This window comes from Muntiacus reevesi, chromosome X (genome assembly GCF_963930625.1).
Source record: "Muntiacus reevesi chromosome X, mMunRee1.1, whole genome shotgun sequence".
Taxonomy (NCBI): Eukaryota; Metazoa; Chordata; class Mammalia; order Artiodactyla; family Cervidae; genus Muntiacus; species Muntiacus reevesi.
The window spans coordinates 17,067,559-17,139,647 of NC_089271.1; the positions used below are offsets into that span (position 1 = coordinate 17,067,559).

The window sequence follows — 72,089 nt, forward strand, 5'->3', positions numbered from 1 at the left end:
ATTCTTCCTCCTCCCTGGAAACGCTTTCTTAAAGTCCTCCCTTTTCCTCCTCCCCCACCCTTTCTCCCACAACGTCCCCTGCAGCAATTCAGGCTACAATTGTCGGAGTACAATAAGGCTGAAACCAGAGAAGGGTCATGCAAAGGCTGTGCTAGATGCATAGAATTAGACTATTTACATGGGAGGTAGAGTCGGGGAATGTGAATTTACAAAAAAAAACCTCTAGGTGATTCTTATTTGCAAGCTATAGTGGAAGACATTGTACCACACCATAAAAAGGTTGGCAGCAAAGAAGAAAGTCAATTAAATATTTAGTCTATGAAAATAATTGTTGGAAATATGATTACCAAATTGAATGCAACATCCAAAGTCAAAACTTTAAAAAGAACATTTATATAATAAATTGACTTCCCTGGTGGCTCAGAGGGTAAGGAGTCTGCCTGCAATGCAGGAGACCTGGGTTTGATCCCTGGTTTGGGAAGATCCCCTGGAGAAGGAAATGGCAACTCACTCCGGTATTCTTGCCTGGAAAATCCCATGGATGGAGGAGTTTTCTGACCCTAGATTACATTAGCAAATATAAGAATTTGTGGATATAAAAGCAAAACAATACAAACAAAAATAAATCCTATTAATTGTTAAATGGATGATATAAAAAAATTACTCATTTGCTCTTCATTTTGACAACCAAAGATGCGTAGTCTAATGGTTACATCTAATGAACTTAAAGGTAATCACTACTAGAATTAAGAACCACCTTCTAAATTATCACCAAAGAAAAGAAAACAATGCAAGTGAGAAGAAAATGTAGAAAATAGCAAATGAGCCAAAAAGAGAGTATGAAAAAGATTCCAGAAATAGGAGCAAATGCATCAATTCTTATGCTAATTGTAAATGTTTTAGACTCTGTAACGAAATCTTGCTCAGACTAGGCTAAAAACAGAATATGATTATGTGCTGGTTATAAAAGACAAACTGAAATGTAATTACACAGGTTAAAATTAAAAGGGTTAATAAAGACATCAATCAAAAGTGGGCAAAAGAAAGGAAAGAAGTGTGACCTGATTAAACTTAAAAGCTTTTGCACAGCAAAGGAAACTATAAGCAAGGCGAAAAGACAACCCTCAGAATGGGAGAAAACAGCAAATGAAACAACTGACAAAGGATTAATTTCCAAGATATACAAGCAGCTCATACAACTCAATGCCAGAAAAACACACAACCCAATCAAAAAGTGGGAAAAAGACCTAAACAGATATTTCTCCAAAGAAGACATGCAGATGGCTAACAAACACATGAAAAGATGCTCAACATTGCTCATTATTAGAGAAATGCAATTCAAAACTACAATGAGATATCACCTCACACTGGTCAGAATGGCCCTCATCAAAAAGTCTACCAACAATAAATGCTGGAAAGGGTGTGGAGAAAGGGGAACACTCTTGCACTGTTGGTGGGAGTGTAACTTGATACAGCCACTATGAAAGACAGTATGGGGATTCCTTAAAAAACTAAGAATAAAATCACCATATGACCCAGCAATCCCACTCCTAGGCGTATACCCTGAGGAAACCAATATTAAAAAAGACAAATGTATCCCATTGTTCATTGCAGCACTATTTACAATAGCTAGAAGGTGGAAGCAACCTAGATGTCCATCAGCAGATGAATGGATAAGAAGTTGTGGTATGTATACACAGTGGAATATTACTCAGCCATAGAAAGGAATGCATTTGAGTCAGTTCTAATGTGGTGGATGAACCTAGCACCGATTATACAGAGTGAAGCGAGTCAGATAGAGAAAGATAAAATATCATATTCTAATACATATATACAGAATCTAGAAAAATGGTACTGAAGAATTTACTTATAGGGCAACAATGGAGAAACAGACATAGGGAATAGACTTATGGACACGGGGAGAGGGGAGGAGAGGGTGAGATGTATGGAAAGAGTAATATGGAAACTTACATTACCATATGTAAAATGATAGCCAACGAGAATTTACTGTATGGCTCAGGAAACTCAAACAGGGGCTGTGTATCAACCTAGAGGGGTGGGACGGGGAGGGAGATGGGAGGGAGGTCCAACAGGGAGGGGACATATGTATACTTATGGCTGATTCATGTTCAGGTTTGACAGAAAACAACAAAATCCTGTAAAGCAATTATCCTTCAATAAAAAATAATTTTTTTAAAAGGTGGCTAAAAGACAGCATCAGTGGAAAATATTACTAAGCAGAAAATTCAAGACACACTATCCAAAATGAATGTTTATTAAAAACTGGGATGAGGGAAGACCTTACAAGCTTAAAACCGTGAAAAACTCAAAGACATTTTCATAAGGAAAAATGTTCCTTGACTTAACTGTATAAAATGTAAATGGTTGAATAGCAAAAAGCATCATAATCAGTTGAAAAGGTAAACAATGAAACAGGAACATATTTTCAAAATGAAACAGGTTAATAATTTTAATAAAGAGTTCATATAAATCCTTGAGAAAAATATTAGTACAAAGATAAATAATTCAGAAAAAAGGAAACTGAATCAATCTACATCAAAGAAAAAAGAAATAGCTGGCTTCTGTCACATTAACCATTTTAAAAAAAATACCATGAAGAGCACTGGTTGAAATAGAAATTGTTATCTTATTATCTGGACATGATTCTGGCACTCGCTATCTGAAGCTTTTAAAATGTTCATTCCTTTTGAGACAAAAACTCCACTTCTGGGAATCAAGCCTGAAGACAGAATCAGAACTGCCGGGCCAAGAATTATGAAAGAAGTTGCTCCGGAAATTATTTTTTATGATAAGAGTTTTGAGAGAGCCAGAATGTTAAATGATGGTGGAGAAATTTTAGAAAAGTATGGTATATCCATAAGACAACATTCTGACTCATTAAAATTGTATTTGAGAAGCTGCTATTTAAAAAGAAATGATGTATGTTAACTTTTAAAAAGAAGTATGCCATATTCTACAAACTGTATACTAAATTGCATACATGGTACCATCTCAACTAAATCAATAGTATTTGCCTTTGAGCAATGGGATTATAAGGTCTTTTTTTTCCCCTTCTTCAGAATACTTTCCTGTACTTTCTCAACTTTCCACATTGAACGCAGGTTATCAGAAAAAAAATCCGTACAGTTCTTCAATAAATGTTGGGAAACCTGGACATTTACATGCCCAAGAATGAAACTGTACCCATATCTTATACCACCTACAAAAATTAACTTGAAATGGATGAAAGACTTAAATATAAGACTTGAAACTGTTGCAGTACTCGAGAAACCAAGCACCACACTCGGAGAGTTGGAGAACTCAGGTTTATTATGCTGGCAGGCCCAGAGGAGTTAACACTCCAAGCTCTGAGCGCCAAACAAAGGGATTATAGAGTTTTCATAGGTAGACTGTAGTGGGCACCACTAGCTGTTAATAGGCTGGTTTAAACTAAGGGGTTTCGCTCACGGGAACAGCTGTCAAGATGGGGAGGGGAATGCCTGGCCTGGACAGGCATGATTAAGCAGGTTTGCAGGGGCTGGGCGATTGCAAAGAGCAGGACAAGGGTGAGTAGGATTACACTCTAGTTCCTAGTATTTCAAGTCCCCACTTTCTGAGACTACGTGACCTACGTGATCTAGACTTTGCAAGGGGCAAGCTGAGTTCCAGAAGCAGAAGGAGAAGGAAGTTATGTAAAATTTTAACTTTTCCTCTTCAAAACCATAAAACTCCTAGAAGAAAACAGAGGGAAATCTCCTTGACATGGGTCTTGGTGATATCTTTTTGGATATAATACTAAAAGCATAAACAACAAAAGCAAAAATAAACAAGTGGGAATACATTGAACTACAAAGCTTCTGTACAGCACAGGAAACAGTCAACAAAAGGAAAAGGCAACCTATGGAATGGAGAGAACATTTGCAAACCATATATCTGATAAGGGGTTAATATCCAAAATATGTAAGGACCTCATAAAATGCAATAGCATAAAACCAAAATAATCTAATTTAAAAATGGGCAGAGGTCCTGAATAGACATTTTTCCAAAGAGTGTATACAAATGGCCCTCAGGTACATGAAAAGTATGTACTAAACATCATGGAAATGCAAATCAAAACCACAATGCGGTATCATCTCACACAGGATGGTTATTATCAAAAAGACATGAGAAAACAGTGTTGGGAAGGATGTAGAGAAAAATGCAACCTTTGTGCACTGTTGGTAGAGCTTTAAATTGGTTCGGTCGCTATGGAAAACAATATTCAGGTTCCTCAAAAAAATTAAAAATAGAACTACCCTGTGAGATCAAACCAGTCACTCCTGAAGGAAATCAGTCCTGAATATTCATTGCAAGGACTGATGCTGAAGCTGAAACTCCAACACTTTGGCCACCTGATGGGAAGAGCCGATTCACTGGAAAAGACCTTGACGCTGAAAAAGATTGAAGGCAGAAGGAGAAAGGGATGACAGAGGGTGAGATGGTTGGATGGCATCACCGACTGGATGGATATGAGTTTGAGCAAGCTTCAGGAATTGGTGATGGACAGGGGAGCCTGACGTGCTGCAGTCCATGGGGTCTCAAAGAGTCGGACATAACTGACAGAACTGAATGACCCAGCAATCCCACTTCTGGGTTTATACATCCAAAGGAAATTAAATTACTATCTTGAAGATATATGTTAACCCCCATGTTAACTGCAGCATTGTAGTTCACAACAAACAGAGATGGAAACAACCTAAGTGTCCATCAACAGATAAGTGGAGACAGAAGATGTGGTATACACAACACTTAGCCATAAAAGAGTAGGAAATCCTGCCATTTGTGACAACCTTGACAGCACTACGCTAAGTGAAATAAGTCAGATACAGACAAATACTGTGGCGTCTTACATGTAGAATCTAACAAAAAAGCTGACTGCAAAGAAACAGTAGAATGGTAGTTGCCAGGAGCTTTTAGGAGAGGGGTGGCAGGAGGCGAAATAGGGAGACATACAGCATGCTGACTATAGCGAACAATAATATATTATATAGTAGAAAGTTGCTAAAAGAGTAAATCCTAAATGTTTCTCACCACAAACAAACATACACACACAAGAGTTAACTATGTGAGGTGATAGGTGTGTTAACTAACCTTATTGTGGTAATCATTTTACAATATCTACATGTAAAAAATCATGCTGTACACCTTAAACCAGGGTCCCCAATCTCCAGGATCTAATGTCTGAAGGTATGAGGTGGAACTGATGTAATAATAACAGACATAAAGTGCACAATACATGTATGTGCTTGAATCATCCTGAAACCATCCCCCCCCACCCCCACTTTGGTCCATGGAAAGCTTGTCTTCCATGAAACCAGTCCCTGGTGCCAAAAATGTTGGGGACTGCTGCCGTAAACACATACAAGGCTACGGGTCAATTATAGCTCGATGAAACTGGTGGGGGGGTGGTGGGGAAAGATGCAAAAAGTACAATAAAACAAGCTTTAGATTATTAGAGATTTTTAAGAAAAGCAAAACTTCTGAGTAGAAACAAATCTCTCTCACTCTGTGAAATCCTTTGTTATAGCCCTGTTTTATTAATCAGGATTCTTGGCCAGAAACTTCCACTGGCAACCTGGAGCAAAAGTTAATTTGTTGCAAGGTTTTTTGAGACAAAAATGTTTGGAAAAGCCTGTTTAGCACCAGAGTGCTGTGATAAATGACCTTTCACTAGTCTTCATATTCTTATATCACTCAGGATTCAGACACTTGGAAGAAGGTGTCCCATGGTCTAGCCTAGGTCACTTGCCCACATCAGGGTGAGGGAGCAGACCCATTAACTTCCACCAGAGGCAATACCACATTTCTCCAAGACAGGGAATTGTGGGAGAACGGTGAGAACTCAACAGTAGATAGGGTGCTATTAGCAGGTGGGATTAAATCCTATTGACCTGAAATGTGAGGTCACCATTCTGTCTCTTCAGTTGGAAACTTTGTTTTTGTTTTTGTTTTTTTTAAGTTTTGGCCACACTCTGCAGTATTTATGACCTTAGTTACCCAAACAGGAATTGAACCAAAGCCTCTCTGCATTGGAAGGTGGAGTCTTAACCACTGGACCACCGGGTAAGTCCTGATAACTTTGCTTCTGAAGTATCTTCTCCATCAGGCCTCTCTTATTCATTTATCTCCCTGAAATGAAGCCTCTCTCCCTCCATTCCCAACTTTCTCACTCAAGTCACCAATCGAGCTGGCTATCAGAAGCCCATTCCCGTGAATGTTTCTCAGGCCTTATCTTTCTAGGCCTTATCTAGAAAGTAGAACCTGAGGTAAGAATTCGAGTGTAAATGATTTATTTGCAAGGAGATGTCAGGAAATACAGGTAAAGGAGTGAAGAAGTAAGAAGGTAAGGGAAGAAAGTCAACACAGAGTGTGTTATTAAACAAGTCACTGCGGTGTGTAACCAGAACTTAATCCTATTCCCGGGAACTCTGGGAAATGGTGTAGAATCTGAATCTCTGAGCTACATTGCTAAAGGGCAAGGTAGCTGAAATTGTTGTACACCAGCTTCCGCCAACCATCAGTTGCCAGCTGTTAGAGGGGAAGTGGTATGCCTTAATTCCCTGGCACTTCCAGCACTCCATGTCGATGGACAGAGCAGGTTCTGGAAACCAGAGAAATTCCAGAATCAAAGAGATGCAGGTTCTGGCAGTTGGAAATCTGGCTGCATACACTGGAAAGAGCTGCGGAAATGCAGGCTTGGCACCGACAGCATTTATTAGACATTTCTGTGTGTTGTTTCACATTGCTCATGACCCCTCTTGAAACTCCTCCTTCCCTTGGATACTGGAATATACCACCCCTCTCCTTTTCTGCCCTCTTCTCTTGCCACTTCCTCCCATTCTTCTTCATAGGTTACTTGGCCTTTTTCCCTATACTTAGATGCTGGTAACAAGACAACTGTTCTCTTCTCATCCCACACAATTTCCTCATCGATCTCAACATATCCTTGCCATGAAGCCCATCTATAGACTGACTGGTCTAGATGAATATTGCTAGCCCTACTCTCCTTTGTGGAGTCCACATCCAACAGCTTAAAAACATCACTCGGATCTTCCATGAGCACCTTAACCCCAATAGGTCCAAAACTCACCTCTCCAAATCTGATCGTCTCTTGAAATCTCTCTCTCCCCTGAGTGACCTCTCTCAAATTGACAGCACCATCTATCCAGTTTCCCAAGCCACAGACCTAGGACCATCCTTCCTTCACTCTTCCCTCTCCTCACTCCTGATGCCTAATTGATGACAAAGTCTTAGCCATCCTAACTTCTAATCTTCTCTTCTCTATGCTCTCTCCCTTTAAGCACTACAGTCTAAGTATAGAAGGGACTTCTAGTTTTCTCCCCAACGTTCTGTTGGCTCCATTTGGGCTCATTGCAGCCCCTAAATCTTTGTTGACTTCATTCCTGCCTGTTTGGTTTGGAAAGACCTCAGCTTCCCTGGTTCACCTCAAAGTGTTTGCTGTAACCTTTGAGTTGAACTTATCCCCAGGATCTTCCCACTCTTGGTAGAATTCTGAATTGGTTGGGATTAAGTTTGGTTTGGGTGGACTCTGGGAGTTGGTGATGGACAGGAAGGCCTGGTGTGCTGTGGTTCATGGGGTTGCAAACATTCGGACATGGCTGAGCGACTGAACTGAACTGAAGTTTGGTTGTGAATTATCAAAATCCAGAATAACTGGGCCTTAAATAAGCCAGAAGTGTATTCATTTCTTATATTAAAAAAAATCTCCAAAGGAAATCAGTCCAGGGCTGGTGTGATTCCCATCCCTACTCCCCCAACAGTAGTGTTTCAGTTTCTGCTTCTGAGGGAACCCAAATGAAAACAAGAGGATAAAAACTCCCTTGGAGCATTTGATTGAGATATGAAGATGACACCAACCTTATGGCAGAAAGCGAAGAAGATAAAGAGCCTCTTGATGAAAGTGAAAGAGGAGAGTGAAAAAGTTGGCTTAAAACTCAGCATTCAGAAAACTAAGATCATGGCATCTTGTCCCAACACTTCATGGCAAATAGATGGGGAAACAACGTAAACAGTTGAGAGACTCTATTTTTGGGGGCTCCAAAATCACTGCAGATGGTGACTGCAGCCATGAAATTAAAAGATGTTTGATCCTTGAAAGAAAAGCTATTACCAACCTAGATAGCATATTAAAAAGGAGAGACATTACTTTGCCAACAAAGGTCTGTCTAGTCAAAGTTATGGTTTTTCCAGTAGTCATGTATGGATATGAGAATTGGACCATAAAGAAAGCTGAGCGCCAAAGAATTGATGCTTTTGAACTGTGGTGTTGGAGAAGACTCTGGAGAATCCCCTTGGACTGCAAGGAGATCCAACCAGTCCATCTTAAAGGAAATCAGTCCTGTATATTTATTAGAAGGACTGGTGTTGAAGCTGAAGTTCCAATAATTTGGCCACCTGAGCAAAGAACTGACTCATTGGAAAAGACCCTGAGGTTGGAAAAGATTGAAGGTGGGCGGAGAAGGGGACAACAGAGGGTGAGATGGTTGGATAGCATCACCAACTCAATAGACATGAGTTTGAGTAAGCTCTGGGAGTTGGTGATGGACTGGAAAGCCTGGAGTGCTGCAGTCCATGGGGTCACAAAGAGTCGGACACGACTGAGTGACCAGACTGAACTGAACTGAAGAATTCCCCTGAGCACAGTTCTTTAACGACTTGGTAAAATTTCAGGTGTACATAAATCTGTGGGGGGTGGAAGACCTGGGAAGTTTCTTGGTGAGTTACTTCTCCATGTGGAACTATTTCATGACTCCGCTATGAAGCAGCTTAGAAGGAGCCCTGTTCTGAGAAGAATCAGAGAATGTGACTTCTTCCTTCTGGGCTTCCCTGGGACACCCCTGCCCACAATTCATCCCAATACCACCACCGCCCGGCTCTAACTTCTCAGCATCTTTCCTCCCCACTTCCCCTCAGGCCAACTTCATTCCGGAGCACAGCTCACTGGTTTCCCCAGGGTCTAATCCCACCCAATCTTAGCGATAGTCCAAAACTCACCCATTATCCAGGGGAAGTGTCACTGAGCTGTCAGGATCAGGAGGGTTGATAGCTGAAGCACTTGATAGTTAAGAGTTGATAATAGCTTGCTGAGTCAACTCCTCCCAAGGAATATTTAGTTTAATTTTTTTTTTTTGAATATTTAGTTTTTAACAGGAACAATCTTGAGTCAGTGTTTTTTCACCTCTTGGCTCAAAGATAGTGATTATCAGAACAGCAACTTAGGGTAGAAGGTTGAGGCTACTTATGGCCCCAGGCTACCAGGGCAGAAATTCTGACTGCTCCAAGAGTCCCACCCTCTGCCTTGGGTCCCATGAGTGCTCCAAGGGCCTGCAATCCACACCCGCACACTGGTAGAGAAACCACTTTACAGGATTGAGGAAGGGATAATGCCAGCCTGTTGCCCAGGTGGGGGTGCCAAGGCAAGATGGAGATACAGTGCCTAAAAATAGAAAAATGTGTTGCTTTTCTTTTTGGATTCACTGCATGGCCTGCGGGATCTGAGTTTCCCAACCAATGATCAGACCTGAAACCCCTGCAATAGAAGCGCAAAGTCTTAACCACTGGACTGCCGGGGAAGTTCCCAAAACGTGTTTTGTTACTGGGAAAATTTCCAAATTACAGTCTCCCTCTAAAACATGGTGCAGAGAGTACAAGTAACCACTTCGGACTTACCCAGATCCAACAACCAATGCCTTGCCATTTTTCTTTTATCAGGTACCCCCCAACACTTTTTTTGAGGGGTTTCAAGATTTCTCTAAAGAAAATCTCAGTTAGTATGTCCTTTTTCCTTTTAATATGCTTCTCCAAAGGAAGGACCGAAGGAAGGAAAATGTTTTCCTTATATGATCCACAATGCCATTATTACGGTTAAGAAAATAATGAAGAATTCATAAATACCATCTATCACTTAGTCCATGTTTAAAATTTTGAGACAATTTGTAAAACTGAGGAGTACTTTTAAATAGTGGGACTTTTTTTTTTTACAACATCAGAGCTGACAGAGTTACAGGAATAAATTAGGGGAGCAGAGATGGTACCCTCTTAAACCCTCTCCAAATACCCAATTGATTCATATTAAGGTGGTGCGATCTTGTTGAGCTGAAAAAGCAAATTTTCTACTCCTTCAGTTCAGTAAAAGTGCTCTTCCCAGTTCAGCCCTGTGCTCCTATTCACAGGATTTTGTAAGGTACTGGAAGGTTACTTCTAACCACTTCCAAGGGTTCATATCAGTCTCCCTCTAAAACATGGTGAATAAGAGACTCCATGTACATTCTAAGGGGGAACGTTATGGTGTCCACTTGTTTATATCAAAGGTTCCGAGAAAAAATGATGAGGTTTTGTACATTTGTACATGAGCCAGGAATTGTTCATTAACTTTCTAAATGACCAGTCACAGTCTACTGAATTTAGAAGAACTGCCAAAGATGAAACGGCTTTTCCTGTTCAACTGGAACTAAGGGAAAGTGGTTTGGGACACACAGTGACAAGTCAGGGAAGGATAAAAATCACCGCAACTCTAACCAGCTTGCCTAGAAAAGAGCTGGCTTTAATTTTACCTTATAGAGCTTCTCCTTGCTCAAGAAGAGTGTTTTCTAGTTAAGAGTAACATTTAACATTTTTCCTAAGTTCCGGCTTTATTCTCAGGACTCACTATATGAGCTCAAGTCACCCTCACAACCCCCTTAAGTCGATGTAATTATTCTTCTCACTTTTACTAATGAGGAAAGAAACAGAAGTGCAGGGGAGTTAAATGGATATACTGCACAAGATTACACAGCCAGTTAGAATTGGAAGAGGTAGGACTTGACTCCAAGGCCTCCATCTCCAGCCTGCATTCATCACCACTCTGTGACACATACCACCTCAGGATGAAATGCTGTGTTTTTTAGTCCACATGGGCTCATCTCATATCACTCCTTCCATTGCTCAACTCTGTCCCATTGTCCTACTTACTCTCTGCTGACTCTCCTGTTTTTGCTAATAAAATTGTGAGCTCCTTGAAAGCAAGGGCTTCTATGTCCCAACAGTGCTCAGTAAGTGGCAGGCATTCATTAAATGTATGTAACAGGACCAGGACTCAATCCCAGTGCAAAATTTAAGAGGGCAATAAGATGAATGATGGTTTAATGAAATGTTTATTAAAAAAAACAGTGACTCCCCTGGTGATCCAGTGGTTAGGATTCGACCCTTCCACTAAAGGGGGCACAAGTTTGGCCCGTGGTCAGGGAACTAAGATCCCAGGAGCTGTGCACCATGGCAAAAGAAAAAAAAAGAAGGAAAGAAAAATAAAAATCCAGATCAGTCACAGTGTCATACTAAACCACACTGGAGCCAGAGGCCAAAGGAGAAATTACCAACAGTGACTCCATCTTTAAAATATTGATATTTTGGTCATAATACATCTTTTGTATTAACTTTGATTTCTTTAAAATACTGCATTGAAATATTACTTTTCTTGATTATTCAGGGTTTTTGGTGACCTCCCCCCCCCAATCCCCTTTAAATTTTACTCCCAAGGTGAGCGGTTCACTTGCCTCATCCTAGTTTAGGTCCTGGGTATAACTGAGTAAACGCTTGACTTCACACTCCAGTATCTACATTTTACAGAAGGGAAAACTGAAACCAAGGCGCAGAGAAGTAGAACACTTTGTTCAAGGCCACACAACTAAGTGGTGTCAGAGTTTGGAACTTCTGGGATCTCAAACTTAGTATCTTAAAATAGGAATTGATGCTTTAGCTAAGAATGACGAATAACACAAATAAATTAAATTCACAGGTAGTACAAAAATGTGGGCCAATGGTTTTAGAGGTTGCACTAAACTGTGCATTATCAGCTACTTAACGGATGATAATACTGAAACAAAATGACTCTATTGCCATCATTTTAAATGATTTTATCATAATTCATTCATTCAAGGAACATTTATTCAGTACCTACCATGGAGCTTTTCCTCTGCTATTTACTTAAATTTTATATTTAATTTTTTGTTGAAGTGCAGTTGATTTACAATGTTGTGCCAATCTCTGCTTTACAACAAAGTGACTCCATTATATACATATAGACATTCTTTTCTATATTCTTTTCCATTATGGCTTATCACAGGGTAAATATTGAATATAGTTCCCTGTGCTATACAGTAGGGCTTTGTTGTTTCTTTTTTATTTAATAGAACTCATAGTAGGCCATAAGATGACCTCAACACATAGGTAATCAATTAATTTGTTAGCTTAGCCTCTGGATAAACCAGCATTAAATGAAATGAAGATGTCTTCAAGGCAGAGTCTACTGTCTGAGCCGCCAGGGAAGCCCCATACACACACATACATACATACATGCATACACACACACACACACACACACACACACACATATGAACACATGTTCATGAGTCTTAACCACTGGACCACCAGGGAATTCTATAGTTGCTACTTTCTTTTTTTTTAGTTCTATTTTTTCCATTTTTTTCAAAAATTAAACCTTATTTTGTATTGGAGTATAGCCAGTTCACAATGTGATAGTTTCAGGTGGAAAGCAAAGGGTAGTTGCTATTTTCAATGAATAATGGAAAAGACAGAAACAGGAACATATGTTAAAAGAAAAAAGCTTAGTTGTAAGAGACATTGTTTCTAGGAAATTCTTTGTGTTTGCTCAAGTCATCTAAGCTTGCTTATCTCAGTCATTTCAAGCAGGTTTCTAATGAGCCATTGACCAGCACTCCTAAAAAACCCCTCAAAGAGCACGTCCTGCTATCAATAACTCATTAAACAAACATTCACTGAGCACCTACCATGTACCAGGTTGTGTGTTAGATGCTGGGGCTACAGAGATGTGGAGTCAAAGCCTGTTTTGAAGTATGGTTTAAGTGGGAGAAGATCAACAGGCAAGAGTTCAAAGGTCTGTCAAGGGGATTCTTGGAAGACCTCTCAGAAGGGCCAGGAGCATGCCAGTTTGCAGCTGGGGTGTTTGAAAGTACCCAATAGATAACTCTCGCCAACCTGAAATGTGAATAACTTACAAAGATAAAACAAAGAAGTTGGCAGGTAGAGAGAAGAATGTTAACTTCACCCTTGATAGAGCTGATACTGGAGAATGTAGTGGCTCAGTTGGTAAAGAATCTGCCTGCAATGCAAGAGACCTGGGTTCGATCCCTGGGTTGGGAAGATCCCTGGCAGAAGGAAATGGCAACCCACTCCAATACTCTTGCCTGGAGCATTTCATGGATAGACGAGGACAGGCTGCAGTCCATGGAACTGCAGAGTCAGGACACAACTGTGTGACTTTCATTTTTTTTCACTTTCGTATTCCAACAAGGGAGCTTCCCAGTCAGAATTAGACTGATCCACCCACCCAGCAACCAGGGACAGAGCCTGCCCCTGGAGCACTGGAAGGCAACGGTTGCTCACTGGGGCAGCTTGTACTCAGAAAGTTAGGGTTTAGACAATACATGCCCACATATTGTCTGCATGGTGTAAACGGTGTGGTGTAAATGTGTAAACGTGTATAAATGAACTTTAATCCTTAAAGTTAATCCTTAGATTAATTAATCCTTAGATTAATCCTTAGAGGTGGTTAGTTAGCATTTGAACCCACATTCCAGAGAAGTTTAAGCACTACAAATGTCATTGTCTAAATCCATACCCAGAGGATGTTAATAAGTATGTTAGAGATAGTTCATCATTGCCAAAATGACTGGTATTTGATATGTTTGTGTGTATATATATATATATATATTGCAAGCTACAAAGATTATACTGGCCTAACGGTTCTCACAGAAGTAAGGGAGCTCTCTGGGGTCTCTTCTATGAGAGAGTCATTCATGAAGGCTTCACCCTAATGACCTAATCACCTCCCAAAGGTCCCACTTCTTACTACCGTCACCTTGGGAATAGGTTTCAATACACAAATTTTGAGGGGGACATAGTAGGGACAGAGGATTGTAGGGTCATCTCTAATTTCAACAGGTGAGTACAATTCACAGAGAAGCATTCAATCTATAAATATTTGTTGGGCCATTAATATATAAATAGCAAATATATAGTAGTAACACTAGGTGGTAGATGGTATTTCCAAAGATAACCACCACCATTTTCCAAGGGTAAAATTCTTTTCTGTATGCTATGTTTATAGTGCCCAGAAACCAGGGGCCCTGAAATATGTTTCTTATGTGCAGTAGATGATTAACTTCTGTATACACATTGCCTTTGAGAAGGGAATGGCAACCCACTCCAAGATTCTTGTCTGGAGAATCCCATAAGCACAATGCCTGGCATGTGGTCGTTTCTCAGTAAATACCTACTGAATAAATGGATAAATCTAGAAGAAGCATAATACCCCTCTGTGTTAGCTAGCCATTGCTGCATAGCAAATTGCCCCAAACATTAGCATCTTAAAACAATGATCATTTCTTATCCCAGTTTCTGTGAGGGAAAAGTCAGGAAGCAGCGTGACTGGGTGGTTCTGGCTCAAGCTCTCTCACAAGGTTGCAGTCGAGGTGTCAGCTAAGACTAGTCATTCAAAGCTTGTGAGGCAAGAAGACCCCCTTCCAAAAATACTCACGAGGTTGTTGGCCAGAGTTGCCAGTTCTTTGTCATGTTGGCTTCCTCATAGGACTGCTCACCCGGGGCAGCCGGCGTGCTCCGGAGCAGATGATGATGATGATGCAAAAGAAAGGCCACATTGCCCTTTATGACCAAGTCTCCACTCACCATCACTTGGGCCTTATTCTGTTCATTAGAACCAAGGCACTAAGTTCAGCCACCACTTCAGGGGAAAGGATTACAAAATATCAGAGGATCACTGGGGACCATCGTGGAGGGCTACCTACCACACCTTGTGAATTATTAACTGACTGCAAACAGCAGCCTCCAAATGCTCAGACAAGTGTGTTCTTTGCCATGAAAGTGGTTATAGATTGTTTATCAACCTCTCTCTCCTAGTTTGGCAAACATGGTAACACTACTACCTCTTTGCTTTTCAAATGCAAAGGGCACTTCAGCAGGTAAATGGACAGTGATAACAACTACTTTTGCACTGCAAAGATTCCAGGTAGGTTCAGACTAATCGCTTTGAGCAAGTTTTGGTCCCCATCTTTATTTAAATTAAAAAAAAATTTTTTTGACTGCACAGCATGTGGAGTTCCCTGACCAGGGATTGAACCCACATCCCCTGTGCTGGAAGCACAGAGTCTTAACCACTGGACTGCCAGGGAAGTCCTATCTTTGAAGCACAAGATTGTTGTTTGACTAGAATGGAAGTTCAGTTTGTATTTCTCAAGCCCATCTTCACCAATTCAGCAAAGCTAGGTACCAGTTTGAGCATTAAAAAGAAAAACTACTAATTCTGATAGTCCATTTTATTTAAACTCTCGGTCTAAGATGACCTGTAAAAACGAGCGAAGTATTAGGTTGCTGCAAAGGTAATTGTGGTTTCAGACCACGAATTTTAAATCATTATAACTAGACTCAAACACATCTTTATGAATCAAAATAGAACCATTATAATCAACACATTTTTGCCAATGAGAAATAAGTTTGTTTATTTCTCAAGCATACAAATCTGTGCTTTGCGAAAACAGAAATCTAGACCAATGGAACAAGACAGAAGGCAAGAATATACAGTGGGGCAAAGACAACCTCTTCAATAAGTGGTTCTGGGAAAACTGGACAGCTCCATGTAAAAGAATGAAATTAGAACACTTCTTAACACCATATACAAAGATAAACTCTAAATGGATTAAAGATCTAAATGTAAGACCAGAGACTATAAAACTCTTAGAGGAAAACATAGGCAGAACACTCGATATCATAAATCAAAGCAAGATTCTCTATGACCCACCTCCTAGAGTAATGGAAATAAAAACAAAAGTAAACAAGTGGGACCCGATTAAACTGAAAAGCTTTTGCACAGCAAAGAAAACTATAAGAAAGGTGAAAAGACAACCCTCAGGATGGGAGAAAATAATAGCAAATGAAACAACTGACAAAGGATTAATTTCCAAAACATACAAGCAGCTCATACAACTCAATACCAGAGAAACAACCCAGTTAAAAAGGGGGGAAAAGACATAAACAGACATTTCTCCAAAGACATACAGATGGCTAAGAAAGACATGAAAAGATACTCAGTATCGCTCATTATTAGAGAAATGCAAATCAAAACTACAATGAATACACCATGGAATATTACTCAGCCGTTAAAAAGAATTCATTTAAATCAGTTCTAATGAGATGGATGAAACTGGAGCCCATTATACAGAGTGAGGTGAGCCAGAAAGATAAAGAACATTACAGTATACTAACAGATATATACGGAATTTAGAAAGATGGTAACGATGGCTCTATATGCAGGGCAGAAGAAGAGACGCAGAAGTACAGAACAGACTTTTGAACTCTGTGGGAGAAGGGGAGGGTGGGATGTTTCGAAAGAACAGCATGTATATTATATGTGGTGAAACAGACCACCAGCCCAGGTGGGAGGCATGAGTCAAGTGCTCGGACCTGTTGGGCTGGGAAGATCCAGAGGAATCGGGTGGAGAGGGAGGTGGGATGGGAGACCGGGATGGGGAATTTGTGTAACTCTATGGCTGATTCATATCAATGTATGACAAAACCCACTGAAAAATAAAAATTAAAAAATAAATAAATAAAACAAAATAATAAACAACAACAACAACAACAAAAAACTACAATGAAGTATCACATCACACCAGTCAGAATGGCCCTTGTCACAATGTCTACAAACAGGAGAGGGTGTGGATAAACACTTGCACTGTTGGTGGGAATGTAAATTCATACAGTCACTAGGAAGATGGTATGGAGATTTCTTTAAAAACTAGGAATAAAACCACCATATAACCCAGCAATCCCACTCCTAGGCATATACCCTGAGGAAACCAAAGTTGAAAAAGGCACAGGTACCCCAATATTCACTGCAGCTCTATTTACAATAACTAGAACATGGAAGCAACACAGATGTCCATCGACAGATGAATGGATGAAGTTGTGGTACATATACACAAGGGAATATTTCTCAGCCATAAAAAGGAACACATTTGCGTCAGTTCCAATGAGGTGAATGAATCTAGAGCCTATTATACAGAGTGAAGTAAGCCAGAAAGAGAAAGACAAATATCGTATACTAACACATATATATGGAATCTAGAAAGATGGTACCAAAAAATTTATCTGCAGGGCAGCAATGGAGATACAGACACAGAGAACAGACTTATGGACACGGGGAGAAGGCAGGAGAGGGTGAGATGAATGGAGAGAGTAAAATGGAATCTTACATTACCATATGCAAAATAGATAGCCAAGGCAAATTTGCTGTATATCTCAGGGATCTCAAACAGGGTCTCTGTACCAACCTAGAGGGGTGGGATGGGGAGGGAGATGAGAGGGAGGTTCAAGAGGGAGGGGACATATGTATACTTAAGGCTGATTCATGTTGAGGTTTGACAGAAATCAACAAAATTCTGTAAAGCAATTATCCTTCAATTAAAAAATAAATTTTAAAAATAAATGAGTAATTTTTAAAAAATTTGTAATTCAGGATTTGATTAAATTCTTGGAAATCATTTTCTGCCTCCTGCTGGTTGTGGAACCATCTCCCCCACAAAAAGGTGTCAAGACGCTTGAAGAAGTGGTGGGCGATTGGCAAGAGGGCAGGTAAATATGTTGGATGAGGCAAAACTTTTGCACCAACGTAATATCACTATTATCAGGAATTTCTGATGGAACGTGATTGGTGTTTGCCGAAGAACAAAATATGGATTTGCTTCAGGGAAGGGGGAAAAGTTTTTTTTTTTCTCTCTTGGGTCTAAAAAACACACACATTCTCACACACACAAAAATCAAAGTAAGGAAAATTAAATGCTTTTTATTAATGAACTTGCCACACAGAGATTTTGGGTGAGTTAGTCAAAGGCAAAAGTGGTCTCAGGTGAATATTTTCTAGTGGGTAAACATACATGGCCATTTGGTGGGATAGAGATAGGGGTCTTTTCTCTATTTTTAGCCCATTACGTCTGCAGCCTCAGCCAGTGCCTGCACAACTGTGTTCAGTGGAAAGTCTCTTTGTGCCGAATCCAAAGCTTCAGAAGAAGCAATTAAATGTTCCTGAGCAGTAAACATGGAAAAGTGGAAAAGCAACTTTCTTCTTACAGATCATTTGAATAAAACTTGGTGTCAAAGATGACTGAAGAGAAACTTTCCCGATGATGCTGTGGGTGTGAACATTTTCATAGAGATTTTCCCTAAAAGCGGTTTTGCACACTAGCTGCCAAACCTGGCCCAGATGTTTCACATCAGTCTTCTGAGATGGTATCTTCACTGAGGTCAGCAGAAACTCTAGCTGAATGTCCTTAAATCCTATACCTCCAAGAACAAATGCAACTTAGGCTTTAGGAATTTTGTAGCACCTTGGCCAGTTCTGTGTGGCTGGTAAGCTTAGCTGCCAAAAAAATGCTTTTAAATCATTTGTATGTAACAATTAGATTAAAACTTATCCTTTGAAGTCTGCTTCCAGTTGGCATTTTGGATATCACTTAAATTGAATCTCTGCTTTTGTGCTCATATGCTGGGCCATGTGGCCAATTAAGCTTTTTTTTTAAAAAAACAAATTTCATTTTAGTATTGTTAAAACAGTAATAATAAAAAATGAGACTACAAGTATGCAGTGCCAAGTTAATCCAAATAGCAATTCTGATTTAGAATTGATAATGTGTAAGATCCTAATGGTAACTAGCTATTATAAACATATGTTCCGTGTCAAGACAAGCTCTCAGCTACAGAATTCTGAAAATCCTAAAACTCCATCTCCTAAGGTATCAGCAAAGAGGAAAGGGATTTTTAATCTGAGAGCAGAGTAGCAACTGAGTTGCTTGTTACCAGGGGAGGAATTTGAGTCGTCACAGCAGGAAGGTTAGAGAAGGACAGCGTGTTACACAGGGTTCTATGGCTTCAGAGAACACTAACTAGTCTAAACTGTATTTTTCAAACTTTTTTCCCCCAGTCCTAAAATTCACCCAGGAGAAAGAGGCTGGTTTAACTGCAAGGAAGAGAAACTTGATCAGCCTGGAGGGCTGCTCCTAGTCGGAGACGTCGAATGGCATCGTGCTGATGACCTCCCCATTCTCATCGAGCATGCTGGTGTAGGCCCAGCGGCGGTTGCGGCGGCACGTGGGCCCGCACTTGGTGGAGTTACACTTGGGGCACGGGTAGAAGCAACCCAGGCAATCTTCATCGAGGCAATCACACAGGTCAGCCTGATTGACGAGGAGCCTGCCCTTTCCATCATACTTCTTGGCTTCGCGCTTTGGAGGAGAAACCTCACTCTTCTTTGACATTGGCTCATTCTTCTGCTGCTGCCTTATTCCAGGATTAAAGTTGGCGATCTGAGGCCCGGGGTTTCGAAATGTCAAACATTTTAACTGCCGGTCCAGCTGTTTCATTTTCTTCTCCTCCATCTCACTGGCTCTCTCAGGAGAACGTTGACGTGCAGGTCTCTCTCGCACAGAACTGCTTTTTTCTGCTTGTTCACTCATTTCTGCTCACCTGGGGACACAAACAAAGTCAGCAACCATTTGTGGTGGCTCATTCAACCATGAGGACGCTGGATCTGGTAAACGTCTTTTCAGAATGGGCCTGTTAAGTTTTCACTTCAAACCTGGGTTAAGTGGATAGGAGCAAGTTTATCAACACCAACAAATCTTTGGACAAAAGTGCTTTTACCAGATAGTTTTTCCTCCTTTATTTCACCATCTCTTTTTTCTATCACATGTTTAAATAACCATTCATGTTTGCAGAGACTAGTACTTCTCAAACATTAATGTGCATATGAATCATGAAACTTCTTGTTAAAAACTAGATTATGATTCAGTTAGGACTGGGGTGGGGCCAGAGAGTCTATCTTTCTAATGTATGCCCAGATTGTACTGATACTGCTAATTCCAAACCTACTTTGAGTCTCAAGGGCCTAGACCTAAACCAATAGCGATCAGGGGCAAAAACTGCTTTGCTTTAACAGAAATCCAGTTATTCTTCTTAGGTGAGTGGCCCTAGGATAGAAAAACAACAGTTTTTTATGTAAAGATTCTCCTCCTCTCTGCAATGCTCCCCCCCCCAACACCCCCACACAAGGCAAACTCTTGACTTTTCCTCCCGCTAAATTGGTTTGAACAAAGAAAACACAGTTTGGACCACTTCAGATCAATAAACATATTCCCTGTTTCTAATGACTGTAGTAAGTAATGGAAATCGGATGGTCATTTTAGCAATTGCCTTTTCTCTTTAAAACGTCAGCACATTAGCTGTGGTTTATTTCGTTTGAAGTGACCTCCACTTCTCAGGAAACACTCTACAAGCTACTTTAAGGTAATTAATCATATTGAATTAGTGATTGGTTTTTAAAAGGCTTTCTAAAGTCAGTACATTCCCAAGGACTCTCAGTGTCATTTCACCTCTCTCCATGTCTCATTGTCTCCATGGGTATGTCTCGTCCCTCACCACTCCCCCCATCCCTCTGTTTCTCTCCTAATTGGCCCACATCCTACAGACTCCACAAAGCTTCCCAAACTACTAATAATTTAGAGTAGAGAGGCAGAGGACGCCAATTTCTTTAAGGATGGTCTGCCTAGCTTCAAGAAGCAAACTTGCTAAAAGTGAGAGAGACAGAGGATGGGGCATCAGCTGTGAGAAGATCACCATACTAGAGAAAAATTCCCTTTGCTTCTCACTGGAGAGTTTCAGGCAATTCCAGAGGACTGGCCACACTCTGTTTGATACATGCTACTAATTTCACACAACAGGTTCCCTTTTAGGTCTTCCTTGTCACTTGAACAATGTAGTGTCTACAGAGAGGGAAAAGCAAATGATTCCTCTAAGTCTCTCTCTTCAATTGGATTTGTTTGCCAGGATCTTGTTGACTAAATACCCAGGACAGAAATAATACAGTTTCATAATTTCTATCTAAGTTACTCCAATGTCTTGGCAAGTCTAGAACATTTAGTTTTTTCATTACTCTTATTCTTTGAGTTCTAATTTCATGGTTAACTACTTATCTTACTTTTTTGGGGGGAAAAAGGGGGGCAGCAGCTAACTTTGTGCTACATTACCCTAGGCAGAGGAGCCTCAGGCATCACACTGCCAGGGATCAGACACTAGCACTGTCTTCACCACTATCTGACTTTAACTTAAGATGACTTCAGTTGCTTCACCTCATTTTCCTCATCTGAACGTGGGGATAATAAAAGTACCTTCTCTATGGGTATGCCCTAAATTAGGTGCAGTGAGAGCTTCAAAGATGATATAAGACCAGGTTTCTGCCCGCAAAGGTTTGGCAATCTCCACTGGAGAGACCAATTATCTGTAGCTCACTGCAAGGACAGGGAAAGGTGCTCCAGTTCAGATTCAGAGAACCCTATGGGGGGTGGGGTTCATAATAATCAAATATCAATAGAGGCATCCCTATTTAGAACTAACCTTGATATCATTTTTCTGCGCCACCCCCCTCCCCCGAGTTTAGTGAGGTGCTCAGTCACTCAGTTCTGTCCAAGTGTTTGCAACCGCATGAAGTACAGCCCTTCAGGCTCCTCTGTCCATTTTCCAGGCAAGAATATTGGAGTGGGTTGCCAGTCCCTCTCCAGAACTAAGTTTTACATCTTAAAGAATTCTGGTTCATTCCCATAATGGGAAACAAAAAGTGAGTGTGTGCATTTGCAAATCTGCCACCATAATTCAGTCTAAAACCACTATTTTTTTTTTCATTCATTCAACAAATATTGATGAAGAGAGTATATCATATACCCTAGGAATTGTGCCCTATTTATTGCAGTAACAATTGCACACACAAGTCCAGAGTCCTTCAAGCAGTGGCCTTTACAAGACTGAATAAATTGGGGTAAAAATCTTTCACTCTTCAATTAAGCAAAATATCTGTGTAGGCCAATTTTAAGGCACAGTATTTGTTTTAGAAACAGGCATCAAGACTCTGGTAGAGAAACTCAAAGGTTAGTTATGAATACCTGTGAACCAAACACAAAACTGATTCTCAATACCTTTACAGTAAAAGCAGAGTTTGTTGCCTGTCTGAATGTTCCAATGTTGTTCCACTGATATTCCTTTTATTTTTAGAGTATTAACAGTTAGTAAAAGAAAATAGAATCAGATTACAATGAGACCTTTTACTGCAGGAGCACTGTAATAACCCAATTTGCTGGATACTGCAAGTAAAATCAGCAGGCAACTGAACAGATGTGGCCATTTTATGTTCAGCTATAGCACACTCAACCTTTGACAGGAGATGTGTTTGTGAACCAGAAATGGTAGCTTAAACCCCAGGGCCTCTTAAACCCTTGACCTCTCTCAAACATGTTGGGAGGATATATTCAGGCAAACAGTTTAGGGAAATTCAAAATAGAAATAAATGCTTGGTGAATGTATTTGGACCCTTGACATTCCAACCCTGTTGGTCAGGAAAGATCTTGGTATTTTCACAGGGAACTCTTTTTTCTGTTAAAATCACTTTGAAGGTAACATTACTTTTTTCTTGTCACTCAACAATTTATTTACTTGTCATAAAATACAGTGAAAAAACTCTGAGCCCAACCACATAAAAGTCTTAAATGCATGAGCTCTATCATTATCTTTCTTACCATAGTTCTGTTAGTCCTTAAATTTCATGGTGTTGAAAATATCCTTTTTGTGTTTTTTTTCTGGATTGTTCTCCCTCTGAGCAATGGTTACTAGAATCTTTGAGATTGACATGGATTTGCTAATTGGATTAAAGGCGAGATAATGGAAGACTTTTTTTCCCAACTATCTGGGTGATATTCTTAATCTGGAAAACAGATGTTTCAACATCTTTTTGCATCTTTCTGTTCATGATTACAGTAAGGTTTCAGAATATTCCAAATGATTCAAATTCACTTTCCACATTGTTGGAAGCAGGAAGCCATTAAGATGAAACCCTTTAACTTATATGTAATAACAGGAGGTGAAAGAAGGTAGAAAAGGGAGGGAGGACTCCGTAAGACTTGTTCTTGATTGATGTTTTTTATACTTCTCTCAGCTCTCAAAACTGCCTTTTTGCTTAATTCATTTATTGAAGCAGTTGATGCTTTTTATTATCCCACTCACATAGATTAAAAATGTTAAAATATACTTACTAAGTGTAAGATGAAAGATAATCCTGATTTAGGTGGTTACACTACTTTCACCAAAGACAGTCCTTTTACCTAAAACGCATAAAAAGGCAGTTTGTCATCTATTCATTAGGGGGGAAATGTGTTAAATGTAACACACAAATAAAATCTCCTGTCCTTCACAATAATTGTGTCTCTTAACTTTCATCTTTCATCTAAAAATGTTTATACGAGTTTTGTAGGCCATTGGTATTTGAGAAAATGGGAGGGAAATGGTTATTACTGAAATAGTCTTAATGAAAAATAGTTTCAAATGTTTAAATTATGTTAAAAAAAAAAAAGAGGGAAGGGGGCAAAAGAAATCTTATTTCAGGAGTACCCTGGCTGAGGGTTTCAACAAATTTAGTCTTTTTAAAAAACTTTCAAAAAATAAAAATAAAAAAACCTTCAGTAATAGTAATAATGAAAGAGATCCTTTTCATTTAACAGCAAGAATGATTAATTTGGCATTATAAAAACTTCACATTTTCCATAACTGATACATGGAATCTAAGATGTATGGGAACTCTGTCTATATTTGATGTTATACAAAAGCCTTGATGTATAGAGAAGTGGAAATTCTTGGGTCCTCCACCCAGAAATTCCAATTCATTAAGTCTGCGGGGTTGCCTGTGACTCTGCATTTTTAACAAACAGTCGGAGCTGATTCTGATGTTGGTGGTCCAGGGACCACACCTGGAGAAGGGTGGTTGTGTAGCTCTTCTGAGACTGTAACAGAGCCCAGCTCTGCCTGCCATCCTCTGCTCACACAGCTGTTGCTAAATATCCCTCAACAAAGATCTTTAGGGAGATGGCTTTCATACAGTTTGATATCTTGAGATACATTCTGAGTGATCCTCAGTCCTAACAGTTAAACCCCTTTGATTAATTCACTATACTCCTCCTGAAATTAGTGAACATACGAGGGTGTATCTGGTAACTGTCTACAACCACACTACATATTTGGCCAGAACCCTCTGGTTAATAGTGGTGGGGCTGCCTATTCACCTAGATTTGAAATACAAATGAAATATTAGAATTCAAATGAAGGATTCTTAGCCTACCACCATTATATACTGGGCTTCCCTGGTGGGTCAGAGGTTAAAGCGTCTGCCTGCAATGCGGGAGACCTGGGTTCGATCCCTGGGTCGGGAAGATGCCCTGGAGAAAGAAATGGCAACCCACTCCAGTACTCTTGCCTGGAGAATCCCATGGATGGAGGAGCCTGGTAGGCTACAGTCCACAGGGTTGCAAAGAGTCGGACACGACTGAGGGACTTCACTTTATTATATACCGGAGAAGAGATGATGTCATTTGGAGCAAATCATAAGAGACAATGCCCATACATTAAAAAGTTATTGAAAGGGTAAAGAGAAGGGGTTGAATTTAGACAAAGATCTGGTTATTTTGACAACTGGTATATAGTATAGTATGTTTTGCTGAGTTCCACCAGCCATTGCTACTGTTTATCTTCCTAAATAAAATTAGATGTGTTCCTGCAAGGAGAATTCAAGAAGGCTTCTGGTGAATTCTAGACTGTCTCTGAGTAGTGTGTCCCTCATCACAAATACCTGGACTGGGGGAGGATCCAGAAAGCTGCCACGCCCACAGACCTGCTTTTCTCTGCCTGAAGGAGTGCTGGACCAGTTCTATAAAGGAGGCCAGACAAGAGCTTACAAATGAGGCACAAGGCACAGTTCCTACGGGATCCAACTATTTATTTCTTCCCTCCTTACCCACCCTTCTTTTCTCCTCTGTTGACACCCTACAGAAGGAAAGTGTGGAAGAATGTATTATTTGTTCATAATTTTTCCTTCTATTCCCTGTATCGTGCCATAGTTTCACTAGGTAGATTATACTTCTCCATCCCATTGACCTTGAAATTCGCCATGTGACGTGTTCGGGCTAAGGGAAAATGGGCACAAGTGATCATTAATGAGTTCTGTGCTGAGATATTAAAGGGCATTGCAAATTTCTGCTAAGTTCTTCTTGTATTTCTGTCATCTGTCATGAGAAGTGCATACCCCAGGAAGCTGCTGACTGCAAAATGAGACACATATGAACAGATCTCAGTTTGATTCACAGCCTTAAGAAGAGCTGCCATAAGTGACCCACAGACACATGAGGAAGAACATCAATGGTATCTTAGTAAACCATTAAGATTTAGGGGTGGGGTGTTTGCTATGCAGCAGCATCATAGCCTTAGCCGAATAACACACGAGGATAAGTGCCATTTACTTGGGACTCACACCTTGCCAAGCACCGCTAACATTAGCTCCTTTAATCTACAAAATTTCCTTCTGAGATCTGCTAATGCTTCCATCTTTCATGAAACATTTGCTCAGAGAAGGCAAGGACTCACAGCTAACAAGTGGCTAAGTCAGAAACTCAAATTCACGTGTGCCCATGTTCAAATATTGCGTTGGCCAAAAAGTTCATTTGGGTTTCTTGTAAATTTCATGGAAAAACCAAATGAACTTTTTGGCCAACCCAATACAATGATTGTTCCATGGCTTTATACTATTTTTCCTGCAGTTGAAACCACAGGTGATAGCAACAACCACCACATAAAACACAATTTCACTCTTATGCAGGGCACTTTCCTGGGTCTTCTTTCAATACAATTACTAATTGGGATACTTAAGTTCTGTTTTGTTCTGCTCTAGATTGAATCATAGCCCATGAGATTTGAAATGGTAAGTCTTCAGCTCGGAAAGTATTGTGCTTTAGAAACCACAGGAAGGCTTAAAATAGATTGGAATATTCTGAGGTTATAGGTAGGAGAGAAAATTGTACCAGATAAAAACCAGTTGAGCCAGTGTTTTGAGCTTTTCTTGACTAAACCAGGCAGACTCCATAGAAACTACTCAGGATCCTCCCTGTGTCCCCACTGCAAGAGATGATCATTCAGAAAGCACCGCCAGTATTGTTGCAGTGATGCTCAGAAGGAAATATTTCCCATCTCTGGCTGCACATTAGATTCATTTGGAGACCTTGAGGAAAAAAGACATCTGGGCCCTGCTGACAAGCAAACTCAATTGACAGTTCTGAGTGAGAAGCTGAGCATGGTTTTTTTTTTTTTTTTTTTGGCGGGGGGAATGTAAATTTTTTAAAGTTCCCCAGGTGATTCTATTTTCTTTGACCACACTGAGTAGTGTGCAGGGTACTAGTTCCCAGATCAGGGAACAAACCCTGGCCACTCCCCCACCCCCGACTGCAGTGGAAGCGTGGAGTCCCACCCACTGGACCACCAGGGAAGTCCCCCCAGGTGACTCTCATAGGCAGCCAGAGTTGCGACCCACTAAGCTACACTGATGGCTCAGATGGTAAAGAATCTGCCTGTGATGCCAGAGACCTGGGTTCAATCCCTGGGCTGAGGAGATTCCCCTGGAGGAGAGTGTGGTAACCCTCTCCAGTATTCTTGCCTGGAGAATTCCATGGACAGAGGAGCCTGGTGGCCTACAGTCCATGGGGTTACAAAGAGTTGGACACAAGTGAGCGGCTAAACACAGTGCAAGCTGTAATAGGGGATGGGCTTCCCTGGGGGCTCAGTGGTAAAGAATCCACCTGCTAATGCAGGAGGTGGGGGTTCCATCCCTGGGTTGGGAAGATCCCCTGGAGGAGGGCATGGCAACCCACTTCAGCATTCTTGCCTGGAGAATCCCATGGACAGAGGAGCCTGGTGCTCTACAGTCCACGAGGTTGCAAAGAGACACGATGGAGCGACTCAACAACAACAACAAAAGCTAGAAGATGGACACAAAAAATGTATTTGCTGATTTGCTGATATTTCACATTAAAAGCCAATTCTAGTCAGTGACTCACTCATGGAGACCGGAGTGTCAGCTTTGCATGTCTTTGAACTTCCTACCTACTCTCCTATCATCATTCTTTACCATTTCTCTTTCCTCCGTGGAATATTTACTGAATCTATAGTTATTTACTGAAAGCCACATCCATGTTAATTCCTAAAGTGGTGTTTGCCAAGGGTTAGACTGTTAAAGTTTATAGAGTTTGTAAAGAATTCACTAAAACTGTTATCTGCTAACTCAAAGAGGAGAGATGTCAGTGGCTTCATTAGCCAAATAAATAAAGCCCCAACTGTCATTTATAGTGATTGTATACATGGTTCATACTCTCCCATGACTATTTTGGGGCACTGCCATGATAGTTTAATTTGCACATACAAGTTCCCAAGGATTAGCTGTGACTGGCATAGCCCGAGATTCAGACATGTATGCTATATTGCTCCTGCACACAGAGACCCCTTGTGGCACTCATCTGCCGGCCTCCCAGGATATGTGGGAAACTTTCTATTTCTTTTACAATAAGATACACAACTCCCTTATTGCACTGGTGGCAACTGATTTTTTTCAATTCATTTGAATGAAAATAATATCTAAGATTTATGGAGTATTGTCTATGTGCCAGGCACTATCCTTAGTGTTCTAGGTGCATTAACTCATTTAATCCTTAACTCTATGAGGTAGATGATCTATTGTCTTCATTTTACAGAAGAAAAAACCTGAGGCACAGAAAAATTAAGTAAGGTGTCTGAGATCACACACATATTAAAGGATCAAGCTGGAATTTGAACCCAGAAAGTCTAGATCCAGAATCTTGATTTGGAGCCACTAGAAATACCACATCCCTTAGAAGGTAAGGGACTGATCTGAGTACATTTTAGGAGAGGCTGTAGAGCAACCAGTAGTCTCGTCACTGCTAATGGAAGTGCAAACTTGTACAAACACAAACAAATGGTTTGATGACAGCTGATACCTACTAAAGCTGAACACCTGCTTACCCTATGACCCAGTAATTCCTGGGTACATATCCCAAAACAGTGCATACTTGTGTTGATGAAAGGACATGAATTTGGGTGTTTGTAACAGCACTGAACTGGAAACTACCCAAAGGTCCATCAACAGGAAAGCAGGTAAACACATTCTAGTGTATTTATACTGCTCTGCAGCAATGAGAGGGAAAAAAATGTATCACTACACAGAGTAATAAGGAAGGCTCTCACAAACATACTGCTGACTGATAGAAGTCAGGAAAATAGAGCACAGGCTATATGTTGCTATTTATATAAAGTTCAAAGGCAGGCAAAAGGAATCTCTGCTGTTAGGGGCCAGGCTATTGGTGACCCCAAGGGGGAGAAGCTGTGTCTGGAAAGAGTATTTGGGGGTGGGTCTTCTGGGGTCGTGGGTAAAGATATATTTTCTTATTGGTGCTATGTGGCTTGTGGGATCTAGTTCCCAGACCAGGGATTGAAACCATGTCCTCTGCAGTAGGAACATGGAGTCCTGACCACTGGATTGCTAGGGAAATCCCAAGTCCTTTTATTGATCTGTTCATTGTCCACAGCATGTTTAAGTTCTGAAAGTTCAGTGAGTCTTACATTTAGGTTACATGCACTTTTCTGTATGTACACTATATATATATATATATATATAAATATAAATTTTGCAAAGGTATCTCTGTGATCACATATTACCTAGAGATAGGAGATTTCATTAAATATTTTCAAATAAACAATACATATCTGGAAAAGCAGTGTTAACGGGAAGGTTCATAGCAATACAGGCTTAAGTCAAGAAACAAGAAAAGAGTCAAATATCTTAACTCTATACCTAAAGCAACTTGAAAATGAATAAATTATGAACCCCAGGGTTAGTAGAAGGAAAGAAATCTTAAAAATTAGGGTAGAAATAAGTGGAAAAGAAAAAAAAGAGACCACAGCAAAAATCAAAAAATCCAAAAACTGGTTCTTGGAGAAGATAAAAAAAATTGACAAACCACTAGCCAGACTCATCAAGAAACAAAGGGAGAAAAATCAAATCAACAAAATTAGAAATGAAGATGGAGAGATCACAACAGACAACACAGAAATAGAAAGGATCCTAAGAGACTATTATCAGCAACTATGTGCAAATAAAATGGACAACTTCTTAGAAAAGTACAACTTTCCAAAATTGAACCAGGAAGAAAGAAAAAATCTTAACAGACCCATCACAAGCACAGAAATTGAAACTGTAATCAGAAGTCTTCCAACAAACAAAAGCCCAGGACCAGACGGCTTCACAGCTGAATTCTACCAAAAATTTATAGAAGAACTAACACCTATCCTACTCAAACTCTTCCAGAAAATTGCAAAGGAAGGTAAACTTCCAAGCTCATTCCATGAGGCCACCACCACCCTAATACCAAAGGCTGACAAAGATGCCACAAAAAAAGAAAACTATAGGCCAGTATCACTGATGAACATAGGTGCAAAAATCCTGAACAAAATTCTAGCAAAGAGAATCCAACAACATATTAAAAAGATCATACATCATGACCAAGTGGGTTTTATCCCAGGGATGCAAGGATTCTTCAATATCTGCAAATCAATCAATTTAATACACCACATTAACAAAGTGAAAAATAAAAATTATATGATTATCTCAATAGATCCTGAGAAAGCCTTTGACAAAATTCAACATCCATTTATGATAAAAAAAAAAAAACCCTCCAGAAAGCAGGAATAGAAGGAACATACCTCGACATAATGAAAGCTATATATAACAAACCCTCAGCAAACATTGTCATCAACGGTGAAAAATTGAAAGCACTGCCCCTAAAGTCAGGAACAAGACAAGGGTGCCCACTCTCACCACTACTGTTTGACATAGTTTTGGAAGTTTTGGCACAGCAATCAGACAGAAAAAGAAATAAAAGGAATCCAGTTTGGAAAACAAGAATCTAAAATCTCACTGTCTGCAGATGACATGATCCTCTACATAGAAAACCATAAAGACTCCACCAGAAAATTACTAAAGCTAATCAATGAATACAGTAAAGTTGCAGGATATAAAATTAACACACAGAAATCCCTTGCATTCCTATACTCTAACAATGAGAAAACAGAGAAATTAAGGAAACAATCCCATTCACCATCACAATGAAAAAAATAAAATACTTAGGAATATATCTACCTAAATAAACAAACGACCTATACATAAAAAACTATAAAACACTGGTGAAAGAAATCAAAGAGGACACAAATAGATGGAGAAGTATACCATGTTCATGGATCAAAAGAATCAATACAGTATATTGATTGAAATGAGTATATTATGAGTATATTGAAATGAGTATATACTCATTGAAAATGAGTATATTACCAAAAGCAATCTATAGATTTAATGCAATCCCCATCAAGCTACCAACGGTATTTTTCAGAGAACTAGAAGAAATAATTTCACAATCTGTATGGAAATACACAAAACCTAGAAGAGCCAAAGCAGTCTTGAGAAAGAAGAGTGGAACTGGAGGAATCAAACTGCCTGACTTCAGTCTCTACTACAAAGCCACAGTCATCAAGACAGTATGGTACTGGCACAAAGACAGAAATATAGATTAATGGAACAAAACAGAAAGCCCAGAGATAAATCCACGCACCTATGGACACCTTATCTTTGACAAAGGAGGCAAAAATATACAATGGAGAAAAGACAATCTCTTTAACAATTGGTGCTGAGAAAACTGGTCAACCACTTGTAAAAGAATGAAACTAGAGCACTTTCTAACACCATACACAAAAATAAACTCAAAATGGATCAAAGATCTAAACATAAGACCAGAAACTATAAAACTCCTAGAGGAAACCATAGGCAAAATACTCTCCGACCTAAACCACAGCAGGATCTTCTAAGACCCACCTCCCAGAATATTGGAAATAAAAGCAAAAATAAACAAATGGGACCAAATTAAAATTAAAAGCTTCCGAATCAGCCATGGATTTACATGTGTTCCCCATCCCGAACCCCCTCCCACCTCCCTCCCTATCCCATCCCTCTGGGTCATCCCAGTGCAACAGCCCTGAGCACTTGTCTCATGCATCCAACCTGGATATTGTAAAGTAATTAGCCTCCAACTAATAAAAATAATTGAGGGAAAAAATGGTGAGCATTAAAAAATAAAATAAAAAAATTAAAAGCTTCTGCAAGAAGGGATTATGTGATTATTGTGCAGAGGAGATAACATATGAAAAGAAAATTACTCAAGATAAAGTTAAAAAGGGTGAGATGGGTTATGCTCCCCAGTCTTACTCTTCCTGAGACCAGCACATAGCACTGGGGCTATAGGACCTTAAAGTGAGCGCTGGAGAATGGCAAGTCATAGAAGAGAAATAGAAATAGGTGCCTACCTGGCAACCACGAAGTACCAATAGGTACGTGACAACAAACACAGTTCAGAGGAACATGGGCAAGCGTTTCCTTAACTACCTGTAAGATACTTGCCCTGTGAAGTCCCAGGGGCATCGAGGAATTTCTAGCGGCAGTTGGAAGATGAAGTCACTCGAAATGGCTGTGTTCTTGCTCTCTGTCCCTGTCCGACTAGTGCCTTCCCACCTCCTTGCCCCACGGCCTAGCTAACGATAGCTTACCAAACTGCAGAGGAGGAGTCTGTCTCTCAACTGGTTTCCGCGATCAGTCGTTTCTGGGCAATGGCGGCCTTGGGTGCCCACGTGCAGGGGTTCTTATGTGCGCATGCGTGCGTGGTGTGTGCGCGCATGCGCGCGTGGTGCATGCGCACCTGGGTGCGTGCCCGCATGCGTGTGTGGTGTGCGCATGCGTGCTTGTGTGGGCGTCTGCGTGTGTGTGTGTGTGTGTGTGTGTGTGTGTGTGTGTGTGTGTGGGTGCCTGAGTGCATTCGTGGGTGCGTGGGTGGGTGCATGGCTACATATGTGCCTGCGTGCGTGGGTGCGTGGCTGTGTGCATGGGTGCATGCATGGGTGTGGAGCTGCATCCTTGGGTGCCTGCGTGCGTGAGCGGGTGCCTGAGCGCATGCGTGCATGGGTACCTGCGTGCCTGCACGCATGCGTGTTCAGCCATGTCCCAGTCTGACTGTAGCCTGCCAGGCATTCTCCAGACAGGCATAGTCATTTCCTTCTCCAGGGCATATGCCTGACAGGGATCAGCTGAGGTCAGTTCTCATACAATTGGTAATCCTGGCTTCCCCCAACCCCCAACAGTGAAACCTGCCGACGTGTCCGTGCTGCCTGCCTGCTCCTGCATTGCACACGGTGGGATGTTGCTCCAGGACCTTACCTGAGACAGTCAGGGTCCTCCATCGGTTCAACCATGATGTCTTCGTCTCTGTCGCTGACTTAGGGCCCTTTCTTTGGTTGTGAAACTGGGCAAGTCAGGCCTTGCTGGCCTGTGGGATGCAGCAGAACAGTAGTCTTGGGCTAGGAGTCCTTAATTTGGGCATAAATGTGTTTGTTTTTTCTTTAGTTAGTTTTTGGTTGTGCTGGATTTTTGTTGCTGCTCAGGGGCTTTCTCTAGTTGGGAAGAGCTGGGGCTTCTCATTGCAGTGGCTTCTCTTGTGGAGCACTGGCTCGGGCACGTGGTCTGAGTACTTGTAGTGCAACGGCTTAGTTCCTCCAGGGCATAGGGACAGGGAGGGATTGATCCAGTGTACCTGCATTGGCAGATGGATTCTTTTCCACTGCGTCACCAGGGAAGTCCAATTTGGGCATAAAAATGGGACATCATTCATACCCAAACTGCTAAGATCTGGGAATATTTTCATTATTCCACAGTAGGGTGTGCTGCCCAATCTCCTTGGAGAAGATTATACAGATCGTGTTTTGTCAGATTACTTCCATTATATTAAGGTGCTCTGTGGAAAGAATATTCAATGATCAAAGTAGTTTGAGAATAGTGGACTAAATAACATTAAGTAGATATCTGTACTGAAAAGCTCATGTCATTAATGTGCTAATGGTGTAGTGAATCCTTGTGTCAGTCAGGATATGCTAGGTTATGCTGAAACAAAAATTGACTCTAAAATTTCAGTGGCTTATGTCAAAGGTTTGTTTCACTAGTCCTGCCACACACCATCTTCTCATTGGGACCTAGGCTGAAGCAACAGACTATGTTTCGTTTGTTAGTATTCAATAGAAATTTATCTTTATTTTTACACAGAATAAAGTGCACAGGTCTTATGATTTTCTGTGTAGGAGTGCAGGGAAGTTAATGCCCGTGGGACAACCTTTGATCAGTGTAGAGACAGGAGACAGCAGAGAGTCAGCAGCTAAGTTCCCTATGTGTTCCCTCTCTGATGGGCTGTAATGGGGCACAGTTCTTTTCATCTTGGTCCCAGGTGGACACACGTGAGAGAATCAGCTCTTTCTCTCATTGAGTTTGATGGAAAGTTTGTTGGGAAGCAGTGGCCAGTATCATAGGACATCATCTTATATTGAATATTTATTTATTTATCCGGCTGCTCAGAGTCTTAGTTGTGGCATGTGGGATCTTTAGTTGTGGCCTGTGAGTTCTTATTTGCGGTATGTAGGATCTAGTTCCCAGAGCAGGGATTGAACCCAGGCCCCCTGCTTTGGGAGTGTGGAGTCTTAGCCACTGGATCACCAGGGACGTCCCTCACCTTGTATTTGAATCTCCCTCTTTTCTCCTTACTTTAGCTGCCATGGATTATACCTCCCATGAAAGCTTTAGCATTTAAACTTTTCTTCAGGCTCTGTTTTCCAGGGAATCCAGGAGAACACAGTGTGGGAAAATATCAGGGCTTCCTGGTCTCATAGACCAGTGGAATTGTGCTATGTTAGGCCTCCTTGGTATTTCTCCATCTCACAAAGTACACACTCAGCTTTGCACATGCTGTTTCTCTCTATGGAACATTCTTCTCTCAGACATATGCATGGTTTATTCTCTCACCTCCTTCAGGTCATTGCCCAAATATTGCCTACTTACTGAGACCATCCCTGCTCTCCTATTGAAATTTGCACACATATACTGCACTGTATTCTTTCACCCCATTTATTTTCTTTATTGTTATTTCTTGAATAATAGTTCCATATTATATCTCATCATTCTTGGTAAGGTCCATGAGAGGAAAAACATTCAGTAAGTATTTGTGGGGCAGCTGGATGAATGGATGGATGGTGGATGAATGGGTGGATAGAGTGATGGATGAATAGATGAACAGATGGAGTAGTCGGTGATAAGGAGCTGTTCTTTTTCATGGTTCACGATCTCTGTAAACATGGTAGAAAAAATTCCAAATGATCTTCAGTTTCAGGATTCACAGGCAGTTCAGTAAAGAACTGTTGAATCAAATTGTGCTGAATGTTTTCTTTAGTTACTCCCATCAGTGGTTGAGCTAATCAATTTTGGAGACTTCCAAACATTCTTGTTAGGCAGTTTGAAACTACTGATGTCAGAATATAGCACTCTTATCCCTTCCTTTTTCATCGTTAATTAATGGATTAAAAGTCCACTATAGCAGTGTTAAAATCTAGCCCAGGAAGAAGGTGGTCCTGCACTGTTGACTACCTCCATCTCATTCTGTCTGATGCTGCTGAGGCTAGGCCATCAGTGTGCTTTTGAGGGAGACAACAAAAACCCACCGATAAGACGGCTGGAGAGCTTTCTAAGTTTAGACATCCATTAATGGACTCTCGTTTTTAGCAAGATGGAAGTTTGTTATTTAAAAATTTTGTTTTGAATTATTAATTTATGTAGAGATAAAAAAACGCTTGGATTTTTAAGCCAGATCAGTTTGGGCTCACAAAATCATTCTACATATATTAAGATGAGGAAAGGCCATCTGTTTGTCTGGAAGAGAACTGACTAGCTTTTGAGTACCTTGTAAAGTGGCAAATGATGAAGCATTTTAAGTGGGTTGCTTTAGTTATGTCTACAGTTTGTTTAGTATTTTAACTATGTATAAAGCACACCGTAATGTTGGGAAATGAGTATACACCCTAGTGTGGGTGGTATCTGGATGTTTGTAGCCCTTGTTTAGTACCTATAATTCTAACCATAAGAGCTTCTACTTGGTGCTTATGATGATCCAGGAATCACATTCAATGCTTTCAGTATGCTGTTTTTTCTTCACAACAATCTTAGGAGCTAAATATTATTATCCCCATTTTAAAGTTCAGGAAACTACCATTTAATGGGGTTAAGGACGTGCCCAGGGTCTTACAGTCATTAAGGATCACAGGCATGGCTTTACCATGTTTCTTGTTCAGTTGCCCAGTCATATCCCACTCTTTGTGACCCCATGGACTGCAGCACGCCAGGCCTCCCTGTCCCTCACCATCTTCCAGAGTTTGCCCAAGTTCATGTTCATTGCATCAGTGGTGCCGTTGAGCCATCTCATCCTCTGACACCCTCTTCTCCTGCCCTCGATGTTTCCTAGCATCAGGGACTTTTCCAATGAGTTGTCTGTTTGCATCAGATGACCAAAATACTGGAGCTTCAGCATCAGCGTCAATCCTTCCAGTGAATATTCAGTCTTAATCTCCCTTAAGATTGACTGGTTTGACCCCTTGCCATCAAAGGGATTTTCAGGAGTCCTTTCCAGCACCTAAGTTTGAAGGCATTAATTCTTTGGCATTCCGATCTCACAACCATACATGATGACTGGGAAGATCATAGCCTTGACTGTGTGGACCTCTGTTGGCAGAGTAACAATATCTCTGTTTTTCAACAGACTGTCTAGGTTTGTCATTGCTTTCCTGCCAGGAAGCAATTGTCTTCTGAATTCATGGCTGCAGTCACTATCTGCAGTAATTTTGGAGCCCAAGAAGAGGAAATCTGTCACTACTTCCATCTTTCCCCCTTCTATTGGCCATGCAGTAATGGGGCTGGAAGGCATGGCCTTAGTTTTTTGAATATTTAGTTTTAAGCCTGCTCTTTCACTCTTCTCCCTCACCCTCATCAAGAGGCTCTTTAGTTCCTCTTTGCTTTCTGCTGTTAGTGATATCATGTGCATATCTGAGGCTGTTTATGCTTTTCCTGCCTGTCTTGATTCAGACTTGTAACTCATCCAGCCTGGCATTTCTCATGATGTGCTCTGCATATAAGTTAGACAGAGTGACAGCAGACAGCTCTGTCATACTGCTTTCTCAATCTTGAACCAATCAGTTGTTCCATACAGGGCTTTAAATGTTGCTTCTTGACCCGCATACAGGTTTCTCAAGAGAAAGGTAAGATGGTCTGGTATTCCCATCTCTAAGAGCTTTCCACAGTTTGTCATGATCTACACAGTCAAAGGCTTTCGTGTAGTCGATGAAACAGAGATAGCCGTTTTTCTGAAATTCCCTTGCATTTTCTGTACTCCAGCAAATGTTGGCAGTTTGATCTCTAGTTCCTCTTCTTTTTCTAAACCCAACTTGGACATCTGGAAGTTCTTGATTCACATAATTCTGAAGCCTAGCATGCAAGATTTTAAGCATGACTTTACTAGCATTGGAAATGAGTGCAATTGTCTGATGGTTAGAACATTCTTTAGTACCACCTTTCTTGGGAATTGGGATGAGGATTTTGCTTTTAGCTTTTAGCCATCAGTGGATTGGTAAGACTTATCTGATGGTGACAAAGCCAGAAGATACACATGTAATTTCCAAAGCTCAGACCCTTCAGTTAAACCACATCTTAATACCACCTGTTCAAAAGGACCCAATAAATGTATTTTTAGGTGCTGATGTTCAGAAATCTGCATGTTAATAGGTTCTGAATTAACAGTGTTGGCTTGGGACTCCCCTAGAAAGTAGTTTTCATTGTTAGAAACCTTACCAGCCAATGAAGTAAGAGTTGTTCCTATTTTTGACATGCCGGTGATCAAACGACAGATATGAAACTGTATGAATTTTGACCTTTTCCAGTCCTGTGGTCACTGCTGGGTCTTCCAGATTTGTTGACATAATGAATGCAAAATTTTGATGGCATCCTCCTTTCGAGATTTGAATAGTTCTATTGGAATTCCATCACATCCACTAGCTTTATTAACAGCAGTGCTTCTTAAGGCCCACTTGGCTTCACACTCCAGAATGTCTGGGTTTCGGTGGCTAACCACACCATTTTAGTGGTCTGGGTCATTAAGATCTTTTTTATACAGTTCTTCCGTGTATTCTTTCCATCTCTTCTTGATCTCTTCAGCATCTTCTATGTCTCTACCATTCCTATCCTTTATTGTGCCCATGTTTGGGTGGACTCCATGCTTGCAGACTCCTGAATCCAAGCTCTGGGGTTTGAAGAAAAAAGGAAAAGGCTATATAAAAAGTGTTGAGTTCTCAACTCTCAAGTGATAAAATTTAGATGATTCAATACTACTGACATATTTCTAACCCTGGTAGAATCCACCTTGTTCAGGAGGAGGAACACACGCATGCATGTGCACACACACACACACATACAAACAGTCACACACAGATACACTTTTATTTATGTGCACATACACATAGATACACACCAGCCCTTGGCAGTTCACACCAGGGGGATCAGGAGACACTCATATTCTGGTATCCTTCAGGCTCAGCACCAAGTTAAAAGACAGACCAACTGCATAATTGCTCTGAGCACCAATCTATAAAGGTAATACCATTTCCAGTGGAAATCAGAAATATGGTACCATTTAACTCAGATCTCCATGTGTGACTACTTCTATAACCAACAAATTGTAAATCAGTCCTACTTTAGCAAAGTGGACAGTGGAAATGAAAAAAATTATCCTGGTGCCAGTTCTACTCCCTCAGTAAGAAACCTGCATTAATATTGGAAGGACACCATCAGAAGCACATATCTAATTCCTAGTTTGCCTCAGCTGCAACACCTCTTGGTCCAGACCTGTTTGTGCAATGGATGTTCTACTGTTCCTAGTGCCAAAGTGCCAGAGTCTTGAGCACTGTGCCTAGTCTTCCCTTCCAACAACATTGGCTTCTTCAGCTCTCATGTGTGGTCCAATGCATGCAGGCCAGTGCTTGCCTCTGCACTTGGGCTTCCCTTTGATCCAGTGTGGAATTTGTGGGACAGATCTTGATTGCCTCACTGGCCTTCAGGCCTCTCCCAAATTTGACTTCAGATATTAAATTTCCGTTTGGACTTGGGGTAAACTACTTTTCTCTTCTTGTTATTTGGCTATCAGACATGCTGCTAAATCTCTCTAGCCTTGGCCTGGTCTAGCCTAGCCTTTGGCCTTCCTGGGATCAGTAGCCTTCTCTGGCTTCCCGAGCATCCCAGGAATGCTTCCAGGATACCCATGCTTGTTGAATGTTCAGTATCTGTCCTCTCCTCTGAATGTAAACTCTTTATTCAGCACTCTTTCTCTAGCACCTCACATGGGTCCTGCCACGTTCAGTTCGGTTCATTCGCTCAGTCAAGTCCAACTCTTTGTGACCTCATGGACTGCAGCATGCCAGGCCTCCCTGTCCATCACCAACTCCCAGAGTTTACTCAAACTCATGTCCATTGAGCCAGGTATGCCATTCAACCATCTCTGTCGTCCCCTTCTCCTCCCACCTTCAATCTTTCCGAGTCTCAGGGTCTTTTCCAATGAGTCAACTCTTCACATCAGGTACCCAAAGTATTGGATTTCAGCTTCAGCATCAGTCCTTATTCAGAACGCATATTCAGGACTGATTTCCTTTACGATGGACTGGTTGGGTCTCCTTGCTGTCCAAGGGACTCTCAAGAGTCTTCTCCAACACCATAGTTCAAAAGCATCAATTCTTCGGGGCTCAGCTTTCTTTACAGTCCAACTCTCACATCCAATCATGACTACTGGAAAAACCATAGCTTTGACTAGATGGACCTTTGTTGGGAAAGTGATGTCTCTGCTTTTTCATATGCTGTCTAGGTTGGTCATAACTTTCTTCCAAGGATCAAGCATCTTTAATATTTCATGTCTGCAGTTACCGTCTGCAGTGATTTTGGATGCCCCTCCGCAAAAAGTCTGTCACTCTTTCCCCATCCATTTGCCATGAAGTGATGGAATCAGATGCCATGATCTTAGTTTTCTGAATGTTGAGCACCTCACATGGGTCCTGCCACCTAGAAGGTGATAAGTATTTGTCGAATAAATAAGTGAATGTATCTTTATTTATTTTGTTTGTAGGTACATGACACTTAGGATGTGCCTAGAAATGTTGTAAGGATTCTATAGACATGAAACTCACTGAAATTTTTTTTAACATGCCATTTATCCCACTAGACTATTTGTTTCTTGAGGACAGAATTTGTGCTGATCTCTAGTACAGTGTCTGATAATATATTTTGATTACATGAAGACATCTATAGATTTAATTGTTAAAATTATGTTTCTGAATCTATGTCTTTCTACTGTGAGCAACATGAAGACACATATCTCTTAACTTGTAAATGCTCGTGTTTAAGTGGGAAAAAGAAATAAAAATAAATGAGCTGTGTCAAGGCCAAATTACCTTAATTTTATTTTCTTGCTTGAAAATTTCTGTTGCTATAAATCTTCTGGCCTCTACTTACCTGCAGGATCCATTGCTCCAGTTATTTCCTCCTTCATCTGTTTCCATACTTGAAATCCCTCCAGTGAATGCTTCTACCAAATCTTTAGACAACACTCACTGTGATATAGACAACACTTAGAGAAGAACAGCATTTTAGTCGTTTTTTTTCTTTTTTTGCATTTTAGTCTTTTGACACTATTACCCCGTGGGTGTCAACGTGTGAATGAAGAGGCCCTGTTGGTTGAACATGGGTTTGTTTTTATAGGCTTGATCAAAATTCTGAGAAAATTTAAAATTTTGCAAGAAAAAATTAAAAAGAACTCAGTTATTTAAGTGGAACATTCTTGTATTTGTCATCCTACAAAGGTTATATTTATGAACTGAACTTCCCATTCCCTTTAGTGATTTGGTAAATCCCAAAGCAGTGTCAAGATAAACAATAAATTGCATCTCAGAAGCAATGAGTAAACCCTTAAACGGCAATGGATCCGTTCACATCATCATCTGAAATATGGAGACTGCTCCTCTACAGTATTTATTGGTACTTATGTCTTGAGGTAACACCTTCAAATCAATAGTTCTTTTCTATTTTTAATGTCCTTCTGTCATTAACCTGTTCTTATGTCCATTTGTCTTACTGAACATAGATTTGTGCAGAAGCTTGAGTGTTTTTCTAAGTTATCTTTTTTTCCTCCATAGGAACAGATTGTATTTCATTTGAAGTATGTTAAGTTGCATCAGGCTTTAAAGATTGGCAGTGTACGTTCATTTTAGACAAAAAGGAAGCAATTCTCATGTCTGTTGTGTGAAAACTAAAAGTTGGGTCTTATGTATTTTTAAATTACTGTGGTAGAAAATATATAATATTAAGTCCACCATCTTAACTATTTTTAAATGTCCAGCTTCAGTAGTGTTAAGCATGATCACATTACGATACAACCATTTGCATCCTTGTGTATTTTTGTGTGTGTGTGTGTGTGTACATCTTGGTCAGAGAAGCAAGTAACCTCTCGCCCTGTGTAGACAGGCTTGATCTGTTGTCTCAGGTCTCAGACATGGTTGAATGGGGAATTTAGAATTAGGTCTTGGCCTTGTAAGAAACCAGGGAGGGAACTAAAGATCTAAATGTAAGAACAGAAACTATAAAACTCCTAGAGGAGAACATAGGCAAAACACTCTCCGACATGAATCACAGCAGGATTCTCTATGATCCACCTCCCAGAATATTGGAAATAAAAGCAATAATAAACAAATGGGACCTAATGAAATTTAAAAGCTTTTGCACAACAAAGGAAACTATAAGCAAGGAGAAAAAACAGCCCTCAGATTGGGAGAAAATAATAGCAAATGAGGAAACAGTCAAAGGATTAATCTCAAAAATATACAAGCAACTCCTGAAGCTCAATTCCAGAAAAATAAATGACCCAATCAAAAAATGGGCCAAAGAACTAAACAGACATTTCTCCAAAGAAGACATACAGATGGCTAACAAACACATGAAAAAATGGTCAACATCAATCATTATCAGAGAAATGCAAACCAAAACCACAATGAGGTACCATTACACGCCAGTCAGGATGGCTGCTATCCAAAAGTCTACAAGCAATAAATGCTGGAGAGGGTGTGGAGAATAGGGAACCCTCTTACACTGTTGGTGGGAATGCAAACTAGTACAGCCGTTATGGAGAACCGTGTGGAGATTTCTTAAAAAACTGGAAATAGAACTGCCATATGACCCAGCAATACCACTGCTGGGCATACACACTGAGGAAACCAGATCTGAAAGAGACACATGCACCCCAATGTTCATCGCAGCACTGTTTATAATAGCCAGGACATGGAAGCAACCTAGATGTCCATCAGCAGACGAATGGATAAGGAAGCTGTGGTACATATACACCATGGAATATTACTCAGCTGTTAAAAAGAATTCATTTGAATCAGTTCTAATGAGATGGATGAAACTGGAGCCCATTATACAGAGTGAAGTAAGCCAGAAATAAAGAACATTACAGCATACTAACACATATATATGGAATTTAGAAAGATGGTAATGATAACCCTATATGCAAAACAGAAAAAGAGAAACAGATGTACAGAACAGACTTTTGGACTCTGTGGGAGAAGGCGAGGGTGGGATGTTTTGAGAGAACAGCATGTATATTATCTATAGTGAAACAGATCACCAGCCCAGGTGGGATGCATGAGACAAGTGCTTGGGCCTGGTGCACTGGGAAGACCCAGAGGAATCAGGTGGAGAGGGAGATGGGAGGAGGAATAAGGATGGGGAATACATGTAACTCCATGGCTGATTCATGTCAGTGTATGACAAAACCTACTGCAATGTTGTTAAGTAATTAGCCTCCAACTAATAAAAATAATTGAAAAAAGAAAAAAAGAAACCAGGGAGGCATTAACTCCGTTGGACCCACTATGCATGAGAAGCAGACATGCCATTTTCTGGTTGTTATGAGGTTACAGGATGGGCTATTATCTTTACTATATCACTGCTTGAGTTTCAGGACACTCTGTGTGAGGGTCAAAATGGTCACTTGTGCCCCTAATGTTACTCCTGTGATAGTCTCAGTCAGCTTGCACCCTTTAGCTTTTAGCCATCAGTGGATTGGTAAGACTTATCTGATGGTGACAAAGCCAGAAGATACACATGTAATTTCCAAAGCTCAGACCCTTCAGTTAAACCACATCTTAATACCACCTGTTCAAAAGGACCCAATAAATGTATTTTTAGGTGCTGATGTTCAGAAATCTCCATGGTGATAGGTTCTGAAGTTAAGCGGTGTTGGCTTGGGACTCCCCTAGAAAGTAGTTTTCATTGTTAGAAACCTTACCAGCCAATGAAGTAAGAGTTGTTCCTATTGTTGACATGCCAGTGATCAAATGATAGATATGAAACTGTATGAATTTTAGATTGCAACTGGTGACCTCAATTTTGCAATATCACTAAATTATTTCTTCATTTTCTAGGGATATTTTATTTTTATTAACCTTTTCTTTTGAAAAATTTTAAACCTAATAGAAATGTTGCTAGAGTAAGTACAACGAATTCCTGATGGCCTGTACCTAGATTCACCAGTTGTTAACATTTTGCTATATTTCCTTTTGCTCTCATTCGACATGTATTTTCTTTATAGAGGTGAAATTTACATAATATAAAACTAAGCATTTTGAAGGGAACAATTCAGTAGCATTTGGTACTCATTTTATTTAGGTCCAAAACATTTTAATTACCTCAAAATAAAGCTCTTATCCAGTAAGCAGTTACTTCTCATTTGCCTTCTGCCCAGCCCCTGGCCACCATCAGTCTGATTACTGTCTCTATGGATCTGCCTGTTTTGGATATTTCATATAAATGGAATCATACAACATGTGACCTTTTTGTGTTTGGCTTCTCAGTGTTATATGCTTGGGCTTCATCCACAAGGTAGTGTCTATCACTACTTTAACCACAGACAGGTTTCACTGATGTTGTAGATTGAATGTGGGCCAGCCTTCCATCACTTAACATCCTCCTGCTCCCACTTCACCCTACAAACAGACTGCATAGGAACTTGTGGTCTTGAAACTGAGCCAGACTCTGTGGGGTCTTCCTGGCAACATACCCTCCATGTCTCCTACCTCTTGTTTGTAAAAAGGATTTAACCTCTGAGACCTTCCCCACGTTCCAAAGTGTATATTTAATCAGAGAAGTGAGAAAATGCAGAAACAACAACAATAGCAGTCAAGCAAAACAAAATTACACTAGTTTAACCATAAAATAAAATCAAAGACCTTTAGTTCCTCCTTATGGTTATAGATAATATCCTGAGCCATACCTTGAGTTGTTTTTGCAGATACTAAAACCCTACCAAGTGTAAGAAAGTAAGTGCATGCTGACCACAAGCATGTAGACCCCAGACTGGTTGGAACCTGAAGGTTGATGATGTTAACTTCCAATGTACTACCCAGTTAGCTCACCACAACCAATTAGAAGAATGTCCACGAGCTGATCATGCACCCTACAACCTTCAAACCTAATAATGTTGCTTTAAAAAACCCTTCCCTGAAAGCCATCAGGGGGTTCAGGTCTTTTGAGCATGAGCTACCCATTCTCCTTGCTTGGCCCTGCAATAAACATTGTCCTTTCCTTCACCCAACTCCATGTCAGTAGACTGATTTTGCTGCAAGTCAGGCAGGCAAACCCAAGTTTGGCTCAGTAACTGTCTCTTACATCCTGTCCCATAATTTTGTTCTTTTTTAAAAAATCAAGTGTCTCTTTTGCTAAAGGGTGGCTGTTTATTCAAGTATACGTGTGTCATATCCCATAGACTTATTTAATCGTTTAAATGGACATAAAGAAGAAAATACCCAAAGATAATCACACTTAATAGCTAGATGGCTGGATATGTCACTTAATCTCTCTTTCACTTAGTTTCTTCACAACGAGACTGGATCCAAGCCCTAAGAGTCATTGTAATGAAAACTGTATGATTCTATTCCCCAGACATTCTGGCTTATTTGTTCCTTAATCTGTTATTCCAGAGAGCTACTTTTTCTCTGTGGTATATTAAAGTAAAACTGATATTGAGGAACCACTGAGTGTGATCCTGGAGGTTATAAACTATAGCTTGGATGAGTTTACAATTCAGTTGTAGCTAAGAAATAGATGAGCATATGACAACAGGGATATTTATAACAAAGGGCAAATCTTGTTAAGAGAGATTAAATATTCATTGTTGAACAACATACGTACCCTGTAGAGAAACTGGTGAAAATGCCAACAAAAAATATCAGTCTGCCCTCAGCTTCACGTGTCACTGCCCTCTTTGATTTGACCAGTCATCTGTGGGTCAAATGGCTACAGAATGCTTCTGGAAAGCAAGTGGCATTTTAAAATTAAAGTTTACCTAGCTAGTACACCAGACAGAGCATTCTCTCTTGAATTTTAGTGCTCAATTTGTTTTTATTTGTTCCAAACTTTTATTATAAAACTTCAAACACACAGCAAAATTCAAAGAATTTTACAGTAAACCTCAGTATACCTACCTCCTAGGATCTACTGTCAACATTTTACTGTAATTGTTTTATTATATATTTATCCATCCTTCTATCCATTCATTGATCCATCTTTTTTTTAAGGATTTTGAAGTAAATTGCAGATGTCCTTATGCATGTCATTAGAATTTTAGGCTTTGTTTATCAGTTTTTCTTTTGATGTAACATGTATATGCAATGAAATATGTAAATTTTAAAGTATACATTCATTGAGTTTTAACAGATGCACACAACTGGTTAATCCAAAATCCTATCAAGGCAGATAACGTAGCATTTTTTTAAATTTAATTTTTATTATAAATAAGTTCTTCTAAAAAATGTGATAGTATGACTAGTTAAACTGAAAGACTACAGTCACCTGCCCCTTCCTCTCAATCTCATCTTTGTGCTTCTCAAAGGTAACCACTTTCAAATCTTTTAATTACTTCTTCTGGGAATTCTTTCTATATCCCTGATACAATATTATTACTTCTTTTTCTTAAGTTTTCAATTTTAGAATTATCTCTTGGTTAGCTACTATGGAAGAATAGGATTTAGCTACCTCATGCAATTCCTTAAACATATACTTTTTCTTCCCTTCACCCCAAATGTTTTTATAGCATGTATTTGGATAAATTAATATGCAGTGTTCATATTATGTCAGCTATGTAAATATTGTTCATAGGAGACAGTGGATATGATCATATTCTATATCCAAACTTTGGTTTTCCCTAAGTTACTAATCACCTGTTTTTTTGGTTGCTTTCAAAATATTGTTGTTGTTGTTGTTCAGTTACTAAGTTATGTCTGACTCTTTGTGACCCCATGTACTGCAGCACTCTGGGCTTCCCCATCCTTCGTTGTCTCCCAGAGTTTGTTCAATTCATTAACACTGAGTTGGTGATTACATCCAACCATCTCATCCTCTGTCGTCCCCTGCTCCTACTTCCTTCAATCTTTCTCAGCTTCAGGGTCTTTTCCAATGAGTTGACTCTTTGCATCAAGTGGCCAAAGTATTCGAGCTTCAGCATGAGTCCTTCCAATGAATATTCAGAGTTGATTTCCTTTAGAATTGACTGGTTTGACCTTGCAGTCCAAGGGACTCTTAAGAGTCTTCTCCAGCACCACAGTTCAAAAGCATCAATTCTTCTCTGCTCAGCCCTCTTTATGGTTCAACTCTCACATCTGTACATGACTACTGGAAAAACCATAGTTTTGACTGTATGGACCTTTGTTGGCAAAATGATGTGTTTGCTTTTTAATAGTGTCTGTATGTATAGGTTTGTCATAGCTTTCCTTCCAAGGAGCAAGCCTCTTTTAATTTCATGGCTGCAGTCCCCATCCATAGTGACTTTTTGGGAGCCCAAGAAAATAAAAAATCTGTCACTGTTCCACTTTTCCTCCATTTATTTGCCACAAGGTGATGGGACCAGATGCCATGATCTTTGTTTTTTTAATGTTGAGTTTGAAACCAACTTTTTCACTCTCCTCTTTCACCCCATCAAGAGGTTCTTTAGTTCCTCTTCACTTTCTACCATTAGAGCAGTATTATCTCCATATCTGAGGTTGTTGATATTATTCCCGGCCGTCTTGAATCCAGGTTGTGATTCATCTAGCCTGGCATTTCGAATGATGTATTCTGTGTAGAAGTTAAATAAGCAGAGTGACAATATACAGCCTTGTTGTACTCCTTTCCCAATTTTGAGCCAGTCTGTTGTTCCATGTCCGGTTCTAAGTTTTTCTTCTTGGCCTGCATACAGGTTTCTCAGGAAGCGAGTAAGGTGATCTGGTATTTCCGTCTCTTTAAGAATTTTCCATAGATTGTTGTGATCCACACAGTCAAAAGTTTTAGCGCTGTCAACGAAGCAGAAGTAGATGTTTTTCTGCAATTCCCTTGCTTTTTCTATGATGTTGGCAATGTGATCTCTGGTTCCTCTGCCTTTTCTAAATCTAGCTTGTACATCTGGAATGTGTCTCTCATCAGTTTATCTCTAAGCTCTCGAAGAAAACTTTCAAAATTCTTTTCAATGTGGTTTAACACATTAAATAGTGCAGCAGTTCCATTTTCTCTCAGAGGCATCATTCCAACCTTTACTGTTTGTTCCCTAGGCCCTGAGGGCTGCCCTCAGGACCCTTCTTCAACTCCTCTGGCCTGTGTTGGATTTCTTATTTCTGGATCCTACATCTTCTTCATGGTTTCATCCCTCCTTTTGATGAAACACATCCTGCAGTAGTTTCTTGAACGGTAAACTCTGAAGGTCAAGTCTTTTTTGTATCTTGCCTATCTCAAAGTGGGGTTTCTTGGATCGTTCAGTTGGTAAAGAATCTGCCTGCAATGCAGGAGACCCGGTTCAATTCCTGGGTCAGGAAAATCCCCTGCAGACGGGAAAGGCTACCCACTCCAATATTATGGCCTGGAGAATTCCATGGACTGTATAGTCCATGGAGTCACAAAAAGTTGGACATGACTGAGCAACTTTTGCTTTAACTGATCTAAAAGTATTTTTATTCTAGCAACATATATAAGTGATCATTTGTCTGTCTATATAGCATTCTAAATTGGACATCATTTTCCCTCAGAAATTTGAAGATGTCTTTCTACTGTCTTCTAGCCTTCAGTGTTGTTGTCTGAGGCCATCTGTTTTCTGATATTTTAAATATATTTTTGAAACATTCTCTGAACCCAAGTGTTCTGAAATTTTGTATTTATATGCCTTGCCATGTTCATTGAATCCAGAAACTCACATCCTTTATTCCTTGCGGAATTTCCTTGACAATTTCCTGTGAGGGAATATTTTGTGTGTTCTCTTTCTCTAAGTGTCATTAGTTGAATGTTTCACTTCTGATTTGAACCTCCAGTTTTATCTTTTCTCTCATATAACGTATGTTTTATTGCACATTAAATATTTTAAAGTATTATTATAAAATGTAATTTATGAAGAATAACAATTTATTGTTAATTAGGGTGGTGTGTGAGTATCACATTGTGGTTTTAATTTTGCATTGCTCTGTTGTTAATGAGGCCATGCAATCTTTTCATGTTAATTGAAAATTTATATTCTTCTATGAAATGCCTGATCAAGTCTTTTGCCCATTTTTTTTGGTTAGTTCTTTGTCTTATTTCTTATCTACATCCAGAACTTCATACATTCTGAATACTAGCCTTTTGTTTCCCTGTTACTTATGTTGCAGATATATTCTTTCAGTTTGTGGATTTTATTTTATTGCTTTTTAAAAAGTATCTTTTATTGAATAAAAAATATTGATCTTAATGTCATTTTGGTTTTATTTAAGAAATCTGTTTCTATTCTCAAGTCATGCAGATATTTAGATGTTTTCTATATTCCCTCCTAAGAGATTTTGGGTATAGCCTTTTGCATTTAACGTTTTAATCCATCCAGAATTTATTTTAATTTTTCCCATATGGAAAACCATCTGGACGTGGTGTTTTCTTTGTGGAAAAACTTGACTGATGAGTCAACTTATTTAATAGTTATGAGACCCCTCAGGTTTTCTGTTTCTTCTTGGGTCAGGTTTGGCAAATTATGTATTTCTAGATTTTTTTCCTTTTCAACATTAAAAACTTTATCACCTTAAAATAATGTATAATATTTTTGTTACCTTTTATAATTCCATAGCATCTATGATTACACTCCTGTTATGGCTCATTCTTCCCATTTTTATCTGCCTTCTTGCTGCATGTTTGTCTATCTTATTAGTTTTTTCAAAGAACTAAATTTTGGCTTTGTCAAAACTCCCTATTTTTCATTTTTAACATAATCATTTTGCTATTATATTTACTCTTCCTTCTTTTTACCTTCTTTTGGTATATTCTTTTCTTTTCTCATTACTTAAGTTGGTTACTCAGCTCTTTATTTTACAAGTTAATTCTACTAAATAGTCAAGGAACTATCAGTGCTAATTACACACAAACTACTCTAGATTATAGTAAGAGAGGGAATATTTACCAACCCAGTTTATGAAGTTAGCATAACTTTAATATTAAAACTTGACCAAGAGAAAATATGACAAAAGAACATTACAGGCCTAGTTATCTTACATAGGTACAAAAATCTTTAAAAAATAAATCTTATCAGTGTATGAAAATGACAAAGATAAGTTTTCCTCAGTACTGCAGGGTTTCATGGATTAGAAAATCAGTTAATACAATTCTCCATAAAACTAAAACAAGAAGAAAAGGCATATAGTTAAACAAAAAGCCATATAGTTTTAAAAAAGGCATATGGTAATCTCAGTGGTTGCAGTAAAGCATTTGTTGAGGACAATATCCATTAATTTAAAAAATTCTTTTTAATGGCCAAGTAATATTCCATGGTGTATATGTACCACAGCTTCCTTATCCATTCGTCTGCTGATGGACATCTAGGTTGCTTCCATGTCCTGGCTATTATAAACAGTGCTGCGATGAACATCGGGGTGCACGTGTCTCTTTCAGATCTGGTTTCCTCAGTGTGTATGCCCAGCAGTGGGATTGCTGGGTCATATGGCAGTTCTATTTCCAGTTTTTTAAGGAATCTCCACACTGTTCTTCATAACGGCTGTACTAGTTTGCATTCCCACCAACAGCGTAAGAGGGTTCCCTATTCTCCACGCCCTCTCCAGCATTTTTTGCTTGTAGACTTTTGGATAGCAGCCATCTTGACTGGCGTGTAATGGTACCTCATTGTGATTTTGATTTGCATTTCTCTGATAATGAGTGATGTTGAGCATCTTTTCATGTGTTTGTTAGCCATCTGTATGTCTTCTTTGGAGAAATGTCTGTTTAGATCTTTGGCCCATTTTTTGATTGGGTCATTTATTTTTCTGGAATTGAGCTTCAGGAGTTGCTTGTATATTTTTGAGATTAATCCTTTGACTGTTTCCTCATTTGCTATTATTTTCTCCCAATCTGAGGGCTGTCTTTTCACCTTACTTATAGTTTCCTTTGTTGTGCAAAATAATTCATTTGAATCAGTTCTAATGAGATGGATGAAACTGGAGCCCATTATACAGAGTGAAGTAAGTCAGAAAGATAAAGACCAATACAGTATACTAATGCATATATATGGAATTTAGAAAGATGGTAATGATAACCCTGTATGCAAAACAGAAAAAGAGACACAGATACAGAACAGACTTTTGGATTCTGTGGGAGAAGGTGAGGGTGGGATGTTTTGAGAGAACAGCATGTATATTATCTATACTGAAACAGATCACCAGCCCAGGTGGAATGCATGAGACAAGTGCTCAGGGCTGGTGCACTGGGAAGACCCAGAGGGATCAGGTTGAGAGGGAGATGGGAGGGGGGAATCGGGATGGGGAATACATGTAAATCCATGGCTGATTCTTGTTAATGTATGGCAAAAACCACTACAATATTGTAAAGTAATTAGCCTCCAACTAATAAAAATAAATGGAAAAAAAATTCTTAGCATTATTAAGAGTAGAAAGAAATTTACTTGATATGGAAAGTGAAAGCGTTAGTCACTCAGTCGTGTCTGACTCTTTTCAACCCTATGGACTGTAGCCCACGAGACTCCTCTGTCCATGGACTTCTCCAGGCAAGAATACTGGAGTGGGTTGCCATTCCCTTCTCCAGGGGAACTTCCCAATCCAGGGATCAAACCCAGGTCTCCTGCATTGCAGGCGAATTCTTTACCATCTGAGACACCTATCTACCAAAAATACACAGAAAATATCATCATTAATAGTAAAACACTGAAAATATTTCCTTTAAGATTAGGAGCAACAAAAAGTGGCTACTCTCACTGGCATAGCTTAGCCAATGCAGTAAGAGCAAAAAGAGAGAAACAAAAGTTATAAGAATTGAAAAGAAAAATCTCAAAATGTATCATTCACAGATGATGTTAGGATCTACACAGAAAACTCCAAAAAATCTACAATTAATAAGGGAATTTAGTAGTTTCTCTGTATATGAAAAAAATCAACATACAAAAAGCAATTGTATTTATATACAGGAATCAAAAAAAATTTTTAAACAATAATAGTTCCTAAAAGCATAACACACTATAAAACAAACATGATGAAAGATATGTCAGACCTCAATGAGAAAGTAAAAATTCTGTATTAAAAATAAGCAAGGGAGGTCTAAATGCTTCTCTAAATATAGAGAAGCAAATTCAGTATTGTAAAGATGTTGATACATAAGTTGATGCAATTCCAATGAAAATTCCAAAAAGATGTTGCTTGTGGAGAGTTACAAACTGATTAAAATATTTGTTAATGATCAGAGAAGCAAGAATAGTCAAGACACACCTAATGAAGGGGAAGTAAACAGAGGAATTCATCTTATATTTTTCAAGAACTGTTTGAAATCTATAGTCATTAGGACAATGTGGTATACACCAGTGGAAAACAACAGAGAGCCCAGAAAACAGATCTCTCTGGAGGAAGAACCACTCCAAAGACCTTTTGTGCCTGGCCAGTACTGTCACATGAGCACTAAATACATTTCCATTGTGTTTTGGCCCTTTTATGGTTTTGGACCTATTTTGTCAAGCAGTTGGCCTATTTTCATAAAATGTCTATTGCTTTAATAGTCACTGTGTAAATCTTGATATTCAAAAACAGCATTAATATTTAAATTAAGATATCTGTCTGTTTTAAAACACAAGAACTTTAGAGTATTTTGACTTTAATCACCCTCTACTTAATTTATGTGCTATTGTTATGGCATATTATGGTTCTGTTTTTAAACCATATAAGACATTAATGTTTTTGTACTCTAGTATGTTTTAGATTACCCACATATTTACTACTTTACTTGTTCATCTTCTTATATCTAGCCTTCCATGTGAGATCACTTTTATTGCTATAGAGTATATTCAATACATTCTATACACAGTACATTATTTTATGGGGACTTCTATTGGTGTCTGATACTCCACATATTTTTCAGTTCCGTTCAGTCTTGGGAAGATCCCCTGGAGAAGGGAAAGACTACCCACTTCAGTATTCTGGTCTAGAGAATTCCATGAACTGTATAGCCCATGGGGCCGCGAAGAGTCAGACATGACTGAGTGATTTTCAGCCACTGACTCACCCAGATCAGTAACTCAGTCATGTCTGACTTTTTGTGACTCCATAGAGTGCAGCACACCAGGCCTCCCTGTCCATCACCTACTCCCAGAGCTTACTCAAACTCATGTCCATCGAGTCAGTGATGCCATGCAACCATCTCATCCTCTGTCATCCCCTTCTTCTGCCTTCAATCTTTCTCAGCATCAGGGTCTTTTCCAGTGAGTGGGCTCTTCACATCAGGTGGCCAAAGTATTGGAACTTTAGCTTCAGTGTCAGTCCTTCCAATGAATATTCAGGGTTGATTTCCTTGCAGTCCAGGGGACTCTGAAGTGTCTTCTTGAACACCACAGTTCAAAAGATTTTAAAAATATTTCTTTATTTGGCTGTGCTGGGTCTTAGTTGCAGCATGTGGGATCTAGTTCCCTGACCAGGGATGGAACCTAAGCCCCCTGCATTGGGAGCACAGAGTCTCAGCTACTGGACCACCAGGGACGTTCCAGATTTTCAGTGTTTAGAAATATCTTCATTTGGCCTCCAGTCATTTTTTTTTTTTTTTTTTAGGCAGAGGCAGGGCAGGGTAGGGGGAGGAGTTCAGTTACTCATAGTGTTAAAAGTTCACATTGAAATCAAATGAAACAAAATCAGGATAAAGTGAGACCTTGATTAATACATCTTCCAGCAACAAAGCAGCTGAAAGCAGAGTGAAGTGGAGACTTGTTAGAGTGCTCTTTTGACTCTGCCTAATTGCACTCATTTCACACGCTAGTAAAGTAATGCTCAAAATTTTCCAAGCCAGGCTTCAGCAATACGTGAACCGAGAACTTCCAGATGTTCAAGCTGGTTTTAGAAAAGGCAGAGGAACCAGAGATCAAATTGCCAATATCTGCTGGATCATCGAAAAAGCAAGAGAGTTCCAGAAAAACATCTATTTCTGCTTTATTGACTACACCAAAGCCTTCGACGGTGTGGATCACAATAAACTGTGGGAAATTCTGAAAGAGATGGGAATACCAGACCACCTGACCTGTCTCTTGAGAAACCTGTATTCAGGTCAGGAAGCAACAGTTAGAACTGGACATGGAACAGACTGGTTCCAAATAGAAAAAGGAGTACGTCAAGACTGTATATTGTCACCCTGCTTATTTAACTTATATGCAGAGTACATCACGAGAAATGCTGGGCTGGAAGAAGCACAAGCTGGAATCAAGATTGCCAGGAGAAATATCAATAACCTCAGATACGCAGATGACACCACCCTTATGGCAGAGAGTGAAGAGGAACTAAAAAGCCTCTTGAAAGTGAAAGAGGAGAGTGAAAAAGTTGGCTTAAAGCTCAACATTCGGAAAACTAAGATCATGGCATCTGGTCCCATCACCTCATGGCAAATAGATGGGGAAACAGTGAAAACAGTATCAGACTTTTGTGGGGGGGGGGGGGGGCTCCAAAATCACTGCAGATGGTGACTGCAGCCATGAAATTAAAAGACGCTTACTCCTTGGAAGGAAAGTTATGACCAACCTAGACAGCATATTAAAAAGCAGAGACATTACTTTGCCAACAAAGGTCCGTCTAGTCAAGGTTATGGTTTTTCCAGTGGCCATGTATGTATGTGTGAGTTGGACTGTGAAGAAAGTTGAGTGCCGAAAAATTGATGCTTTTGAACTATAGTGTTGGAGAAGACTCTTGAGAGTCCCTTGGACTGCAAGGAGATCCAACCAGTCCATCCTAAAGGAGATCCGTCTTGGGTGTTCATTGGAAGGACTGATGATGAAGCTGAAACTCCAATACTTTGGCCACCTCATGTGAAGAGTTGACTCATGGAAAAAACCCTGATGCTGGGCGGGATTGGGGGCAGGAGGAGAAGGGGACGACAGAGGATGAGATGGCTGGATGGCATCACTGACTCAATGGACATGAGTTTGAGTAAACTATGGGAGTTTGTGATGGACAGGGAGGCCTGGTGTGCTGCGATTCATGGTGTTGCAAGGAGTCGGACATGACTGAGCGACTGAACTGAACTGAACTGAAGGCAGGCAGCAGGAGAGGAGACGTGACATCACCCCTCAGATTCCTCCACAACAAGCTGGGAACCTGGTGTAGTTGGGAACAAGGCTGTACTGTGCTCAATCAGGTGACCCAGTCATCTGGGAGTGGGAAAGAACCGTATTTTGCTTCACCTGGAAAGGAAGAAATAGGAGTTTCCTGCTAAGCTCTAGTGGGGCTTCAGCTTTGCATGACTTTTGTGTCTCTACTTTATCTGCTCAGGGGCCAGACTTCTAGGCACTGAGCCATGGCTGACAAGAGCTCGTGGTCAAAGTTTGGAGATTTGAGACTTTTTTTTAATAATGTCCTACATGGGCTTCTCATCTTGCCATCTTATGGTCCTGCTGCCACTTAGTTTTAACCAGATACGGATTCAAAGACCGCGTCCTGTTGACCTAAAGAAAGCTCCTTACAACAGCCAGGAGCAGTAACACCATAGAATAAAGCAAAAGCCACCTTTTTCTAACCCCTTCAGTCTGAATCTCATCCATTCTCAGGAATATATAAATAGTAATTTCTGTGCCAAATCGGGGCACTAGCAGAGTTCTTAAAATCATAGGGGGAAAAGGAGAGGCTTAGCCAGACTGATCCTGTTCCAAAATAATTTCTTCAGCCATCTAAGGCCTATGAGTTCCTAGTGAAAGCTGTGAGGTTTGTTTTGGTTCGCTGAGAGTTTTCCTAGTAGTGACCTGGGGCAAGTGTTAAAATGAAAGATTATGTCAACTTGAGTATACATTCTTAATTCTTACCTCTAGGGCAGTGCTATCCAACAGAAATATTTTGTAAGCCACATACATGATTTTAAATTTTCTAGTTATCACATATTAAAAAATAAATAGAAACATGTGAAATTAATTTTAATAATACATTTGTATTATTTAAATAACATTTAATTTTAATATATTTTATTTTAATGTATTTAAAATAGACTATTTTACTTCAGTTCAGTTCAGTAACTCAGTTATGTCCGACTCTTTGTGACCCCCATGGACTGCAGCATGCCAGGCTTCCCTGTCCATCACCAACTCCTGGAGTTTGCCTAAACTCATGTCCATTGAGTCAGTGATGCCATCCAACCATCTCATCCTCTGTCGTCCCCTTCTCCTCCTGCCCTCGATCTTTCCCAGCATCAGGGTCTTTTCCAGTGAATTGGCTCTTCCCATCAGGTGGCCAAAGTATTGGAGCTTCAGCTTCAGCATCAGTCCTTCCAGTGAATATTCAAGACTGATTTCCTTTAGGACTGACTGGTTTGATCACCTTACAATCCAAGGGACTCTCCAGAATCTTCTCCAACACCATAGTTCAAAAGCATCAATTCTTCGGTGCTCGGCTTTTTTTCTGGTCCACCTCTCACATCCATACATGACTACTGGAAAAACCATAGCTTTGCCTAGATGGACCTTTGTTGGCAAAGTAATGTCTCTGCTTTTTAATAATGCTGTCTAGGTTGGTCATAGCTTTTCTTCCAAGGAGCGAATATCTTTAATCTCATGGCTGCATCATCATCTGTAGTGATTTTGGAGCCCAAGAAAATAATGTTTGTCACTGTTTCCATTGTTTCCCCATCTATTTGCCATGAAGTGATGGGACTGGATGCCATGATCTTAGTTTTTTGAATGTTGAGTTTTAAGCCAGCTTCTTCACTCTCCTCTTTCACTTTCATCAAGAGGATCTTTAGTTCTTCACTTTCTGCCATAAGGGTGGTGTCATCTACATATCTGAGGTTATTGATATTTCTCCTGACAATCTTGATTCCAGCTTGTGCTTCATCCATCCCGGCATTTCACATGATGTGCACGGCATATATGTTAAAGAAGCAGGGTGACAATATACAGCCTTGACGTTATTTTTTTCTCAATTTGGAACAAGTCTGTTGTTCCATGTCCAGTTCTAACTGTTGCTTTTTGACCTGCATACAGGTTTCTCAGAAGGCAGGTCAGGTAGTCTGGTATTCCCATCTCTTAAATTTTCCAGTTTGTTGTGATCCACACAGTCAAAGACTTTGGCATAGTCAATGAAGCAGAAGTAGATGTTTTTCTGGAATTCCCTTGCTTTTTCTATGATCCAATGGATGTTGGCAATTTGATCTCTGGTTCCTCTGCCTTTTCTGAATCCAGATTGAACATCTGGAAGTTCTTGGTTCAAGTACTGTTGAAGCCTAGCTTGGAGAGTTTTGAGTGTTACTTTGCTGGCATGTGAAAAGAGTGCAATTGTGCGGTAGTTTGAAAATTCTTTGGCATTGCCTTTCTTTGAGATTGGAATGAAAATGCACCTTTTCCACTCCTGTGGCCACTGCTGAGATTCCCAAATATGCTGGCATATTGAGTGCAGTGCTTTCAGAGAATCATCTTTTAGGATTTGAAATAGTTCAGCTGGAATTCCATCACCTCCACTAGCTTTGTTTGTAGTGATGCTTCCTAAGGCCCACTTGACTTTGCACTCCCAGATGTCTGGTTCTGGGTGAGTGATCACACCATTGTGGTTATCTGGGTCATGAAGATCTTTTTTGTATAGTTCTTCTGTGTATTCTTGCCACCTCTTCTTAATATCTTCTGCTTCTGTTAGGAAGCATTTCTGTCCTTTATTGAGCCCATCTTTGCATGAAATCTTCCCTTGGTATCTCTAATTTTCTTGACGAGATCTCTAGTCCTTCCCATTCTATTGTTTTCCTCTATTTCTTTGCATTGATCACTGAGGAAGGCTTTCTTATCTCTCCTTGCTATTCTTTGGAACTCTGCATTCAAATGTGTATATCTTTCCTTTTCTCCTTTGCTTTTCACTTCTCTCCTTTTCACAGCTATTTGTAAGTCCTCCTCAGACAGCCATTTTGCTTTTTTGCATTTCTTTTTCTTGGGGGTAAGTCTTGATCCCTGTCTCCTGTAAAATGTCATTGATCACAATTCCAGTTATTGTAGCCAAGTTTCTTTATCACTTACATTGTAGTTAGGTGCTTAGCCTTGTCTTTTTTAAGTCTTTTGTCTTTGATAGACAGCTATTGTTTCATCTGATGCTTTTGCAAAAGTGCTTCACCTTCAAGAAGATTCATAGGTAGGGCCTTTTGATAGGAATGGGCCTCTGATAAATTTCAAGTTGTATTAATATTTCTAAACTGGCAAAGAACTTGAAGAATCTTAATGGAATACCTGACGGCTTCATAAAAAGTTAACAAAAGGGTTGGTTACTGAGTGAACTGGTGAATATGGTTATAATTTTTACGAGTTTTGTCTAGAATATTGCTGGTTTTGATCTGTGTTTTTCAGATTAAGGAAGCCCTTCCCCTCAAGTTGGCTTTGATTTATAGCACTTTGGTAAACCACACCTGTGGGTAGAATTGACGCTTTTTTCTTTCTCTCTGCCTGGTCCCTACAGAGATTGGACAGTCTTGGGTTCTGAGCAGACTTAGCAGATGAACGGGAAAGACTGTCTCCTGTCATGTGCAGGAATTGTGGTATTTTGGGGACCTCTAGATAAGAGAGGTTCACTGAGGTGGAGCATGAGAGCAGGTTTTTGACATGGCTTTCCTGGCTGTGAGAGGCTCTTTGGGAATTTGGTCTGAGACTTCTGAAGAGTTCCACTACAGCCACTTTGTGTCCTGTGTGACTAGTCGACCAGTTGTGTCTGACTCGTTGTGACCCCATGGACTGTAGCCCACCAGGCTCCTCTTTCCATTTAATTCTCCAGGCAAGAATACTGGAGTGGGTTGCCATTCCCTTTTCTGGGGACTCTCCCTGACCCAGGGATCTCCTGTGTTACGGGCAAATTCTTTACCATCTGAGCCACCAGGGAAGCCCTACCTGAAAGTAACATAGCAACTATGCAGGCCTGATTCCTGTATGTTAGTCCCTTAGTCGTGTCTCACTCTTTCTGACCCCATGGACTGTAGCCCACCAGGCTCCTCTGTCCATTTTGGAGGAGCATATATAGTCAGTTGACCAGACTTGTTTTGCAAATTAGTCTTGATTTGACTGTTTGGTGGAGATGAGGGTAATTTTAGAGCAATATTGTATTTTAGTGGATGTTAAATTCTAGTTCTGTTAATTGAGGTCTGTGTTTATGAAGGTTATTGTGTTAACCATACTTTTGCCCTGATGTTCTGGAAAGAAAATGATCTAGTGAAATTGTCACAGAATGTAACTGCTAATGAAGTGTGACAGTGCTTTCAGTCTTCTGCTAAAAGCACATGTACAATGCTTGTGTGACAGCTGGGTATAAGTGATACAATGCTGGCTATAAGTGATAAAAATAAAGTGTTTCCTCATCAACATACCTCTGAGCCTGCTCACGAGATCTGATTAATTTTCCTGTGACATGAATAACTAGGGAAATACAGAGGAGACCTCGCACTGAGGGACATAATCTGAACCTGGGGTAGGAGCCCCAGTATCCAAGGATGGGTATTTTGATCACCACTGCTTTCTGATTTGGAAGATGTGACATCAAAAGGGGAACTGATCGAAAAATCTGCACATATTGAGATGGGGGGGTCATTCTGGTTTACACATGGTTTCAATTAAATTTACTGACCAGAGCAACCATTTTGTCGTCGTTCAGATATGTATTGTACATCTGCTTTGGCCATTGAGGAAGGGAATCATTTTGAAAGTTAAAATGGAGTAGTTGTGGTTTATACATCCAAAGTAGAACTAGGTGACCATTGTACATGTGATTTTAGACATGTTCATGTATCATTGAACAGTTGAGTTTTCTGAAATGTGTTGCAGACGAGGACAAAATTCACAGGCAAGTGTGGTTTATCTTAGAATGTGGTTACTGCATGTATTTTGCTTTCTGGTCATCATCTCCTCTGTGTTGTGCCTGCTAGATGTTTTACATTTTCGCCCTTGTCTGAGGGAGGAAATCTGTTTGCAGACAGAGCAGCAACACTGGCCTTACTGTAAGATATGTCTAATTGCTGCATGTGCAATGAGATGCTGCTGTTGTCCTCCTCTGGACTTCCGTGGAAAATTGATGTGACTGATGTGACCATGTGGGGACTACTGAGAGTGGAGGGGAGGGGAAGACTCACCATTTTCTGGTTCCATGTGCCAATACATCAGAAGGACCCCTGTATGTAAATGTCACTGTACAGCTGACAGCCCATGAGCCCCCTGGGCTCTGTTGTGTGAAGTGGAATAGGCTGGCTTCTGGATACACAGTTCCAACTAATGGGATTCAGGTGTTCCCCCAGGACCTTGCTTCAGACAGGTAGGCTACGCCATCCATTAAACCATGATGTCTCCATCGTGCACCCTGGGCTCTTTCTTTGGTCTTGAAGCTGGGTACGTTTAGGGATTATAGGCCTGCGGGGTGCAGCCCAACACCACCCAAAAACCCTCCCATTCCATCCCCACCCAAGCTTGTAAAACACCTTTTGGTTCATACATCCCCTCTTCATTAAATCAGTATGTTTAGGCACTTCCTTTTTTTTCAGAAGAGATTCAACAAGTCCCTGTGAGGGTTCAGACGGCAGTTCCTCAGCAGCCACATGCCCTCAAACACAGGGCCCTGACCTTGGAAATAAGCAACAGCTAAAACATCTCGAAACCATCTGAAATAGCAGTTGTCACCAAACCCTATGTTGACACTCTGGACTTTGTTCCTTAAATGAGTGATTTTCAAACTTCAGCATGTGCAGAATCACCTGGAGGGCTTGTTAAAACAAATCTGTGGGCCTCCGCCCCAGTGTTTCTGATTTAGTAACTGATGCAGGGCCCAATTCTCATTTCTACCAAGCTCCCAGGTGAGGCTGCTGGTCCTGGTCTGGGGCCCACACATAGAATCAGAAAGTTCTGAGGAATACTGATCTTCATTAAAATCTTTATTAACTAAAATTCCTATATTCTTAACATCCTTGTCATAAATATAGTGCATATTCATTAGAGGAACTTTGGTTTAAAAACGAGAAGTAGAAAGAGAACTATATCACCCACAATGCCAATATTCAGGTGTAACCACTCTTGACACTCTTTTGGATCTACAATTCCTATCAGCCTGGACATCCAATTCACCAGACTACCACAGATTAGAAGCTGCCATCCAGAATGTCATGGGAATTAGGAGGCAACTAATAACATGTCCATAGAAGACCTTGGTGAGAGGCCACTAGAGTGAAAGCAGAGAGAGGAAAATGTGAGTTGTTGTTCAGTCACTAAGTCGTGTCCGACTCTGTGACCCCATGGACTGCAGCATGCCAGGCTTCCCTGCCCTTCACCATCTCCTGGAGTTTCCTCAAACTCATGTCTATTGAGTTGGTGATGCCATCCAACCATGTCATCCTCTGTTGTCCCTTTCTCCTCATGCCTTCAATCTTTCCCAGCATCAGGGTCTTTCCCAATGAGTTGGCTCTTTACACCAGGTGGCCAAAGTATTGGAGCTTCAGCAGCCATCCTTCCGATGAATATTCAGGACTGATCTCCTTTAGGATTGACTGGTTTGATCTCCTTGCTGTCCAAGGAACTCTCAAGAGTCTTCTCCAACACCACAATTACAAAGCATCAATTCTTCAGTGCTCAGTCTTCTTTCTGGTCCAACTCTCACATCCATCCATGACTACTGGAAAAAACATAGCTTTGACAATGTGGCCTTTTGTCAGCAAAGTGATATCTCTGCTTTTTAATACACTGTTTAGGTTTGTCACTGCTTTTCTTCCAAGGAGCAAGTGTCTTTTAATTTCATGGCTGCAGTCACCATCCACAGTGATTTGGGAGCCCAAGAAAATACATACAATATTAACCTTAAACAGTTTTGTAAGTGTGTATGTGTAGTTTTTTAAGTTAGAAAATTTGAGGTCTTATTGCTAGTGGCTAAGTGGCACCCTCATAAAGAGGCTCTTTAGTTCTTCACTTTCTGCCATTAGAGTGGTATCATCTCCTATCTGATATTTTTTATATTTCTCCCAGCAGTCTTGATTTCCAGCTTGTGATTCATCCAACCTGGTATTTTGCATGATGTACTCTGCATATAAGTTAATAATAATAAGCAGAGTGACAATGTATAGCGTTGTCATACTCCTTTCCCAATTTCGAACCAGTTCATTGTTCCATGTACAGTTCTCATTGTTGCTTCTTGACCTGATTTCTTAAGAGACAGGTAAGGTGGTCTTGGTATTCCCATCTCTTCAAGAATTTTCCAGTTTGTTGTGATCCACACAGTTAAAGGCTTTAGCATAGTCAAAGAAGCAGATGTTTTCTAGAATTCCCTTGCTTTCTCTATGATCCAGTGGATGTTGGCGATTTGATCTCTGGTTCCTCTACCTTTTCTGAATCCAACTGGTACATCTGGAATTCTCAGTTCAAATACTGCTGAAGCCTAGCTTGAAGGATTTTGAGCATAACCTTACTAGCATGTGAAATAAGCACAATTACACAGTAGTTTGAACATTCTTTAGCATTGCCCTTCTTTGCAATTGGAATGAAAACTGTGGCCACTCCTGAAAACTGTGGCCAGTCCTGTGGCCACTGCTGAGCTTTCCAAATTTGTTGACATATTGTTGCAGCACTTTAACAGCGTTCCCTTTTAGTATTTTAACTAGCTCACCTGGAATCCCATCACCTCCACTAGCTTTATTCATAGTTATGCTTCCTAAGGCCTACTTGATTTCATACTCCAAGATAGCTGGCTCTTAGGTGAGTGACCACACTATTGTGGGTATCTGGACAGTTAAGACCCTTTTTGTACAATTCTTCTGTGTATTCTTGCCAGCTCTTGTTAATCTCTTCTGCTTCTGTTAGTTCCTTACTGTTTTTGTCCTTTACAGTGCCCATTCCTGCGTGAAATGTTCCCTTGATATCTCCAATTTTCTTGAAGAGATGTCTAGTCTTTCCCATTCTCTTGTTTTCCTCTACTACTTTGCATTGTTCATTTAAGAAGGCCTTCTTATCTATTCTTGCTCTTCTCTGGAACTGTATCACCATGTGATTAAATTAAGCATGGTCTTTGACCCTTTCATAGGCACAGGGCACCATGGGACCTCTAAGGAGGAGTGTCCATCTCAACCAACAAGCATGGGCAGGGAAGGAGGAGGACTTTCTGAAAGAAGGGACATGAGCTTCAGCTGTATCCTAAAGGGAGAGGAGGCCAAGAGGAGCAGGAATGGTATTCCAGGTCCAGGAAACAGGAGGAGCAAGGCCTGGAGGCTCCGAAATGGCAACCCACTCCAGTATTCTTGCCTGGAGAATCCCATGGACAGAGGAGCCTGGTGGGCTACATACAGTCCAAGGGGTCGCAAAGAGTCGGACACGACTGAGCGACTTCACTTTTACTTTCACTGTATTTCAATCAGAGCATCAACAGACATAGAGAAAGTTAGAGGAAAAGTTGGAGAAGGAAATGGCAACCCACTCCAGTATTCTTGCCTAGAGAATCCCATGGACAGAGGAGCCTGGTGGGCTGCTGTCCATGGGGTCGCACAGAGTTGGACATGACTGAAGCAACTTAGCATGCATGCATGATGGAGAAGGACATGGCAACCCATGCCAGTATTCTTGCCTGGAGAATCCCAGGGACAGAGGAGCCTGGTGGGCTGCCGTCTATGGGGTCTCACAGAGTCGGACACGACTGAAGTGACTTAGCAGCAGCAGCAGAGGAAAAGTTTGAGTCTCGGAGTCTGTGTCACCGAGGGTGTCATTTGCTCTCTTCTCAAGCTTGGGCTTTATCCTTGAGGCAACTGGAAGCCATTGAAAGACTTTCAAACAATGTGACAGGAGCAGAGATATCACATGGATCATTAGTTAATGCAGAGGGGAGAGGTGGCTTTGCCAGTAGTCCAGGTAGATGGGGTGGTGAGCTCTGGAAATGGGGGCCATGGGAGGACAGATAGAAATGGAGAAGCAGTCACATGATAAAATCAACAGGACTCCAGGGCTGACTGGAGCCGGGTCTGAGAGATGGTGCTGTGGAGGCTGGTTCTCTAAGGGATTGTGTGCTTGGGGGCATCTGCATCTGGGACACAGGAGGATTTAAGTGGAGCCTGACCCGAAGGGAGGAAGATATACTCAGGCTGAGTCTTAGTAGTGAGAGGCTGGAGATGATGTCCGCCTGGATGAAGTCATTTTCCATTTTCTTTTAAAGAAAGCAGCCAGTGTGGATCACACTTCAGAATCATTTAATTTTGTTTTAATAAAAGGGTTAAAATGAAAGATTTGGGCACCCAAAGGACCTAGCTCCAATTTTTCAGAAAATTATAGGATGTAGGTTTCCTCACTGCCTAAGAAGTCAGGTGAGGTATTGTTGTGCTGTAAATATGCCTGCACATGGAGTGAATTACATTAGATGGGCAGCATGCCCATCGATTGTTTCTAAGACTCTTCAGTACTTTCTGAGGCTTTTATGTGTCTGAATCTCTATAAAACTGTTTTGGAGAAGCTTTGGCCTTAGCTCAGCTTTTCAATGACTTGCTTGAGGGCAGAGGTGAATGCAATCATCTTCTTAGAACACAAGTGGATTTCCTAGAAAAAGAGCAGCAGGGAACACCATGAACAAAATTGTCTCATGCTCTTGGGACAACCTCTTCACCACCCAGGTCACTTGAGAAAAGAAACCCAAACCCACATCCAGAAAGTGGAGAGAGAGGGAATGTCAGAATTCTCAGAGCCTCTTAGTGCTTTTGCTAGTTGAGTCCACTTCAATCTTCACTACAAACCACTGGGTAATGAAAATGGAGTCTACACACTTCTATTCACAGTATTATGGGATGTAGAAAGTCTAAATGAATTTGTTAGCATCCTTATCGATGGTTTTTTACATTTGGTGACCTTCAGTGAGATGTTTGAAAAGTCCATCAACCTCTTGGACTTACCACCAGCATGGACCCCCAAGTCGACCCAGCAGGACGTGCAGCACAAGTGGAGCACATGGAGACTCCCTGCTTCTGCTTTTCTTTTGTTAGGTTACCTGAAGTGGAACTAGAATTCAAAGAGTAAGTTCCCATGTAACTGCCACTCTGGTGTACTGAGGACTTACTAAGTGCTAGTCACTATTGTAACTCCTTTGTAAACTCATTCACACTCCTGCACAATCCCATTTCAGAGATGAGAGTGTGGGGGCATGCAGAGGGTCAGGGTCAGTGAGTTGTCCAGAGCCACAGCCGAGAGGTGGAAGAACTGAGATTCAAACGCAGAACTCTGGAGCCTGCATGTTTTTTAAATAACTTTTAAAAATATATATTTATTTGGCTGCACCAGGTCACTTGAAATCTTGGATCTTAGTTTCCTCATGTGAGATCTAGTTCCCCACTGGGGATTGGCCCCCTGCATTGAGAGTGTGGAGTCTTAGCCCGTGTACCACCAGGGAAGTCTGGCCCCCATTTGTTTTTGACACATGCCCTAGGCATTGGGCTGCTCACCCAGAGTGAAGTCTACATCAGGCCAAATACAGACAGACCCCTGAGAATGGGGCTTTTTAGAGAGCTGTCAGGTCAAATAGTAACACTTGAGAATATGGCATTTGTAGAACTCCAAACCTATTCTGCCCATCCTGTGCCGGTTTGTTTGCTGTTTTTCACAGCTGCTGTAGGTGCAAGGCTGTTGGTTTTCAAGGTTACCAAAGAACAGGGAAGAAAGGATGGACAAGTTCAAACACCACAAAGGTTGTTGATTTTAAGGAGATTGAGCCTCTTTTCTTGAATAAACATTTTTCATGATTGTTCTAAAACTTTAGTTATCTTCCAGAGTTCAGAGAAACTTGACATTTTTTTTTGTATCAGTGCATTTGTTGGTCCTCTGAATTTTTTTAGGCGCTCACATCACCCTTTCAGAAGTGCTTCCCTCTTATTCAATTTTTTAGTTAATATTTTTTACAGTTCTTTCCCTAAATTTCTTGTCTCATTCTTAAACTATATGAAAATAGTAATCATATTATTTTAAAGCTTGTATCTTATAACTTTAGCTGTAGTGACTATGATCTGTTAATTACCATTATGATTAATATACCATTACTAGATGCAGAAGCCAAGAATTTCTTTCTTTTTATTCAAATATAGTGTGTCAAAATGTTGAGTTGCATCATTCCTAGTAATTTGAATGGTGTACTAGAAAGTTCACCTCCTCAAATGTCTTTTCCTTATGTGATGTATGAGAGTTTAAAGTTAAATAATCTCAGGAATGCTTACCTGATTCAACGTCTTAATCTCTGCATCGTTTATGTTCAGTTGCTCAGTTGTGTCTGACTGTTTGCGACCCCATGGACTGCAGCACACTAGGCCTCCCTGCCCATCACCAACTCCCGGAGTTTACTCAAACTCATATCCATTGAGTTGGTAATGCCATCCAACTGTCTCATCCTCTGTCGTCCCCTTCTCCTGCCTTCAATCAGGGTCTTTTCCAATGAGTCAGTTCTTCTCATCAGGTGGCCAAAGTATTGGAGTTTCAGCTTCAGCATCAGTCCTTCCAATGAACATTCAGGACTGATTTCCTTTAGGACGGACTGGTTGGATCTCCTTACTGTCCAAGGAACTCTCCAGAGTCTTCTCCAACACCACAGTTCAAAAGCATCAATTCTTTGGCGCTCAGCTTTCTTTATAGTCCAACTCTCACATCCACACATGACCACTGGAAAAACCATAGCTTTGACTAGATGGAACTTTGTTAGCAAAGTAATGTCTCTGCTTTTTAATATGCTGTGTAGGTTGGTCACAGCTTTTCTTCCAAGGAGCAAGTATCTTTTAATTTCATGTCTGCCATCACCATCTGCAGTGATCACTGTTTCCATTGTTTACCCTTCTATTTTCCATGAAGTGATGGGGCCAGATGCCATGATCTTAGTTTTCTGAATGTTGAGTTTTAAGTCAACTTTTTCACTCTCCTCTTTCACTTTCATCAAGAGGCTCTTTAGTTCTTCTTCCCTTTCTGTCATAGGTGTGGTGTCATCTGTATATCTGTGGTTATTGATATTTCTCCCAGAAACTTTGATTCCAGCTTGTACTTCATTCAATCCAGCATTTCTCATGATGTACTCTGCATATAAGTTAAATAAGCAGGGTGACAATATACAGCCTTGATGTACTCCTTTCCCGATTTGAAACCAATCTGTTGTTCCATGTCCAGTTCTAAATGTTGCTTCTTGACCATCATACAGATTTCTCAGGGGGCAGGTCAGGTTGATTGGTCAGTAAGATTGATTGGTCTTTGGTCCCTAAGGTTCTCATAATCATGAATTGGTTTTCCAGAAGATTTTTCTGATGCCGGGAAGGATCGAAGACAGGTGGAGAAAGGGACGACATTGGGTAAAACGATTAGATAGCATCACCGACTCGGTGGACATGAGTTTGAGCGTGCCCTGGGAGTTAGTGACGGATAGGAAAGCCGGTCGGACAGAACTGAGCAAACGAACTGAACAATTTTCACGACTAGGGACGCAACCAGGCCCTCCTATTTTGGCAGTCTTTTTTTTTTTTCTTAAACAGTGATTTGAGTCACCCTCAAGGCCTAGACAGTAAAGAGTCCATTTACAAAGCAGGAGACCTAGATTCGCTCCTGGAGAAGGGAATGGCTACCCACTGCAGTATTCTTGCGTGGACAATTCCACGACAGAGGTGCCTGGAGGGCTACAGTCCAGGGGGTCGCAAATAGTCTGAGCACGACTGAGTGGATTCGGGGCTCTATTTCATTTGACATTTTAGTGAACCTTCTCTTCGTCAAATGCAGCCCCCATACATCATGATCTTTAGCCGTCAAGAAAAGCCTTATTCAAAAGAAATCAGACTCAGAGTGTGGAGGAGGAGAATACATGGAGTCAAGGGCCTGGGAACAAGGGACGGGAAGCTGGCTTCACGGGAGCTGGAGCGGGGAAAAGCGTGAATCTCGGGGACTCATGAATCTCAGCGTTCATTTGCATAACCAGAATGCATTGCGCACAATATGATCAATGTATTCTTTGAATTTATCGTAGTTTTCTTTTAAACATAGTATCTCAAAGAATAAGCCTTCGTCCACTAACGTGAAAGGATCTGCTACAACCTATTCACCGGGAGTTACCGTTTTTTTTTTTTTCTCATCGTCAGTGATAGGAGTGTGCTTCCCCTAGGCATTACGTGCCCCGAGTCAGTGAACTACCGTTTTCCCTTTCTTGCTTCTACTTGAGCTTAGTCTCTGGTACTGCCACGCAGACTAAGTCGAGTGGAACCAAGAAAAAAGTTCTCTTTCCCAATAATTTTTGGAGGTCTTGTGAGATTAAACAAGACCAATATTTCGGTGTCAAAAAGTAGAACTTTGAAAGTAACTGGTTTTGGGGGATTTCTTAGATTTTTGGAAGCTTTCTGTGTTTGCCATTTCAGATTGTGGGTTCGCTCTTTGGTGAGTTGGAAGTGAAAGTCCGTTCATCGTGTTCAACTTTTTGCGACTCCATGTACTGTGCAGTCCATGGAATTTTCCAGGCCAGAATACTGGAGTGGTGAGGCTTCCCCTTTTGCGGGGATCATCCCAACCCCGGGATCGAACCCAGCTCTTCCCACATTGTAGGCGAATTCTTTTCCAGCTGAAACACAAGGGAAGCGCAATATCCATAAAACCACAATGCGGTTATTCTAGCAAAGACAGGATGGCTGATAGGACATGGCTGAGCAAATAAACCAGACAGATTTTTTTCGCTACCCAAGCATATTAACCAGCCAGAATTTTTGCTACCCAGCGGGGGAGCCCAGGCCTCGGATATTGGCAAACAGGTTGTTGTGTTTCTTTTGCTGATTAGAGTTACCCTGATGGCTTAGAGAGCTTTCCCTAAATGCAGTAGACCCAGGCTCAGTTCCTAGGGAAGGGAATCGTTACCCACTGCAGTATTCTTGCCTGGGGAATTCCATGGACAGAGGAGCCACACAGCCTCTGGTCGGACACGACGGAGTGATTTTCAGAGAGAGCGCCACCTTGGGAAAAGGATAACTTTTTGTGTGATCCCACGTTTCTGTCGCAGGTGTAATTATTTTTGGGGCTGTGCTTTGTATTCTGTAGTGTCAGTCACTCAGTCCTGTGGGACTGTTAGCCACTCTATGGACTGTAAGCGGCCAGGCTCCTCCATCTATGAAATTCTCCAGGCCAGAATACTAGAGTGAGTTTCCATTCCCATCTCCAGAGACTCTTTCCTACCCAGCGATTGAACCGGGGCCTCCTGCATTGCAGGCGAATTGTTTACCAAGTGAGCCATCATTCCGCCCCCCTGCCCCCCCCCAATCCAGAGTTATTACTACTAGAGTTAGTGGTAGTCAACCTTCATAGTTGCATTATTCATATAGGTTCGTTTTCTTTGTTCATAAAGTTATGGAGGTAGTTGGTAAATGTATGTAGGTAGGTTTCTTCATTCTGTTCTCCACCTTCCCACCCCAGGATGTAATATTTGTAAAAATCCATTGAAGGTCTCAGGCTTCCCTGGTAGCTCAGCTGGTAAAAAATCCACCTTCCATGCCAGAGACCTGGGTTCGATTCCTGGGTTGCGAACATCCCCTGGAGAAGAGAATAGCTATGCACTCCAGTATTCTGGCCTGGATAATTCCATGCAGTGTATAGTTCATGGGAGTCATTTTAGACTCCCTATGAGAATTGCAGATCAAAGTGTATATTTAACTTTTCATTTATGTTTTGCCTTCATCCACTTTTGTGAAAAGATCTGCTGCAAACTCTTGACCCAGGCTTACCCTTGTCCTGCCTCAGCCTCACTGAAGTAGACTCTATTTGCATAACCAGAACGTACTGCATGCAATAGAGTTTCAATTTACCATTTCAATTTAATGTAGATTTCTTTTTAACATAGTATTTCGAAGAATGAGCCTTCTTCCTCTTTCGTGAAAAGATCTGTGGCAAACTCTTGACCCGGACTTACCCTTGTAGTGCCTCAGCCTCACTGTGGAGTGAGCATACCCTCGTCCGGATGTGCACAGGCACCGTGCAGTATTCTTATGCTCGTTCTTGGTCGTGCTCAAACTAAGTCTTTGGTTTTACACTTAACCTTCGGTTAGGGAGGCTTAGAGGAGAAATATAAACTAGTCACATAATTTTTGGAGGTCTTGTGAGATAAACAAGGCCAACATTGTTGTATGCAAAAACAGACCTTGAGGAGTGAAAGTTCTGACACAGGGTTTATTCCTGGGGTTTCTGTACTTAACAGCTTTTTGTGTGTTTATCATTTGAAATCACGAGGTTAGATTTTCGTGAACAAACGGACGAGAGAACTCTCACTCATTCTTCGAAATACTATGTTAAAAAGAAATCTACATTAAATTGAAACAGTAAACCTCCCAGGATCGCATCTGGAGAATAGTTTGTATTCTGCCAGCTTCGGAGTCGGGAGGGAAAGCAAGCTTGGCAGAGGTACCCATTCCATTCCCAGTTTGCTCAGTATCTGGTGATTGGAAGACACTCTGCAACAAGAGAAAAAAAGAAAAAAAAAATAAATTGAAATGGTAAATTGAAACTCTATTGCATGCAGTACGTTCTGGTTATGCAAATGAATGCTGAGTCCCTGCCCCCGAGATTCCTGTCTTTCCCCGCCCCAGCTCCCCTGGTTCCCAGGCCCGTGACTCCATGTTTTCTCCTCCTCACGACTCTGGGTCTGATTTCTTTTGAATAAGGCTTTTCTTGACGGCTAAAGATAATGATATATGGGTGTTGCATTTGACACAGAGAAGGTTCACTATAATGTCGAATGAAATAGAGTCCCGAATCCTCTCAGTCGTGCTAAGATATTTGCGACCCCATGGACTGTAGCCCTCCAGGCTTCTCTGTCTTGGAATTCTCCAGGCAGGAATACTGCAGTGAGTAGCCATTCCCTTCTCTAGGAGAAGCTTCCCCAGGCTCGAACCTGGCTCTCACTCATTGTAAGCAGACTCTTTACTATCTAAGCCATCAAGGTGGATGTAATTAGGGGGAAAACAAATCTGTATGCCAATATAGGAAGACCCATTTCCATCCCTGGGTCATGAAAGCTGTGCAGTTGATTTGCTGAATCTTAGCCAAACGGCCTTCCTGTCTGTCACCAACACCTGTGCTTGCTCAAACTCACATCCATTCAGTTGGTGATGCCATCTAATTGCTTTTTTCAATGTTGTCCCTTCCTCCCCTTGCTTTCAATCTTTCCCAGCACCAAGAAATGTCTTGGAAAACCCCTTTCAGCGTTATGGGTATCTGACCAAAGATTCCCATACAAGATGGCAGAGTAGAAGGACATACCCTCATTTTCTCCTGGGAGAGCTGCAAAATTACAACTCGGTGCTGAACAATGAAGAACAGGAGAATATTGGATCCCGCCAAAAAGATATCCCACATCCAAGGGCAAAGAAGAAGCACCAACAAGATGGTGGGAGGGGCAAAATTTCCTTTAGAATCAAATTCCATACCCACCAGTGATGCTTGGAAGGCTCAAACAAAACCTTGCACACACTAGGGCTCAGAGGCTCTACGTAGACTGAGCCAGAACTGTGTTTGAGTGTCTCCTGTGGAGGGACTAGGGGTCAGCAGTGGCCTGCCTCAGGGGCAGGGGCTTTGGGTGCAGGAGACCTGGTCACGCAGCCTGTGGCATAAGCCCTCTTGGAGGAGGTCACCATTAACCCCACCATAGAGCCCCCGAGCAGATGAACCACAAACTGCAGAACAATCATAGCAAAGAAATTCTCTCACTCTTAAGAAAGTTCTAGGACCCACAACAGATTTACCAACCTGGGGATCTGGCAAGGGAACTGAGAACCCCCAAGGAATTTGACTGTGGAGGACAGTGGAATTTGATTGCAGAACTTACACAGGACTGGGGAAAACAGACTCTTGGAGGGCACAAACAAAACCTGGTGTGCCCCAGGACCCAGGAGAAAGGAGCAGGGACACCCCCCCCCCCACAAGGGACTGACCCAGCCTTGCCCGTGAGTGTCCAGGAGTCCCTGGCAGAGGCGTGGGTCAGCAGTGTACTGCTGCAGGGTCAGGGGCACTGAGTGCAGCAGGGACTGCCTGGGACCTTTGGAAGGATGTGGCCATTATCTTCACTACCTCCACCTTAGTTTGGTCTTGGGTCAAACAATAGGGAGGGAAACAGCCCCACCTATCAACAGAAAATTGGATTAAACATTTACCTAGCATGATCTCGCCCACCAGAACAAGACCTGATTTCCCCCACAGTCAGTCTCTTCCAACAGGAAGCTTCCATAAGCCTCTTATCCTTATCTGTTAGAGGGCAGGCAGAATGAAAACCAGTGTCACAGAAAACTTGTCAAACTGATCACATGGACCACAGCCTTGTCTAACTCAATGAAACTATGAGCCATGCTGTGTTCAGTTCAGTCCAGTCGCTGAGTCGTGTCTGACTTTTTGCAACCCCATGGACTGCAGGACGCTAGGATCCCTGTTCATCACCAACTCCTGGAACTTGCTCAAAGTCATGTACATCAAGGCGGTGATGCCATCCAACCATCTCATTCTCTGTTGTCCCCTTCTCCTCAAGCCTTCAATCTTTCCCAGCACCAGGGTCTTTCCAATGAGTTCTTCGCATCAGGTGGCCAAAGTATTGGAGTTTCAGCTTCAGCATCAGTCCTTCCAATGAATATTCAGGACTGATTTCCTTTAGGATGGACAGGTTTGATCTCCTTGCTATCCAAGGGACTCTCCAGAGTCTTCTCCAACACCACAGTTCAAAAGCATCAGTTTTCTGGTGCTCAGCTTTCTTTATGGTCTAACTCTCACATCCACACATGACTACTGGAAAAACCATAGCTTTGACTAAATGGACCTTTGTCGGCAAAGTAATGTCTCTGCTTTTTAATTGTAAATAGTGCTGCTGTGAACATATGAGTGCATATATCTTTTTGAATTATAGTTTTGTCTGAATATATGCCCAGGAGTGGGATTGCTGAATCATATGGCAACTCTAGTTTTTTGAGGCACCTCTGTACTGTGAAAATAGTTGTTAAAGTCACTAAAAATGTAGGTTGTACAAACACCTCTTGAGTTCACACCTCTAGGTAAGTGAAGACTAAAAGGGGCAAGAAATGGAAAGAGAACAAGGCAACAAAAGAGAAAGAAATACTTAAAAATATTTTTTTTGTATTGGAGTGCAACCTAATTAACAATGTTGTGACAGTTTCAGGTGAACAGCAAAGAGATTCATCCATACATATACTTGTACCATTCTCTCCAAACTCCCCTCCCATTCAGGCTGTCACATAACATTGAGCAGAGTTCTGTGTGCTATACAGTAGGTCCTTGTTGGCTATCCATTTAAAATACAGTAGTGTGTACTTGTTCATTCCAAACTCCCTAGCTATTCTTCTCCACTGTCCTTCTCCCACCCCCCTGCAACATTTTCTAAGTCTGTGAGTCTGTAAGAAGAAGAAATTCTAAATCACTTACTTGGTTTAGATCAGTAAGACGTCTCAGATTTCTTCATAAATGTACTCACTCAAGAGTAATTGAAGTGCCCATCTAGATTGTAAACATGTTAATACAAAATGAAATAATTCTGAGTTGTAAGAGAAAACAAGATATTCTTATAGCATT

The 72,089-nt window shown here is 40.8% G+C and overlaps 1 non-coding gene and 1 pseudogene across 1 annotated transcript; one reads left to right on the top strand and one right to left on the bottom strand.

The window, feature by feature from the left end:
* Positions 1 to 18,932: 18,932 nt before the first annotated feature.
* LOC136153741 (ARL14 effector protein-like pseudogene) lies at positions 18,933 to 21,215 on the bottom strand (annotated as a pseudogene).
* Positions 21,216 to 68,842: 47,627 nt separating this feature from the next.
* On the top strand, positions 68,843 to 68,982 carry LOC136154960 (small nucleolar RNA SNORA7). The gene has a single exon (XR_010660654.1). It is a non-coding gene; the product is annotated as a small nucleolar RNA SNORA7 (small nucleolar RNA).
* Positions 68,983 to 72,089: the final 3,107 nt, after the last annotated feature.